The 72,089-nt window shown below is 38.9% G+C and overlaps 2 protein-coding genes and 1 long non-coding RNA gene across 11 annotated transcripts in view; 2 read left to right on the plus strand and 1 right to left on the minus strand.

The window, feature by feature from the left end:
* Window positions 1-5,597: 5,597 nt before the first annotated feature.
* Window positions 5,598-8,518, minus strand: LOC113631306 (uncharacterized). Of its 2 annotated transcripts, XR_003437257.1 has the most exons (5): window positions 8,202-8,518; window positions 7,794-7,895; window positions 7,592-7,660; window positions 7,232-7,308; window positions 5,598-7,096 (listed from the first exon to the last, which is right to left on the minus strand). It is a non-coding gene; the product is annotated as an uncharacterized LOC113631306 (long non-coding RNA). The 2 variants fall into 2 exon arrangements; XR_003437256.1 differs by having other exon boundaries at window positions 5,598-7,308.
* An 8,459-nt stretch (window positions 8,519-16,977) lies between these two features.
* Window positions 16,978-44,530, plus strand: IMPACT (impact RWD domain protein). 8 transcript variants are annotated; one of them, XM_027127635.1, is made up of 13 exons: window positions 16,980-17,139; window positions 18,221-18,349; window positions 19,357-19,409; window positions 20,592-20,654; window positions 27,978-28,063; window positions 32,072-32,194; window positions 34,045-34,142; window positions 36,236-36,309; window positions 38,184-38,313; window positions 39,516-39,572; window positions 40,903-41,037; window positions 41,970-42,005; window positions 42,563-44,530. In XM_027127635.1, the coding sequence occupies exons 1-13, from the start codon at window positions 17,104-17,106 to the stop codon at window positions 42,626-42,628; spliced, it is 1,086 nt and encodes a 361-aa protein (XP_026983436.1). In that variant the 5' UTR covers window positions 16,980-17,103; the 3' UTR covers window positions 42,629-44,530. The 8 variants fall into 8 exon arrangements, 7 of the variants coding, with proteins under 7 accessions (XP_026983439.1, XP_026983436.1, XP_026983441.1 ...); XM_027127636.1 differs by lacking the exon at window positions 38,184-38,313 and having other exon boundaries at window positions 16,985-17,139; window positions 39,482-39,572; XM_027127638.1 differs by lacking the exons at window positions 40,903-41,037; window positions 41,970-42,005; window positions 42,563-44,530 and adding an exon at window positions 40,398-40,894 and having other exon boundaries at window positions 16,978-17,139.
* A 21,074-nt stretch (window positions 44,531-65,604) lies between these two features.
* HRH4 (histamine receptor H4) overlaps window positions 65,605-72,089 on the plus strand; it is a 9,138-nt gene continuing 2,653 nt past the window's right edge. The window contains exons 1-2 of the mRNA XM_027127534.1: window positions 65,605-65,785; window positions 69,059-69,222. Of these exons, the coding sequence (XP_026983335.1) occupies window positions 65,605-65,785; window positions 69,059-69,222 (345 nt within the window). The remainder of the gene's footprint in view (window positions 65,786-69,058; window positions 69,223-72,089) is intronic.

Consider the following 72,089-nt stretch of genomic DNA (forward strand, 5'->3'; position numbering starts at 1 on the left):
GCAGGGGCAGGTAGTGGAAGGAGGCTTTGAGAGAGACAAGCGGAGGTGAAAGAGGGTTGAGAGCTCAGAGGTGAGGTCTGGACTAGAGAGCTACATTTGCGACCATCCGTGTGGAGGGGACGTGAAGCCATGAGCATTGCAGGAGATGGCCTAGGGAGAAAGAAGAACAGAGCAAGAAGATGAGGGGCCAGGACTGAGCTGTTTCCTGCTCTTCACCGCACTTTCTCTTCAAATTCCTCACCCCACCAGCTCCCTGGAACACCCTCAGCAGATGACTTTGCCTCCTACTTTACCAAGGACACAAAAACCATTAGTTGAGAACCCTGCAAACTTCTGACCACCTAACCAGCAGGCTTACCTGCACCCTTCTTACTTTTCCTCTTCTGTTAAAATGCAAGAGGTACCCCTCCCGTCTAAGGGCAGAGCCCTCCCGTGCCGTGTTGCCAATCCCTCCTCCTCGGCAACCTCACTCCATCAACCTCTTCTAGATCTTCCAGTGCTCTCACGATGTACCCATTCCGCAAGGGTTCTCTAATTGCTGCCATCTTTTAAAAACCCTCCTGCCAAAGAGCGGTACCGTCTCCCTCCTCCTTCAGAGTTAAACTGCTTGAAAGCATGGTCTCCGCTGGCTCTCCATCTCCTCTGCTCTCTGTACTCAGTTTCTGCTCCCACTACTCCACTGAACCTGCTCCCTGTGGACACCAAAGGCCTCCATGTTTCAAAATCCAATGAACCCTTACAAGTCCTAACTTTTTTTTTTGCGGTACGCGGGCCTCTCACTGTTGTGGCCTCTCCCGTTGCGGAGCACAGGCTCCGGACGTGCAGTCTCAGCCGCCATGGCTCACGGCCCTAGACACTCTGCAGCATGTGGGATCTTCCCAGACCGGGGCACAAACCCGTGTCCCCTGCATCGGCAGGCAGACTCTCAACCACTGAGCCACCAGGGAAGCCCACAAGTCCTAACTTTAATTGACCTTTGGCCATATTTGACACCAGTGACCCCTTCCCTCCTCCTGAGAATGCTCTTCCCTTGAATGTTGCAAGGTCTGCCCTAAACTCTACCTCTCTTCACACTCTCCTTGGGTGAGCTCACATGCCCCCATGGCTTCCTAAGCCTCCGTGTGCTCACATCTCACAAATCTGTAACTTGGGTCCCAACATCACTCCTGAGCTCCTGACCACACACCAGTTCATCAAACTCAGTTACAACTAAAAGGGCAGCTGCTCCTGTCCCCTCCCCCAACTGGCAGCCCTCCTTCTGTTCTCTTTCTCAGTGGCAAGCACTCTAGTCTCTATTCCTCACTCTCCCCATCCTACCTTTTGCCCCACACTCAACCCTAATCTATTCTTCACTCTGTAGTCAGAGGATGTTTCCAAAATTTCAATCTGATCAACTAATTCTCTTGCTTAGAATGCTACTCTGCCTCTTCCTTGCTTCGGGACGTAGTCTAAACTCCTCGCATCAGTGTCCCGATTCGGCTCTCGTCATTATCGCCGTGGTATTTTACACTTCAGCAGTTGTGAACAACTTTCAGTTCCCCGTACTGACACAGTCTCTGATGGTTTAGGACCTTTGCCCACGTTGTTGTTTTGTGCCTTGAACTCTCTTCCCCAGCTTCCTCATCTCGCCGAGGCTTATTCTATATGCAGTCTGAGCTTAGAAATCACTTCTCTCCAAAGGCCTTCCCTGACCGCCTACGACTGGGCTATGCGTCCCTCCCATTAGGCTTTCCAATTTACCTTGTACTTACTCCTATGATAACACTTGTCACATTGTGCCACAAATGCGTCCTTACTTGTCTGTATCTTTCATCAGACTGGAAGTGTACTGAAGGCAGGGAATGCCTTGTTCAGCAGTTCACCCCCTTTATCTAACACAGTGAATGGCACATAGTAGGAAATCAATACATATTTGCTGAATTAATGAATGAACTTGGACTTTATGTCTAAAATATTTTATCCAATGTAGTAAAGTGGCAGGTGCATAAAATTTTGAATCAGAAACCTGAATTGAATCCCAGCTCCCTGCCTCTTAACCAGCTGTATGACCATGAACAATCTATTTAGCTTCTCTGAATTGAGAGCCTACCCAATGCCAGGCACTGTACTGAGTGCTTGCAAGGTAAAGAAAAAGAAAGACATGGTAACTGCCATCAAGGGAGCCGAGTCCAAAACAACGTGTAGGAGGGGGGAGGAAAGAGCATCCCAGGTAGAGCGAGTAACGTGTGAGAACTGCAGGCGAGCAATTGATCGTGTGCCTTCCCAGGGGACGTGGATATAGTTCAGTAAAGCCAGAAGAGAAGGTGCGGAACAGAGAGTTGGGATGAAGCAATGAGGCTGGAGAGATACAAGGAGCCACGTCATGAAGGGTCCTTTACAATGTGTCACAGAGTAGTTTGAGATTCATCCTCAAAGCCATGGAGTTAAAACCCCAAAGAGTTTTAAGCAGGAGAGTCACAATATTAGCTCTCTATCAGAGAAAGAGCTACGTCTAGTGGCGAGGTGGAGAATGGGCTGAAAGCCAGTGAAGTCAGAGGCAGGTTAGGAGGCTGTTGAGTAGTCCAGTCAAGGGGTCTCAGCTTTGGCAAGGACTTTGAGGATGGAGAACAGTAGTAGGAGACTGATTCAAGAGACATACATGACAGAGCAGAAAGAACCTGATGACGGACTGCATGAGAGGGGTGTGACACAAGGAAGAGTACAGAAGGCGCCCAAGTTTCTGGTACAAGCAATTGGTATACAGAGGTGCCACTTACTGAGATGGGAACTGTGGAAGATGGAAAGGCTTTTGAAGAGAGGACTGATATGATCAGAGTGATCCTGCAATGACAGAGTTCTGTGGGCAGGAAGCAGGGTGGGAAAGGGACATGTCTGGAGTCGGGAAAATGAGCTAAGAAGCTACTGCAGTAGTCTAGGGGGAGCTGAGAAGGACTGAACTAAGGTGAGTAGTGGGAATGGAAAGGAAGGTGGAGTAACAATAGACAGGGTCGGCAGTTACAGTGGAGAGTCCTAGAGGATAGGATTACATAGCTGCATTAGGAGGGCTGACCTGAAGGTCTTTGAAAGCCAAGCAGAACTGAGACTTGATGCAATAGGAAAAAATAAAACTTTACACTATTCCTGAACAAAGTAGCATATGAGGAATAGTAGTCTAGAGATAGTATGCAAGGAGTACACTAGAACTAGAATGAGAAAAGGATGGAAGCAGAACTAGAGTGAGGAGAGAGTGAAGGCTGCAAGGGGAATTGGTTATCATTCCAATATAGCACTGTGAGAAAGTGGCTATTACCAAAGAAGCACGTGAGATACAATACTTGTGACTCATCTTGTGTGAGATGTAAAAAAGAGGAAACAACTGACATGTAACCATGGTACATGTAACATTCTCATAAATCACTTGTTTACATATCTACCTTCATCAGACTATGGTCCTCTTGAAATCAGAAACTGTGTCTTCTTTATATCTTTAATATGTAGTCCACATTGTGGCATAGATCAAGACTCAGTAAATATTCTGAAGTGACCAACTCAATGAATAAATAAGTTGGAAGGGCAGATTATGTATGAAACCAAGGTAGTTTGGGGATGGTTTTGAATTTGGCTGTGAATTGAGTTTAAGATGACATCTAAAATGTCCACTTGTAAATGTTTTATAGATGCTTACAAAAAAGAGTAAGTGCTCAGAAGCTCAGTAGAGAGAAGAAACCCAAGAGGTACGCCTGGCGGTCATCAGTATTAATCATCCCCACAGCCCCCTCCCGCCATCTGCATCTGAACAAACAATACTGCAGCCTCAGTGGCTTCCTGTTACAGTGCAGTGTGGTCAGGATGGAGGCTCTGCTCTGAGTAGCCGTTCAGACCCGGGTTCCTTCCACATGAACACACCATCATCAATGCACGGTCCCCAGGGTCACTGCAGGAGAGAGCGTAGAGGATTATCCTGCAGGTTTTACGGAGAGGCTGGAAAGTGGTTTGTATCACTCCATCCTCCCGTTTTTGTTCTCTCAGGCAGGCTTCACAGAGTGTTGTTCTCGACTATCCATTTGCCTTTTCAATCCATTCTCTGCCCTCCCCTACTGTGCTCTGTGTCCTGGGAGTCTGGCCCCTAGGAAGGCTAAGCATTCTGGCACTCTGGCTTCCAGCTGGGTTCACAGAATGAGAGGAACCAGCAGGAGAGTGTAAACAGAAAGAGAGAGGGGCTTCCCTGGTGGCGCAGGGGTTGAGAATCTGCCTGCTAATGCAGGGGACACGGGTTCGAGCCCTGGTCTGGGAAGATCCCACATGCCGCGGAGCAAGTAGGCCCGTGAGCCACAACTACTGAGCCTGTGCATCTGGAGCCTGTGCTCTGCAACAAGAGAGGCCGCGATAGTGAGAGGCCCCTGCACCGCGATGAAAGAGTGGCCCCCGCTTGCCGCAACTAGAGAAAGCCCTCACACAGAAACGAAGACCCAACACAGCAAAAATAAATTAATTAATTAAAAAAAAAAAGAGAGAGAGAGGTTGAGGTATCTATCACATCATTACCCCCACCCTTTGTCAAGAACTCCTGACAGTGGCTGCATTTTCTATAGCCACAGCTTCTGTTGGGCAGTCCCTGTTCTATGGCTCCAGCTCTTGCTGGCCTCCAAAACTCTATTCCTTCAATGCTGGGGGTCTTAGCAGCTTCCTGCACTTAATAGTTCCTGGCTGCTTCTTGTGGGGTCCCTTAACCTTGCCCATTCTTCTGTAAATCATCCCTTCTTAATCTCCCCTCAGTCAAATCCTCTGAGTGTGCCATTTGTATCCTACTGAAACCCTAACTGACACATTGTTGACCAGCTCACATTCATTCCATTTCAGATACCAATGTGCTCTTTTGTGGATGATTTAATTAATTTGTTCTATCAAAAAGAGTACAAGTGGACACTGTAGTCAAAATTCCATTTTAGAACCTCATCCTGAAAGCTTTAAGTCCACATACTCTATAGGAAGAGAGAATCCCTTCTTTTCATTAGACTCCAGAAATGGTTATGCAGATAACTCTTGTCTTCCTCCATAGCTACAGACACTCCATAAAGTGATATGAGTCACTCTATTCTCTTTCTCAGTAGTTTTATTCTTCCTTTTCCTGTTGGAGACCATTTCCACTTATGCACCCAAGGAAACATCATAGATGTATTTTTAGTAATACTAGAAACCATTTTCTGAAAGCTAAGACACATGCTAGGTGCCCCATTATTTAATTGTTTAACAACTGTCAAAATAGATATTAACATCTTTATTTCATAAGTAAGGAAACTAACACTTGGAGAAGCTAAATAACTTGTCCAAGGTCACACAATTAGTACATGAGTCAGGATATGAATCAAATACTCTTTTTTTTTTTTAGTTTTTTAAAATATATAACCCATTCGTTTTATTTATTTATTTTATTTTATTGATTTTTTAAAAAATTTTGGCTGCATTGGGTCTTTGTTGTGGCATGCGGGCTTCTCTCTAGTTGTGGCGTGCAGGTTTTCTTCTCTAGTTGTGGTGTGCGGGCTCCAGGGCACGTGGGCTCAGCAGTTGTGGCACACGGGATTAGTTGCCCCGCAGCATGTGGGATCCCAGTTCCCCAACCAGGGATCGAACACATGGCCCCTGCATTGGAAGGTGGATTCTCCAGCACTGGACCACTGGGGAAGTCCCCAAATACTATACTTTTAAAGCTCATGCCCTTAACCTCTATGCTATCTTGCTAGGACCTGAATACTCATAAACCAGGTGATGTGCTTAAAAATAAGTGGTGGGTAATTGTAAAACAGCAGTAGTGGGAAGGAGAGAGAGAGTGGGTATATAAATGAGGAGTTGACAAAGAGATTTGCTTGGCATCGTGCAAGGACCAGGGTTAACAGAGCTAGAGTGGTGGCAAGAATCACTTTAGATAACCAACATAGGTCACGGGAGATGGGAAAGAGGAAAAACTGATTTTGTATACACATTTAGAAAAAATAGATAAGAGGTCTAGAGTTTTGTTCCCACCAGCAGTTGCTGAGCTTCAGGTGGGAACTCCTTAATGGTAGGAACTGTGTCTTACTAATACTGATATTTCCAGCAAGCATGATGAATCTTCCACACAGTGTGCAGCAAAAAATATTCACTAAGTTAGATAGTGAAACTTCATACTGTTTTCTGTATGAAGTATTATAAAGATGTTTACATTATAATGTTTATTACTTATACAGCTCCGTAAACTGTGATAAAAATAGTAGTAACATACAATAAGATGTTAAGATACAATAAGACGTAAGATACAATAGTAACATAACATACTATAACATATACTAAAATAATAATATTTACTGAATGTTTATTATATGCTAGGCAATATACTATGCCCTTTACACAGGTTAGATCATTTCATTTCCACAATAATCCTATGAAATAGATACTATTATTGTCATCCTCAGTTACAGACAAGGAAACTGAGGCACAGAGCTGTTAAGTCACACAGCTAATTGTTGGCAATGTCAGTATTTTTATCTAAGCATCCTGGCTCGGGAGCCCTTCCAAAGTATGTGAAGAAACTATATACCTATTGCAGCTTAAATGTATCCCATATCAAGTTCACAAGATGATGCTCAACAGTGCCTGGCTAAGGCTAATGATTCTGAATCTCTTCAGCGCAAATTAGTTAGGGTAGTTCAGCGTGCCACAAATAGTTGAAAATAGGTTTTGAAAAAGGCAATTATGTCTTTTCCTTTATACTTTCTTAGCTTTCTTGGAAATGAATTGCATACTGTCTTGCACGTAGCACAAAATAGGCACTTAATAAATATCTACTTAATTTAACGAAACCGGTAACTTTTCAGTAAGAAAATGTATAAGAAGATATTAAAAGCAAAAAAACAAAAATGGTGGTAGTAAAATATGCAAATAGTAGATACGAACATAAATCATCACTATTGCCTCCAACATACAAATTTTGCTACCTTTTGGAAGATGTTTCAATGAACATTTTCAAGACTACTGTTTAAAATGGTCACTAAGTCTTTAAGTTTTTAACTGCAGTAGAGAGCACATTTACCTGGAATGCTTTCTTTGAAAGCATCAGAATGATTTCGAAATATACCAGAGCCTTTTAATGAGAGGAAAAAGAGTTACATTCATTAACATTCTTTTCTTATGTAGGTGAACTTTGGGCCTGGACATTAAAACAAAAGCTCTGAGAAGACACTTTATGATGACCATTGTATGAAGGTGACTGAAATACCTTGTTTTTTCAGGTTCTACTTCCTGAGGGTAATAACAATCCAAATTGACAAGGACTAGAATATCTTCTGTACCCATCTAGACAGGGAAAATCAGATTTTAACATCGCGCAATCTCACAGGGCTCTTCAGTTAGAATTCAGAAGGCCATTCATTCTAGGGGTAGTAGTTTCCCAGTCTCCCAGATCAGACATCCTGACACAGGCTGACATGACACCCAGAGGTGACTGGAAAGGGCTGCAGCATCAGGCATATGCTTCACACTTCCTCACTTCATGAAACTCTCTCCCACCTCCAGATGAGCCCTTCCCCCAAGCATCTAAGTTATGCATCTTTTCAACTAATGTTTATTGAGTATTTACCATATGTTGGGGCTGCTTTTGATGTTGGAGACACAGTGATGAATGACATGATACCATGTCCTCCTGCAGCTAATACATACATATGAAGAAGACAGATCACACATATATTACAAATACATAAGTTAGATCATTGTTGGATATAGATTCATAATTTGAAGAAATTACACAGGATAACGGGACAAAGTGGGAAAGAAAAAATCACCTGTTTGCTCGGAGCTGGCCTGGCACTCACAGCTAGACCATGGTGTTCTCTGGTCAAACATAATTTTACGGCACATCAACATGAGAGAAAGTCACTCTGTGACTGTGATGGAGGCAAAAAAAAAAAAACAAAAAACTACTACTCTGTAATCGTGCCTGAGCAGGGACAAAACCAAAACACTGTGCAACCACCAAAATCACCAATAGCCCCCCTCCCAGCTGACATGAGCGAATGCTGCTTCTTCATTAACTGCAGCGTTAGCCCCACTCTGCTCCTCCTGCTTCCAAGATAAAGTTCATTAAGATACCCAGTCATACAATTACTCCCATTTCCTGACAGCCCCCAATCCAGAGCAAACCCCACTTCCTTCCCAAACCCTTAACAAGCCCCATGGTATGATTTTCTTACTGAGATGTCCCATGTTTCGTCAAGGTGTGCAGTCTTGCTTCCTGCTGGAAGCATCAATCAACAAGTCCCACTTTTCTGGATTGCAGTGTGTTCCTGGTGATCTTTGATTAACGGGCATCAACAACAAGGAGGGGGAAATTCTTTAATTAGGGTGGTTGGGGAAGTATCTGATGAAGGGGTGTCAGTGTGCTGAAGGCTGATAGGTAAGGGGATGGCATTTGAATATCGGGGAAAAAACACTCCCATCAGAGGGAAAAGCAAGTAGCATATACATGTATGTATACGTATACATATACATGTTTTTTGTTTTTTGCTTTGCTGTGCTGCACGGCTTGCAGGATCTCAGTTCCCCAACAAGGGATTGGACCTGGCCCACAGCAGTGAAAGCCTGGAATCCTAACCACTAGGCCACCAGGGAACTCCCACAAACAGCTTATATTTTTATCCAACATTTTAAAATTTCACATAATCATCTCCTTTGGACACTGATTTTGGGGTAAGGGAAGGGAGCTGATCCTATTCTCTGTTTCTACTTTTAATCCAAGGAAAGCTTTTACAGAAAAACAAAACTGAAGTAACACGTAAGAGGTAAAGAGGTGGAAGGTGGAAGAGCCTTGCGCTGAGACAGGGTCACTATGCTTGATGCTGAGGAAGGCTGAGCCCTAGGTTCATCCTTCTCCAGTTCCCATCCACAATCCTCTTCTCTGTTGGCTGCAACTCATTCCTTCCTAAGGTTTTAACAACTAACTAACAATAGAACTGGTAACTATCCCTTCTAGAACTTCATTCATTAAGAAGAGGTTTCTTAAAAATTAAAAAAAAAAAATTTCAAAAAGCCAGAGTTAGTATTTTTGGCAAGTGGGGACCCAGGTCCTTCTTAATATTGGACCAGAAATAGATATAACAGTGACCTTTAACTTCTACCACCAGGGGAACATGAGGTATTATGATGCTAAATGGGGGTAATGCTTATCAAAATGTGTTCTAATAATTCTACTGCTCAAAGATTTTAGGGAGTGGAGGGAGGGGGGAGGATTCCTTAGTTAAATTCTTTCTGAAAAGCTGGATGTTACTGTCCTCTCTTGGAGATTTATACTGTACATTAGAATATTAAGGGTTCTAAGAGTTTTAACATAAAATTATCAGATGAAGTGTGTTTAGCACAGAGATGATAAACTCGATTGACCACAGAACACCTCACTTTACCACTTTCTACTCTGAGGGATGAATTTCTGTGGAATACACATTTGGACACACTGCTACTGGGAAATCAGCCACTGCCCTTGAGACCACTGAAATGGCTGCACACCTTGTTAGGAGATAGGGGTGCCTATTTCTGAAATGGGGGTGCTAACCGGATTAGTGCTGTACCAGGATCCTTACTGCACGGTTCCACAGTAGATAAGCTCTAGTATTATGCATTAGATGTCACCCTTTCACTCCCTTCAAATCTCCTGAAGTCAGGAAATGCCTGGCATCATTATTGTTTCTTACTACTGTGTGTATAATTGCCAGCTAATCTTCCCAGGCTGCAGTGTTACTTATTTATGCTGACATTAAAATATTCAAGGATTTCCTCCTGTCCCCAGTAGCTTGCTAATCTTGACTCTGTTTCCTTGACTATTTTTTTTCTTTGAGAGCTTCTCCTTAAAACTTATATTTTAGTATCCAGGATGTTAATCTTCCTTTGTACCTCTATCACATTTCTTGGCCATAATTGGTCACACCGTTGGCCAGAACACAAACAAATGGCGCAAACAGAACCTATAGCCTCAGCAGTCACTGGCCTGTATCTGCCACATTGGCTTTCATTAGCTGGAAGCACACAACAAACACAGGGAATTGGGGAAAGACCCATTATTAACAGTGTGCCAAGGTGTTTGTGTTTTGTTTCTTTAATATTTTAAGGACATATTTCCCTAAGAGAAATATTTTAGAAACAGATGATATGACTACAGGTCAATACTATATGGGCAGAATTCTGCTGGTCTGGGTCCTGGAGAGACAGTTGCCAACATGAGGTTATATGTGAAAGAAATTTGTTGGGGGAAATACCTGTGAGAAGAAAATAGGAAGGAGCCTGAAGATGCTCCGAGGGCCATCAAACTGATGCAAATCTGACCCTAAGCAGAGGGAGAGAGGGAGAGAGGGAAAGAAGGGACAAAGGAAGGCTATGTGGCAGCAAATCTAAGGAAAGTTCAGCAAGACTTTGGGAGCCCGGGAGCCCAAGTCCCCCATCAGAGGAGTGCCTTACCTCCCAGGAATGGGTCTGTTTGAGTAACTCTGCCATGTGCTTGCCTGAGAGCAGTCCATAGTAAGTACGGTCTTAGGACAAACAGAGTAATAGATCTCAGAGCACAGTAGCTGGGGCCCTCAGTCAATTATTCTCCCTACTCTCCAAGATATGAGAAGTGCTTTCCCATGGTCATCACACAAGATTCTCAAAATTTGACGTGCATACAAATCACCCGGGAATCTTACTAAAATGCAGATTCAATACGTCTGGGGTGAGGCCTGAGTTTCCATACTTCTAACAAGCTCTCAGACAACATGATGCTGTTGTTCCAAAGACCTCACCTTAAGTATTTAGCAAGGTTCTAGAGAATACTTAGAAGAGCCCCATTCAAACCATCAATGTAGGCTGAAGTAGGTTTTGTGGAGAACTGTTCACAGGCTTAATTCCTCACCGCTGATGTGACAGCCATCGCTGTTGCCATCAGAAGATGTATGTACTTCCAGGTTAGGTTTTTTTCCATTCAAATAACTCATTCCCCTTCCTCTGATATCATAGCTGTCAACCCCCTCTTGTCACACTGCTTGCATAACCTGTTAAGGATCATACCCATGTCATCTCTCTATATGCATTCATTTTGGTACCAAGAGAGACCTTTGGTCCTTTGTGATCTAATTAACATTGCTTCTTCCTCCAAGTATTTGGTTTGGACAGTTTGTGTTTCTTAATCTTAAGCAAAAAGTTTTAAGCATCTCCTTCCAACCATATTGGGCTCTAAAGTCCACCCTACAGGGACTTTCTTGGTGGCGCAGTGGTTAAGAATCTGCCTGCCAGTGCAGGGGGACATGGGTTCGATCCCTGGTCTGGGGAGATCCCACATGCCGAGGAGCAACTAAGCCCGTGCGCCACAACTACTGAGCCTGAGCTCTAGAGCCAGTGAGCCACAACTACTGAACCCGTGTGCCACAACTACTGAAGCCCATGTGCCTACAGCCCCTGCTCCACAGCAAGAGAAGCCACCACAACGAAAAGGCCGCGCACTGCAATGAAGATTAGTCCCCGCTCACTGCAACCACAGAAAGCCTGTGTGCAGCAACGAAGACCCAATGCAGCCAACAATAAATAAATAAAATAAATAAATTTATTTAAAAAAAGATGAAGTCCACCCTACATAGAATTCTGGTGCAGCCGGTCATTTCTCTTCTACATAAGAGTTCTGAGGGATCTGACCACACGCATCTCCTCCACGTTGCCTGAAGACTTCTGCAGTTATCATCCTAATACCACGTAGCTGTCCATCTATTTTTTTTAACATCTTTATTGGAGTATAATTGCTTTACAATGGTGTGTTAGTTTCTGCTTTATAACAAAGTGAATCGCTATACATATACATATATTCCCATATCTCCTCCCTCTTGAGTCTCCCTCCCACCCCTCTAGGTGGTCACAAAGCACCGAGCTGATCCCCCTGTGCTATGCAGCTGCTTCCCACCAGCTATCTATTTTATATTTGTTGGTATATATAAGTCCATGCCACTCTCTCACTTCATCCCAGCTTACCCTTCCCCCTCCCCATGTCCTCAAGTCCATTCCTGTCCTGCCCCTAGTTTCTTCAGAACCTTTTTTTTTTTAGATTCCATATATATGTGTTAGCATACGGTATTTATTTTTCTCTTTCTGACTTACTTCACTAGGTATGACAGTCTCTAGGTCCATCCACCTCACTACAAAAACTCAATTTTGTTTCTTTTTATGGCTGAGTAATATTCCATTGTATATATGTGCCACATCTTCTTTATCCATTCATCTGTCGATGGACACTTAGGTTGCTTCCACGTCCTGGCTATTGTAAATAGAGCTGCAATGAACATTGTGGTACATGACTCTTTTTGAATTATGGTTTTCTCAGGGTATATGCCCAGTAGTGGGATTGCTGGGTCGTATGGTAGTTCTATTTTTAGTTTTTTAAGGAACCTCCATACTGTTCTCCATAGTGACTGTATCAATTTACATTTCCACCAACAGTGCAAGATGGTTCCCTTTTCTCCACACCCTCTCCAGCAATTATTGTTTGTAGATTTTTTGATGATGGCCATTCTGACCAGTGTGAGGTGATACCTCATTGTAGTTTTGATTTGCATCTCTTTAATGATTAGTGATGTTGAGCATCCTTTCATGTGTTTGTTGGCAATATGTATATCTTCTTTGGAGAAACGTCTATTTAGATCTTCTGCCCATTTTTGGATTGGGCTGTTTGTTTTTTTCATATGGAGCTTCATGAGCTGCTTGTAAATTTTGGATATTAATCCTTTGTCAGTTGCTTCATTTACAAATATTTTCTCCCATTCTGAGGGTTGTCTTTTTGTCTTGTTTATGGTTTCCTCTGCTGTGCAGAAGCTTTTAAGTTTCATTAGGTCCCATTTGTTTATTTTTGTTTTTATTTCCATTTCTCTAGGAGGTGGGTCAAAAAGGATCTTGCTGTGATTTATATCATAGAGTGTTCTGCCTATGTTTTCCTCTAAGAGTTTTATAGTGTCTGGCCTTACATTTAGGTCTTTAATCCATTTTGAGTTTATTTTTGTGTACGGTGTTAGGGAGTGTACGTAGCTGTCCAGTTTTTTTACACGTAGCTGTCCAGTTTTCCCAGCACCACTTATTGAAGAGGCTGTCTTTTCTCCATTGTATATTCTTGCCTCCTTTATCAAAACTAAGGTGACCATATGTGCATGGGTTTATCTCTGGGCTTTCTATCCTGTTCCATTACCATTGTAACAAAAAGAATAAAATATCTAGGGATAAACCTACCTAAGGAGACAGAAGACCTGTATGCAGAAAACTATAAGACACTGATGAAAGAAATTAAAGATGATACAAACAGATGGAGAGATATACTATGTTCTTGGATTAGAAGAATCAACACTGTGAAAATGACTCTACTACCCAAAGCAATCTACAGATTCAATGCAATCCCTATCAAACTACCAATGGCATTTTTCACAGAACTAGAACAAAAAATTTCACAATTTATTTATTTTTGCTGTGTTGGGTCTTCGTTTCTGTGTGAGGGCTTTCTCTAGTTGTGGCAAGCAGGGGTCACTCTTCATCACGGTGCGTGGGCCTCTCACTATCGCGGCCTCTCCTGTTGCGGAGCACAGGCTCCAGACGCGCAGGCTCAGTAGTTGTGGCTCACGGGCCTACTTGCTCCGCAGCATGTGGGATCCTCCCACACCAGGGCTCGAACCCGTGTCCCCTGCATTAGCAGGCAGATTCTCAACCACTGCGCCACCAGGGAAGCCCCCCCAAAATTTCACAATTTGTATGGAAACACAGAAGACCTCAAATAGCCAAATCAATCTTGAAAAAGAAAAACGAAGCTGGAGGAATCAGGCTCCCAGACTTCAGATTATACAACAAAGCTACAGTAATCAAGACAGTATGGTACTGGCACAGAAACAGAAATAGAGATCAATGTCCATCTATTGCTAAACAGATCCGTTCTCTTCTTTCACTCTAGTTACTGGCCTCTTTGTATATCTTAACTCAACCCCCTACACAGTGTCTATGGTGTAAAATAGCAGTTTTCACACTTTTTTTTCTAAAGCCATGAAATTCAAAGAAAGCTTTAAAAAAATAGATTAGGCTGGTCTGGCTAAAACAGGGGAGATAAAATTAGAGAGGTAGCCAGGAACACACCTTGTGTGTTAGGGTGTTTAAGCATTACCATGAAAGCTATGGGGAGCAAGCTATGGGATTTCAAAGGAGAAAAAACACATCAGACTTGTGCATTTTGAATGATTCCTCTGGCAGATGTGAGGAGGGTAATTTTAAGAGGGTCCAGACAGAATCAGAAAGACTAGGAAGGAGAATATGAGGAATGTAAAGGATATTAAGGAATCAGCATCAACAGAACTTGCTGTCTGTGTATGAAGGCAGTGAAAGAGAGGCGTATAGTATGTCTCCCAGGTTTCAAGCTTGGACAATTTATTGATGCAGGGTTCAGCGGTTGCCAATTATGGAAATAGGGAAGATAGGAGGAGGAACAGATTTAGGGAAAAAGACATTGAGCTCACTTTTGAACACAACAAGTTTGAGGAAGATACCTAGTAAACCATTTGGGTAAAGGGATGTGGAAATCAGCAGAATCTGTTTAGATACCCCGCTTGTATCCAAGTCTATGTTACTATTTGCATACTATTCTCAGCCTCTACTTAACTGCTCAAAGTTCGTATTAAGTAGTCTTTTTCAACTAAATTGTCTATAAAGTCTTGCTTTCTTCCAATATGTTTTGCAAAATGTAGGTTGTCTGCCACACTCGTTACTGCAGTAATTACTTCTCTCCTTCTCTTTCCAAAGTGCTCTTTGTATAATCTGAGTTTTGAGCCTTATTCAGGGTTCTCTGCATTCAGAGAAACAGGGAAGGTTTTGCTTTGTGCACTTTGGCAGAAACACTAATTTCTGTCTAGAATCTGAGCTCAAAAGAAGATTTAAAGGCTCTAGCGGTAAAGAAACAGGAATTAATAGAAAACCATGGGTGTAACCTGCGGAAGGTAAAATAGAATAGGTTGATATATGTGGTAAGGAAAGAGGTGCTATGTATAATAAACTAAATATATTATGCTTTGTTTAGAAGGTTAAATTGTGCTATGCATTGTTTTCTGTTACATTTTAACATGGTAGTTTTCAAATTTGGGTTGAACGTCTTTGAGGGGCCACTGGGAGGCAGGGTTGCTAGGTATTGATAGCTGGGACTTCAGGCCCATCACCACTATTTCAGCCAGAACAACCTAATCTGTTCTACATAGGCTTTCATTGAAGAAGGGATTCTATGGCTTTTTTTTTTTTTTTAAGGGTGAAAATCACTGTTTTTTGCAACAGAGGCTGTAAGACATAAGAAGAGGTCAGTAGAGGTCAGTAGATGGACATGTAGGTAGTATTAGGATGATAACTGCAGAAAGTTTCAGGCAACCTGGAGACGCACAGTGACCAAACCTCTCGCCACTTCCAAGCAAATTCCTCACCAAGAAGAGAAATATCGTGATGGACTGGCTGCGCATGGACTTCGGAGCCCTACTTGGTTGGAAAGAGGGATTTAAAACTGCTTGTATTCAAGATGAAAAATATACTGTCGAAACCAAATAATTGGAGGGAGGGGATGTTATTGACATGACAGAGGGCTAAAGTCCTCCAAGTCCTCTCTTGGAACCAAAATGAGTGCACGTGTGCAGATTTATGGAGACAATCATAAAGGGATTAAGCAAGCCATGTGACAAGAGGAGGTTGACAGCTGTGATGTCAGAGGCAGTGAAATGCAGGATGTTCCTTAAATGGGCCACAAATTTTCTGCCAATATTTTTTTCTCCATTTGGAACAATTTCCTTCCTTTTTCAATTATCTAACCTCTACCCCTTCTTCAATAACTCGGTTCAAACACTGTCTGAAACAAGAAGCCCAATAAAAGTTGAATAGATGGCCTTCTTTGTGATACTAACAGGACATAATTCTAGTCCATTTAAATACTTTATTTTTGTTCCCTCACACCTTAGCTTCTTAAAGGCAATGCACGACATCTAAGTCTGCATTTCCAAAGTTTAGCACAGTAAGAACCTAATGTCTGTTGAATTAATAAATCCACAAGGCTTTTATTAAGATCTCTTCAAAGTAATTCGGGTGGAATTATTTACGGAATTCTGATTCAGGCAAGTGTTTTAAAGGTGAAATAAAACATGCCCATGATTAAGGAAGACGGGAGAAAGGAAAGATGTACTATTTTGAGTTTGTGTGTGTGTGCGTGTGTGAAGAAAGTGAGGCAAGAAGTGATAAAAATGCCTCTCGAATAAGACATTAAGCGACTTGATTAAGGTATCTCAAATAAAGTTACAGATGTCAACCAATGTATTGGAATGTACGTGTTGGGGACAGGGGAGAAATGACACAAACTTATTCAAGTTTTTTGGATAGTGAAACAACGACCTTCATGTTGACTGGCAAAACTAGCGTCCTGAACAAAAGATGCTCCCAGACAAAATGTCCAAGGACACCAAAGAAAACTATCGCAACACAACGGCGAGTGAGTTAAGTTTTTCTGCACGCTTTCAAAATTGCCTTCTGCTCTCTCTTGCTCTCCTGCTTTTGGTAAATCAAACCCACCCTTGCTCAAATCAGACAAAATATCTTAAAACACTTAAAACAAAAACACCGTGCCTTGAAATGCAAAGATGGGTCTTGGGCTGTGGACTGCGGTGAGTCCCTTCCTGGGACGCTGCGGTGAAGCTGACTCCCCAATGTCTCCGGGGGATTCCGATGGCACCGACTGCGCTGTGGGCGAGCAGAAACCCCGGCGGGTTTCAGGAGCAGAGCCCAGACACCCTCCTGCCGCCGCTTGGGCGGCACGGCGTCCCCAGGGCCCTGCAGAAGACGAGGGGAAAGGCGGGCGCGATGCCAGATTGGGAAGCTTTGGCGCCGGTAGTGCCGGCGCCGTTAGCCCCCTAGCCCCACCTGGCCCGCAACCCGGAAGCAGATGCGAGCCGCGCTGCGTGGCTGGCTTGCGGTTCCGGGTCGGCCCGCGCTGCGGGCAGCGCTGCTGGCCGCGCTCGGTTCACAGTCGCAGCGGCCCGACCCCGCTCTCCGGACCTAGGCAGGCGGTGGCCGCTCGGCCGCTCCCGGGGCCACATGGCTGAGGGGGACACAGGGAGCGACCAGAGGCAGGTGAGGCCCCGGCGGGGAGCCGACCTTTAGGGTCGGCTCGGCCTCGCCTCACCGTTCCGGGCCTCCTCGGCCGAGGGGCCTCTGTCCGGGGCCGCCCCCGGTCTCGCCCGCACCGCCCGCGCCGGAGGCCGCGCCGTTCGCTCCGCCGCCTCCCATTGCCCCGGCGCTTGATCTCAGCCGATCGCTCTCGGGCCGGCCGCTTACGGGCGTCGGCGCCCTGGGCCTGCCTTGGGCGCTGTCATCGTCAACCATCAGCACGCGATTGAGCAGCTCCCGGCCGGAGGCAGAGACCCGGGTTCTACTCCCCGCCCTGTCCCCGCCGGGTCACCTTGGACAGGTCACTTAAGATCCGTTTCTGCTTTCGCAAAACGGGCAATAATAACACAGATCCTGGAATCAGTGAACCTTCCTCCTCTTGGCGTTGAGCTTTCCCCAGCGCGTGGCTCACGTGGGCACTCTTAAAGCTTTTCCGAATGCGCTATGAGGACAAAATGAGACGATACAAAGTTGAATGTATACTTTGCTTCCCATTTTTACCTTTAGGTCCGGTTTTACTCTTCTTTAAGCCGAAACCAAAAGAGTAATTTCTGAAATGTTTCGAGGGTTTGATGACCAAAAACCCCAACAACCGCCCAGCCTCGTGCCCAAATTCAAAACAGAAACAACGAAGGAGATAGCCAGTAGTAATACAGGGCGAATATAATAAGTAACAGTGCCACCAGGAAGTGGGGGCGTGGGGTTGCCTGTTAAAAGGAGAAGGTGGAGCAGAGGAGTTATGTTTATCCTTTCACTTGTAAATCTCACTGCAGGATATGGGAGTGCATGTATATTTTGGCTCAGTAGTGGTCAAAAGCACAGTGATGTAGTAGCAAGGCTGGTGCCAGTCATTGCAATTGTGTCTGGTACCCAGAGAGTAGAACATGGTGACCGGCTGCTGAGAACGTTTGGTATCGTTCATTCAGGGATCCTTCGTCCAAGCTGGTGATGTTAAATATAAATACCTTATAAAGCAATAAGGAAAACTCAGGTTTTTAGGGTCGGTGCATTCTTTGACTTTTTTCCCCCCATCAACCTCTTTCAGAATGAGGAAATTGAAGCAATGGCAGCTATATATGGCGAGGAATGGTGTGTCATTGATGACTGTGCCAAAATATTTTGTATTAGAATTAGCGACGATATAGATGACCCCAAATGGACCCTTTGCTTGCAGGTATTTTTGCCCTTCTCTACAGCCATTTTCCAGTTACAGTGTTGACTCTTGTATGATTGACTGCTATTGTATTCCTCTAATGATTATTCTTGTGTGACTTGTTCTGAATAGTCTTTTTGTTGTTGGCTTTTGTTAACGACTGATGATCTAAACGTATGGGTAATTAAATCTCAGATCACTCTCAAGTAATGCTTTCATAGATGGTCTCAATCTTTTCTCTCCCAATTATTTTATTTATTTAAGTGTTCTTAATGTACCATTGGCAGACTTGGGTTTCACTTCCTTTCACTATCCAGTACGTTTAATAGAAGAGAGTCTAAACCTCGGAAGATGACTAACATTTAAGAGGAAGAATAGGTTAGTTATTTAGATGGTTCATAGAGTAGATACTCATTTCTTTGTTAGTTGGGAATCAGTTGTGGTTAGGCTAAATGAAAACATCAGCTATGGCTTTCTATTTTAATGCTTATTCTTTGATGACTGCCTATACTTCCAACATAAAAGATGCCAAATTGAGTTTTTGTCAGTGTTTGTTTTTATAGTAATACTGATTTGAAAAGAAATGTGCATGGTTCTCTATTAAGTGTTTGCTATTTAATGTATTTAATAGTGTCTGGTAGGATTTTTTTTTTTTAATTTCTTCAGAAAAATATCTGGAACATGTTATAATGCCGCTCTTTCATTTGGGGTTGGGGTATAATGCCCCTATTTCAGTTTTTCTTTTCCTTTTGTCTTTGTCCTCCCCACTTATTTTCTAATTTTCATTGCTTTTATACTTTCTCTGCAAATAATGATCTCCTTCTTAAAAGACTGGCATCATCTTAACAACATATTTAAGGCAGAAGCATAAATATGAGGTGGGAATTCTCTCCTGAAATTTAACAAAACAATGGTTTTGTTTCATAGTTTGGCAAGTTAGAAATCTGTCCAATGACTGGCTTTATGAATGTTGTTATTTTTGAGCCGTGATGAAGTATAAGCAGATTTGTTTTTAAACTGCTTTGTAGGTGATGCTACCGAATGAATACCCAGGTACAGCGCCACCTATTTATCAACTGAAGTAAGCAATATTTCTATATTTATATTTTTTTATAAAAAGATTATACTTTTCAAAGATTGTTTCTCTGTACTGTACATTGTGTTTATATAGACTACCTTATCAAAATGTATATAGAAATTAAAAACACCTTTTGGACTTGATGTAGAGCATTTAAACTTAAAAATTAAATTATGTAAAAACACTTTGAAGTTTGCCACTTAGTATAAAAGAGAATCAGAGGATCCATAGTGGGTAAAATAGCTACAGAATTGTCTTTAGAGACGGGGGGAAATCTTCCTCTCTAGACAACCTAGCAATCTAGAAACCTTGGCCTATAGAGTTGCTCCTAACCTGGTTCTGCTGGCCTCGCCAGTTCTTTGACATGCCTCTGTGTAAGACGGCCTGCCTTCCGGGAATCACCCATGGTGCTTGTGGTGCTTGTCCTGCCCTTGTTGTGGAGGAGCCATCTCAGCAGCCCAAGCGCAGTCTTAATGAGTCATGACGTGTTGATTGCAAGTAACCTTTGATCCAGCTTGCCTGCTTGACCTACTAAGCTGTGTAAACCTGTGCAGACAGAATTGCATTAAATCTCAATTACTAAAATTTTTACCTTCCAGTCGGATTGTCTTTTGTATGAGTGTTTTAAAACCATAGCGGTAAAATTTGCTATTACTCATGGTTCTGTAATTTTTCATTTTTATTGACAATGAAAGATATTATAGAATGCTTGTAAACATCTGTGCCCTTTTCAGAAAAAGTTGATTATTTCTTTTACAGTCATGTGGCAACTGACTTATTTGTTAGAGTTGTTTTTGAGACACCAGTTAGAAAAAATTGGGAAGTCCTGATAGTGTGGCAAATACTGCGAATCTGGAAATTTAGATTCTGGAACCTCCTCTGCCACTTAGGTAAACTAGGGCAGATTGATGATATCCTATGAACTCCCCTGTTTTTTAAGCCATATTTTAATTGAATAATAATGGTGTTGGCTTCATCATGGTTTTGGGGGAGGAATAAATGAATTAATGCCAATGAAAGCATTTTGGAACTGTATCGATTTATACAACATAACATAACATTTTGATGAAAATAGAAAAATTTTTAAAGTTAAATAAAACCAGTTTGTGATTAATCAGTTTTTTTCTTTGAGATATAAACACAATCTTTGAATAATCTTCTTTATTTTGTTGTATTTAATCTTAGTGCTCCTTGGCTTCAAGGGCAAGAACGTGCAGATTTATCGAATAGCCTTGAGGAAATATATATGTAAGTGATGGACGATTAAAAAAAATTCTATGAGTGACTCTATTGTGGGCCTTTGTTGGAATCATGATATGTTAGGGCCTTTTCTAAACTTTTTGTTAAGCTGCTTTTCCATTAACAAAAAGAATATACTTGAAAAATCCTTGAAAGATTGGTTGTATAATGTAATTTTATAGATACATTTGATACGAATTCTGCTTAGAAACAAAAATACACTATTATTTAGAACTAATAGCTATGAAGACACTTAGCCAGCTTGTGAAAGTAAATTCAGAGATACTGCTCTTATTTTGCTATTTTCATAGGCTATGTTGAATGAAACTGGTAACAGCAGAATCCTAAGCATAATTATTCATTAAACTACTATATATTTTTAATGGTAATGTTCTTGTATTAGGCCATAAGACAGAGAGTCTATTGATATACCGTATTTTTCACTCTTTCATTCATTCAACAAATGCTATATGGCAGGCATTGTACTAGATCCTGGATACGCATAATTAGCAAAAACAGAAATGGTCCCTGTTTTCATTTAGAATTTGCAGGTAGGGGAGATATTACTCATAACATTGTAAAAATGAATGTCACACTGCAGCTGTGATAAGTTCTGTAAAAGAAAGATTTGCAGGTAAGGGAGATATTACTCATAACACTGTAAAAATGAATGTCACACTGCAGCTGTGATAAGTTCTGTAAAAGAAAGATATTAATATACAGTACTAATTGAGTTTGAAAGAAGTCCTGACCTAGTCTAGGAGGTCAGGGATGGCTTGTTTGACTTAAGAGCTGAGTAACGTAAGTGAAGATAACTCCAGTGAAGGGCCACAGCATGTGCAAAGGCTCTCTGTCAATGAGTTTGGCACATGTCAAGATACAACGTAATGGTGGTATTAAGTGGGAAAAGAGAGGGGAGGAGAGAAGGGAACATGGTGGGAAAATGACCTAGTAATAAGGTAGGCAGGGGAAATTATGGAGAATCCTGTAGGCCATGTTGAGGATTTTTGTCTTTATCCTAAGGCCTTTGGGAAGCAGAGAAGAGTTTTAAGTGGTGTGATGCCATGATAAGATTTTCATTTTGAAAACACCATTCTGTTTCTGGGTGAGAACTGATTGGAAGGGAGCAAGAACAGATGTGGGATATCAGGAGGCTAGTGAAGTAGTCCAGAGAAGATATTTCTGTGATTTGGGTTAATTTTAATGAGATACATTAATTTAATTACATTAATACAAATGTAAATTAATTACATTAATACAATTAATGTTCTGGAACATCAGTTTTACTGTAATCCAGGAACTGGTAAGGATCGTCTTACATGTTGTAGGTGGCTACCCCATTTGGCACAGTGAGAGAACCCCCTTTGTATCTGTGGGATCTAGACCAGGTTTCTTTTCCTCACAGAATACTTAATTTAAAAATGCTAAGTCTTCATGGACTTGATTCTATTTGTTCCTTCCTAGAGGAAGTGTGGTCTTCCTTGAGTTCCTAGGTTTACACTTGACTCTGGAAGTAACCAAGAACTGGACATATCAATGGGAGAAGCCCCCATTTAGTGATTCCATCATCCTCAGCATATAAATATTACATGTTTTCTCAATGAAATGTTTTCTGATACCTGTCCCTGACCTTACTGGCCACTCCAACTTTTGTGCCCCCAACAAACTTCTTTCTGTAATCTTTTATTTATGCCTATTTACCAATTTATCTCCCCCATAAAGTAGAATAAGATAAATATACTGCAAATTTGCTCACCAGTGATGTCGTAATTATACATCTTACAGTCATTTTTCAGTTCTTATCTTACTTGACCTCTGTAACTTTTGGTGGTGTTGAACACTTTCTCTTCTTGAAAAATCTTCCAACACTTGGCTTCCATCCTGTTAATCATATTCATCAGTTAGATTTTTCTCCTATCTATGCACAATGTCATGCACTCTGAAATGGCTTCCCATCTGCCTTTTTTCTGCCCCCAAAGTGCCCCCCTTTATTAAGAGATACCCTCCTATAAGGACACAACTTGCTGTTCTCCCTAAGTAGTTCACTTGAGCTACTAGAGAATTAGGAAGGATCAGAAATAACAAAGGAGTTTGTTCTAAAGATAGGATATGGTTCATACTGTCTTGTTTATTAAAAACACTTGAAAATAACCCCAGTCCAATAGTAGTATTTTCACACATGTGGTCTAAATAGAAATATACATTCAGTTTTTAAAAGTTTTGTGTGACAACTTTTAATCATATTTTCCCATAAAATCCCAGCAGGGGGCAACAAGTGAAAAACACTATTAGTCATTGAAAATTAAACATTTTAAATGTATGGATATAGTTCTTAATGTTTATAGTTTCATTATGTTCTAAATATTGTAACATTACCGAGATTTTCATATTTATTTGGCATCATTTTGAATGCTAAATTTTATTTTTGCCTAGATAAGAAGATGAACTATGTTTTTTCTTACGTGAGGAGGGACAAAGTCTGAAAACTAAGTCTTTCCAGTAAATATTTTATGAGTATCTCCTATATGCTCACACTCTGTTACGAGTTTGGAATTTAAAAATTAATATAGATTAATTGTGTACCAACACAATATAGTGACAGTCACTGAGAGGTTTGGACCAAGTGCTATTGTTTTTAGAGGTCTCTGGGCATGTGGTGAGGTTGTAAAGGAGGGTTCCATTTTGAAGGCGACCTTTGGGTGTGGTGTTTGGCAGGTGATCAGAGGGGGAGAGATTTTCACTGATAGAAGGAACTGCATGAGCAAAATCATGTAGGTGCGAAGCAACCTGGCATCTTCAGAGTTCAGCAGATAGTTCAACATGCCGGGGATAGAAATTGAGGTAGGTGTAAGAAAAAAGAACCTGTAAGCTGGTAAGGAGTTTGGGCATTATCTTATAGGCTGTAGGCATTTTAGGCAGGGGAGTGATGTAATGAGATTTGTGTGGCAGTGTGGAGGGTGGGCTGTGAAGAGTTTGAAGTGAGGGACACCGTAGGAAAAGCAGTCAGTAGCTAGGAGGGAGATAGTGGAAACCTTTATGAAGGCAACAAGAATGCAAGGGAGAAGAACGGTCAGTTAAAGAAGCACTTAGGCACATAAGCTAGGATTTGGTGATTGTGTAGACGTAGACTCATTTGCTTATCATACCTTATTTTTGTTTAAACATTTTACATACGGATATTTTGAATATATGAAAATAGTTTAATAAAACAAAAGGTAAATAACAGATTTAAAGATACTTTGAACATTATACTAATTGGTGTTAAGAGAAAATGAAAAGGATTAAAATTTTTTTAAATTTGAATTTATGATAGTCCATTTCAACACTATTTAATTTAAATCCAAGGAAATGATTAATTTCCCACAGCTCTCCACATTCTGATGTATCATGAAGTCTTAGATTTGGAACTTGGAGAGTGAGGCTTGTCAAAGCAGAAAGTGCACCGGACCAAATTAAACAGGAGAGGAAAACTTTCTTCAAGACTATTGCAACAGGGGAGAGAGGCAGAACTCAGTCTGAACTCAACTTCCTGAAACAAAAGGCAGTATGGTTTTTAAGGGCTGGGATGAGCTGTAGAAAAGGACTGGGGGATGCTGGGGGGAGGTTGATCAGTGAGAGTGTCCAGCACATTAAGTTTCTTCCTGAGTTTTCAAGTGTGTTTCTCTGTGATTAGGCTATCTGTGTTTGCAAATTGTGGCTCATCAGGAGTTAGGCCCCTACCAGCCAACAGAGACTGGGAGATAGGGCACTGTCTTCCTTGATGACTACATTTCAAAAGAATGGCTCCCAGGTCCTTGAGAAAGACACTCCTAGGTTCTAACACTGACAGAACTTCTAAAAAGATGTCCATAATTCCAAAGGAGCAAAGGAAGAGAGGTCAGGACCTAGAGTCAGGAAGCTCAGCCTGTCTGAAGTTTAGTCAAGCTGATGTTAAGGCTGTCTTTGTCAGGCTTCTGGAGTCAGTTTTTGAAATAGTGTGACCTCTTTCTCGTCTGTAAAATGAGGATAAAAGAATAATATCATTGTAAGGATTAAGTGACATAATCCATGTAATGTATTTTAGCACTATATAATAGCAGCTTTCAATTTTGTTGTTCTTGTTAGAAGAATCATCTCATCCAGTTTTGTCATTTTGAAAATGAGATGATGGAAACTCAGATCAAGTGATTTGTCTAGGTCACACAACTTAGTAGTACATTGTAGTGAATAGCTTTACCCTTAAGTCAACAAATATAAATATTGGAAGATTAAAGATACAAAAGTTAGAGCCACAAGTAAAACAAGAGTCATAAGTAACTTGCCTTCTGTTTGGATCATTCTGAATTGGATAATAGTTATGTAAGTGTATTTAATCGCAGCATATCTCAACTAAAATATCAGTTTTTAATCCAAGTTGATCTTTTATTCAGTTTGAAACAAATTTTGTTCTAGGCTTTTTATATTCAGCTACTTTACCATAACTTAATTTCATAAATAAAAGCTTAGCATCTCACCCTATAATGAGTAGTTCTCAGATTTTGTACCAGTTTTTAGGATTCAGCTGACTTCCTCAAGGACCATTGGGTGAGGGGAAGAAGGGCATAGGAGGGAAGACTACAGCTTCTGTCTGTTTCTGTGAGAGATTTCATTACAGCGAAGGTAAAAGTTTGAAAACCACCAAATCCTAGTCTGTAGTTAAAAGATATGAACAATCAACTATACTTGAATCAAAAAGATATGAACAAACTATTGTCATGAGAGAAAACACAAATACAGCAGTAATAACAACAACAATAAAAACACCCAAACCACCATCAGTGATAAATTTGGGGGTCCAAGGGAACAAATAATTTAATTTTCATTTTCTTTAGGAAACGTTTCACATCCACTAGAAGTTCCTTAAAATGGATTTCAGGAAGTCTAGTTAAATACTAGGGAAGAAGGAAGCATTTAATAATTGATTATGGGCAGAGTGCTGTTGTATATTGTTCTGCAGGAAGCCATGGGCCAGAGGAGAGGAAATTTGGAGTTAAGGTTTTATTTCTTTATTATTAGGAAAAATTCCCTATTAATTGTGAAAATTCTTCCAAGGTATTTTCCATCGTCCCCTGCCCCCAATAGTCCCCTAACAACAATAACAACAAATCTGAATGTGAATATATATATATTCACAGAGGGATGATTTTCCTGTCTCAAAGGGTGGTTATGAATGAGGATTAAGTGAAGTAACAAAGCATTTTCTACGTCTTATATAGTAGGTGTTCAATATACACTGGATATTAGTGCTACTACTTTTGGTGATGATGATGTGATGAATTAAATAGAATGAGATTAGGGGATGGAGAGAATTACATATAAAACCATACATTTGTAAGGATAATAACTGTAAACACTGAGACAGGGGACCCCATTTTCTCATTCACTACCATACCCCCAGGGCTGCACGTAGTACTTGGTGTATAGGCAAGGCCCTTAAAGATCTGTTGAGTGAATTAAGATAGGTCCACTTGAAAAGAGACTACTTTTGTAAAGTAAGGCAAGATGCTGTAAATCTGTTTTATAGGTGAGGAAACTGAGACTCAGAGTTCAAGTGTCTTACTTGCCTAAGGACACAGCTGCTTGATAGGAGAGCAAAACACAGTGGGCGACCTGAGCTTTGGAGTAAGTCTACATTCACTTTCTGGCTCTGGACTTCTTACTGCTTATTGTCTTAGACAAGTTAATTGATCTTTCTAGGTCTGCTTTCTCATCTGTACAATGGGGAAATAAAACCTACTCTATTAGACAATTATGAGCATTAAATGTGTTGATACATATAATGTACTTTGGGCTTAGTATATACTCAGTACATTTTACCTTTCTCTGTCTGTATACCTCTCAATCTTTTATTGAGAAGAGAGGATGGGGATAGGAATTGTTTAAAAGAAACTCAACCAACATTCTCAGTTTTTTAAAACCTTTCCAACTGACTTTTGCTCTCTCTAAATAAGACAGGTTGCCAAAGTACACGGAGGATTGTTTTAGTACTCAGGAGTTACGCGTGAGATGGAGGGTTTGAGGATACAGAATTATTTGAAAACAGTGTTGTTTTCTTCTGTATGCTTGCTTTGAAATTTTCCTTTGGGTGCTGATGAGTGATGATAAAAAGATGATGGTTTCAAGAGCAACTGTTAGAGGAAGGAGGTAAGGTGTTATGAAGTAGTATGATGATTTCTTTAAACACACTTATTAAAACTTATCTAAAATTAGTGTCATCTCCTAAGAGTAGACACTTGGGCCTTTATTTTATTGCTGTTGCCATCATTTAACATAATGCTATGGACATGAACTATGACATGTTCTTTTTCTCAGTGAGCCTTTGAGATGGATTTAATTATCTGAGGCAGCCAGACAGCTATTTGGAACCAAAATGAATCAATTTGGGCAATAGAATATTTTGTCCAAAACAAAATAAGAATATGAAGTTTTCCATTGATTGTCTTTTAAGTCTTGTAAATTGGCTTTCTGAGGGAGTTTCTCAAATGCTTTGTATTCTTATTTGTTGAAATAAGTACATAAAAAAAGTGGTTTGAAATTGTTCAAAAAGTTTAGAAAAGCAAGCAATGACTGGGCATCAATACTACAATTATATTCGCTGACAGAAACTAAATCATATTTCTATCTATCTTAATTCATCCAGTTCAAGTTCAGAAATTTTCTTTCCCCTCTTTGGTTGCAACTCTTCTACTTATTTTAAGTGAGCAATGTTAATTTTAATTTGGGAGCCAGTTGGAATTTTTAATGTTGATGTATTAAATACTCATCCACAAATGTTAGTAAATTGCATGTTTTTATAAATTCCTCTTTAAAAGGCATGGCTAGGGAATTCCCTGGTGGTCCAGTGGTTAAGACTCAGCTCTTTCACTGCAAGGGCCTGGGTTCAGTCCCTGGTCGGGGAACTAAGATCCCACAAGCTGCACGGCACAGCAACCCTGCTCCAAAAAAAGGCACAGCTAGATTGCATATAATTTCTTAGATTGTAAATATGTCTATATTTTCTTGAATTTGAGAAGGAAATTTTTTTAACATCTTTATTGGAGTATAATTGCTTTACAATGGTGTGTTAATTTCTGCTTTATAACAAAGTGAATCAGCTATACATATACATATATCCCCATATCCCCTCCCTCTTGAGTCTCCCTCCCACGCTCCCTATCCCACCCCTCTAGGTGGTCACAAAGCACCGAGCTGATCTCCCTGTGCTATGCGGCTGCTTCCCACTAGCTATCTGTTTTACATTTGGTAGTGTATATATGTCCATGCCACTGAGAAGGAAATTTTTAATAACACCTTTTCCCCCTGAATTTTGTTTAGACAGAATATTGGTGAAAGTATTCTTTACCTGTGGGTGGAGAAAATAAGAGATGTCCTAATACAAAAATCTCAGATGACAGAACCAGGTAGGTTTGCTCTTTTAATTTACAGTAATTAAATTTTCATCTAGATATTTTCATTGAAACTTTTAATGAAGATCTGTATGCTGTTTTATGTTATTATATGATAAAATATGTTTCTCTGGAAAGTTCTTTACTCATGTAAATATGGTTATTTCTTTCTATAAGCTTTAGACTGCTTGGTTTCATATTACTATAAACTCTTATAGAAATAGAATTTTATGGTTAAAGAACTTGGGTCGAAAATCTTTGCTTTCTTGGGGCTTCCCTGGTGGCGCCGTGGTTGAGAGTCCACCTGCTGATGCAGGGGACACGGGTTCGTGCCCTGGTCCGGGAAGATCCCGCATGCCGCAGAGCAGCTGGGCCCGTGAGCCATGGCCGCTGAGCCTGCGAGTCCAGAGCCTGTGCTCTGCAACAGGAGAGGCCACAACAGTGAGAGGCCCGCGTACCGCAAAAAAAAAACCAAAACAACTTTGCTTTCTTTGACTATTGTTATGGTAATATGAACCATGTAACATTCTTCATGAATTATTGGACTATATAAGTTAGATAGTAGCTTCACATGAGTGTAGTGTTTATAGAAAAAGAACTTTGGGAAACACACTGACCAGTATTTAAGATATAAAAATTGACTTTGAAAGTTGATTCTTTAATTGAGATAGAATTCACATACCATGATTATTCACTCTTTAAAATGTATAATTCAGTGGTTTTTAGTTTATTCCAAAGTTATGTAACCATCACCACTATATAATTTCAGGACATTTGAAAATTGAAAATTGATATTTTGCTCTATTAATTATAGTTTTATTGAATCATAATATACAACAACATAGAAATTTCTTATGTTTTCTATTTACTTTGCTAGTCTTTGTTCCAGTTACTACAATAGCCCTTTAGAGAGGAAAATTACTAAGCCTCATTTTATTTCCAAATAGAGTTTTATTATTATCACTGATAGAATTATTTTCAATTTGGGGAGAAGGGGGATTAAAAAAAAAAACAAAACCCAATCGTCTATTTACTAATTTTTAGAAGGTTATTTACATGGAACCAATTATTAAGGATTCCCTTACCAAAATCAGTATAGATTTAAAGTTGATAGAAATATATATTTTTTCAGAGCATTTTACTGTTTCTCTATAGAAGCAAATGTTTTTACTGTTTCCATTAAAATCAAAGATATAAATGGTCTGAAGATATTCTGATCTTGGGACAATATTTTTTTGAAGTATTTTCCTTGACTTTTTATGATTCATGTTCTGATTTTTGCAGCATTTCAGGGCATCTGAGAAGGGTTTTGAAACCTCAAAACAAAAATTGAGTTTTGCCAATCCACCATTCTAGAGTGTGGGATAATTGCAAAAATGTGGGATAATAAGCAAAAATTTAGGACTCCAAAAAGCTTGGAATCACTGAACTATTAGGAAATTTTTTTAATTATTGATCTTAAAATGGTATTTTCCCTTTCCCACCTCTATCTATAATTTAGTTTAGCCACACTAAAAATTTTCGAGTTATTGATTTAGGTTGTATAATTCATAATTTGAAAAAAATTTGTTTAGAAGTTTTTAATTAGAAATTTTCTAGACTTCATATTAAAATGGAAGGTTTAATAATTCTGAAAAATGAATAAGGGTATAAGCTAGTGATCAGGATATCTCATGAGAATTTTCTTCTCCAGGGTACCCACTTGACAAGTAATTTATTTTTATTTTACTATTAATCTTCAGTACATATTTATTCTTTACTATTTCATTTTTTCTACTATAGAAATATAAAATTTTTAAAAATTTTATTTATTTATTTTTGGCCGCATTGGGTCTTCGTTGCCGTGCATGGGCTTTCTCTAATTGCGGCGAGTGGGGGCTGCTCTTTCTTGTGGTGCACAGGCTTCTCGTTGTGGTGGCTTCTCTTGTTGCGGAGCATGGACTCTAGGCATGAGGACTCAGTAGTTGTGGCTTGCGGGCTCTAGAGCGCAGGCTCAGTAGTTGTGGCGTACAGGCTTAGTTGCTCCACAGCATGTGGGATCTTCCCGGACCAGGGCTCGAACCTGTGTCTCCTGCATTGGCAGGTGGATTTTTTTTTTTTTTTTTTTTTTTGGTGGTACACAGGCCTCTCACTGTTGCGGCCTCTCCCGTTGCGGAGCACAGGCCCCGGACGCGCAGGCCCAGCGGCCATGGCTCACGGGCCTAGCTGCTCCGCGGCATGTGGGATCCTCCGGGACCGGGGCACGAACCTGTGTCCCCTGCATCGGCAGGCGGTCTCTCAACCACTGAGCCACCAGGGAAGCCCTGGCAGGTGGATTTTTAACCACTGTGCCAGCAAGAAAACACCAGAAATATTAAATCTTGAAGTAATTGTATACTATTTATACTTTTAAAAAATTCTGAACTAATTTTAGACTTACAGAAAAGTTGCAAAAAGAGTAGAAATAGCTCTGTTATATCCCTCACCCTGCTTTCCCTAGTAACATCTTACATAAGCATATTATAATTATAAAGAACAGAAAGCAAACATTGGTATAATATTAACTAAACTAAAGAGCTTATTCAGATTTCACTAAGTTTTCCACTAATGTTCTTTCTGCTGTTCTAGAATTCTGTCTAGGATTCTTGGTTGCATTTAGTTGTTATTTCTCCTTGCTCCCTTTTAGTCTATAAATAGTTCCCCGGTCTTTCCTTCACTTTTTTGACCTTTCATGACCTGACACTATTTTGTGGAATGTCCCTCAATTTGAATTTGTCCATTGTTTTCTCACGATTGGAGTAAGATTAGGCATTTTGGCAAGAATATCACAGAAATGATATTGTATCCTTCACAGTGTATTATATCAAGGAGCTAATGATATCAATATGCTTTATTAATGGTGATATTTACCTTGATCCTTGGTTAAGGTGGTATCTGCCAAATGTTTCCACTGTAAAGTTACGGTATTAATCAAGCATTCTCCAGAGAAACAGGCCAATAAGATGTGTGTGTGTGTGTGTGTGTGTGTGTGTTATAAAGAGAGAGGAGGAGGGAAGGAATGGTTGGGTGGGGGGAGAAGGAGGGAGGGAGGCGGGGAGAGAGAGAGATTGATTGATTTTAAGGAATTGGCTCATGAGGTTATGGACGCTAGCAAGTCCAAACTCTGCAAGGTAGGCTGACAGCCTGGAGACCTAGGGAAGGAATGATACTGCAACTCAAGTCTGAAGGCTGTATGTTGGCAGAATTCCCTCCTCCTCTGGGGAGGTCAGTCCTTTTTCTTTTAAGATCTTAACTGGAGTCTCACTTGCATTATGGAGGGCAATCTGCTTTATCCAAAGTCAACTGATTTGAATGTGAATTCCATCCAAGAAATACCTTTACAGAAACATCTAGAATAGTGTTTGACCAAATATCTGTGTACCATGGCCTAGCCAGGTTGACATATAAAATTACCAGTTACTGTCTTTCCCTTTGTAGTTGATAAGTATCTTGGGGGAGATACTTTGAGGCTATGCTAATACCCTATTCCTCCTTAAACTTTAACCTACTGATTTTAGTATCCATTAGTGTATCTTATCAACAGTATTTGTAAACAATATGGTGTTGTAACAATATGGTGACTTTCATTTCCTTCTTGCTGTGATTAATTGGAATTCTGAGAACAAGATGTCTCTTTTCCACATTTATTTGATTACTTACATTAGTATGAACTCATATTATTTTATTTCGTGAGTTAAAATTCCATACTGTCATTATTTTGTTGCTCAAATTGTACCAGGTTTGGCCTTTAGGAGAGCTCTCAGGTAGGCTCCTGTGTTCTTTTTATAAGCTTCCATTGTTTTTTGAACATTTCTTTACTCTGGAATCACAAGATATTCCAGGATCATCTTGTATTTTCCTTGTCCCAACCCTGAAGTCAACCACTTCTTGTAGGAGCCCTGGTTCCTTCTGTTGAAGACTGGTGTCTAGAGACCAAGACTAATGGTTTTTTAAGTGTAATTTCTTACTGTCTATGATCACTCATCATGTCTCATATCCACATAGGCCCAGACGTAAAGAAGAAAACTGAAGAGGAAGATATTGAATGTGAAGATGATCTCATTTTAGCATGTCAACCAGAAAATCCAGTTAAAGCATTGGATTTTGATGTCAGTGAAAATCAAACAGGTATAATGTTATTAGTTTATTTTGAGGAAAGCGGAATGGTAGCATTATGAATGGAATTTCTATACCATTTGGAATGGTATAGAAATTTAGTAAACTCACATTTTAGGAAATTCTTATTAATTTGTAGAGAATTGGGTTATTTTTTTTCCTGTCTCCTGGCCATTTTGGTGTTTGCTAGGTCTATCAGAATGGTGAGGAAAAAAATAGAAATTTACTTTTTTCTTTTTTTTTGCTATTTATCTGGAGTTTTGAATTAGTGGTGAGAGAAACTGAAACTAAGAAAAGCTGTGTTAATATTTTCAGTTCACATCCTGCTTTTATATTTTTACTTTGAAATCCTTAGCTGTCTACTGATAGCTCAGAGTTAAATTTTAGTCTTTGCTCACAAATATAAATACAATAATTGAAGGTACAACCACTGAATTAAAGCTAGTGAAATGCCTTTAGGATTTTAGTTTTTGCTTAAGCAAATTTGTTCCATGATAAAGTAGTATTCAGCTTATGGATAGGTTGATGTGATAAATCAGCTCTATATTTCTATCAGAAAGTATGTTCCATTTTAGTATTTTAAAATTTTGAATGATACAGTCAGTTTCCTCAAGTCTCTTACAAAAACAAGATAGACCAGAGGGAATGTTCATTCTCTTTGAAGGTAGGGAGTTCCCTATGCCATTATACAGTAGCTTTTAAACAGTAAATGAAAATTTAAAGTTCTTGTATAGTGTCTCAGTATTAGTGGAAGGGGACAAAGAAGCTGTGAATGAGTGGGGAAGAACACCCAGTATACCTGCTCTTGTTTCACTCTAAGTAGTTCCCATTTTATTCATACACATATTTGCAGATTTGGCATAGGATGTCTTTTGGGAAAGAAGATCCACTATTAAAAGAAAAAGAGTGAAAATGGTAGTCATAATAAATCGCATCCAGTTCCTATTGACCTTAGTAGTGTACTAGTGCAGCGGTCACAGTCTGTTCAAGAAGAGAACACTACTGGGGGAAGGAAGAACATCCTGCGTAAACCTGGCTTCTCGCCATGTCCTGCCACAAACCAGTGCAGTGATTTTTGGCAAGTTATTTAAAGTGCTCCAGAAATATTTTTACACATGTTACTTGAAGTGTTTCATCACTTATAAAGCAAACTGACTTGGTAAGATTCAACAGATCAGTGAATAGAAATAGAAAAAAATTAAATTCTTTTTTTCTGAATAACTTTTCATCCTAAATGAGGCAGGTGCAGCAGCTAGGATGGTTGGTAAGTTTCTCATCTAAGTTAAGGGTAAAATTAATGGTTTCCAGAATAACTGGAAATCACAGTACTCGATGGAATACCAATTTGGTGTACTATTGATACATTTAATTCAATCCTATGAAGTAGGAACAGTTTTATTAGCAGAAGACATTATATTACAGCTATACAAAATAAAGTCATAGATTTCCCAACCCAGAGGTCCATCAGCAGTAAAATGAATAAATACTCCATATTAGCAGCTGTCAATCTTTTTGGTCTCAGGACCTCTTTGTACTCTTAAAAATTAGATGTTATATCAACTTATACAACTGAAACAACTCCAGGATTTGAGTCCCAACGTACCATTACCACTGGGTGACCTTAGCAGGTGAAAATCATTTATAAGTCAAGTAGTTTTATCTTAATGTACAATATATTAGGAAACTTTTTACTTAAAATTATAATTTAATTTTAATAGACAACAAGTATTTGTTATTTGAGTTGATTTGCCATATAATTTACATCTCTCTCCCAACTCCCCCCACTATACCATTGCCAATTTTTCAGTATTTGAATGTAAGAATTTAAAAAATAAAAGTAATATAATTCTTTAAATTTATAGAAATAGAAGAATTACCTCCGATTGATCATGGCATTCCTATCACAGACCGAAGAAGTACTTTTCAGGCACACTTGGCTCCAGTAGTTTGTCCCAAACAGGTAAACTTACTGTGTCCAGTTCACTTTGATGTTGTTTTACCAAAGTAATTCAAGCAAATGGTTTTGCAATAATATCTTTGTTTATACTATTACATTTAATTTTCATGCAAGATAAAAATTATTTGCTAATTTTCTACCTCCAAATTATTGGGAATCATAGAACATTTGTTTTTGTTTATCACTGCTTTCAAAATTGTAGCCAGACTCTGATTAGGGCTTAACTCTCCAATGGATTTTCAAAGAAGAAAAACCCATTGTGGTGGTGTAGAAAATTATGATGCTTAATATCAATAGCTTGTTGAAAAATTATTTGTCTTATCATGTGGGAGTTCTATAAAACCTAGCCTGTTCTATTGTTGCCCAAGTAAGGGGACAGTGGACAGAGTGGTTGAGCCCAATCTTCCCAACCTGAATTCCTTTTCCTTTCTGCTTCCTGATTTTAGGTGGCCTGATATCCACCAAAGGATATTATATGGGAAAATCTTCAGTCAAAAATAGTATTCCTAGGTCTTTGTCTTTCTCAGTCTCTTTTCAGCAGAATCATTTTCTTCTTCCTTGCTGCTATAATCTAGCCTAAACTTTATTAATGTAAGAGACAATTTCAGTACACCTATAAAGTTAAATTAACCAGAAAAGTCTAACTAGCTTAGCATAGGTTTTAAGCATTGGTCTCTTCCCTTTGGTCTCTCCAAATTCTTCTAAAGCCCTGAACTATAGGAATACAGTTTTTTGCACCAGGCTGCCTTTTCACTCTCTTTTAGTCTCTGGAAGAGGAAGTTCTTTCCTTCATTGATTTGTGGTCAAAATAACAGATTTTGGTGCAAGCTTCTGGGCTTTTCTCTCAGGAACCCTATTTTGCCCTTGGCCATTGCTCATAATCTTGTTGCCAGGGTCCTCCTTAGACATTCCATTCTGAATCTCTCCATACTGGATCCTTTTTCCATTTCTGATTATAGTCACTTAGACTTACAGGATCATAATTTGTGAGAGCTGAAATAAATCTGAGAGGTCAGTGTCTACTTTATTAATCAGGAATCTGGGAGTCTGAGAAGCACAAGATTGCACAATTTCTGATCCAAATTGGTCTCTGTATCTCCAGCTTGGTCTTCCTTACCTCCAGTATTTCTTCTGTGCCCCTTGCCAACTACCTTTCTAAAAGATCTGACCACGTGTCACTCCTCCCCCACATACCCAGTAATCTTTGCTGATTTCCATTGGCTACAAGGAAAAAATCTAAACACATTATACAAGGCCCTTTGTGATAAGACCCTACTTTAATCATTCTGATACATCTTCTATCATTTCATTCATACTCTGAGGTAGAGCTACATAAAACTATTGGTCACTTCCTGAATCTTTCTCTTTTATGTCCCTGCTAAGGTTGACAGATAAAATACAAAATAGCTAGCTAAAATTGGAATTTCAGATAAACATTATTGCATAGGCCATACTTATAATTTAAAAATTTGTGGTTTATCTGAAGTTCCAATTTAACTAAGCATCGTTTATTTCTGCTTACTAAATCTGGTATGTTTGTACGTGCTGTTTCCTCTAAGTGGAATGGCTTCTTCTTGCCCCACCCCACTCTTACATTTTGATGCAGAACTGTCACTTATCTTTCAAGACCTGGCTCTTGTTACCTCCTCTATGAACCTTATTTGACTCCCAGAGAGAGTTTTGGTTTTATAACATTTAGAACATACCATTATTCTGTACCTGTCACTTTGGTAAGTTTTCAGAGCTCATTTCTAGAAATTCTTATATTTTCGTTTAAATTTCTCTATACAGTATGGGGAAATTTTCTTATGTACAAGTACCTTGGACATGGTTACTGCTCAGATATTTGTTGATAACTGGTGGTCAAAAATACCAGGTCTATCATTTTTGTACCAATTAGAGAACCAGTTTTTGCCCCTAAAATGAGGAGAAAACTTTGGAAATGGCTTTTTCAGAATGTAGTTGAGTCTTTAAATAACTCTTGTTAATTTCACTACAATAGTATATCAATATGCTTTAAGGGTTTTTTTTAGCATTTATTTACAGAGCAAATAAAAAGTATACATTAGTTTATTTACATTACTGCTGTTTTTAAGGTGAAAATGGTTCTTGCCAAATTGTATGAGAATAAGAAAATTGCTAGTGCCACCCACAACATCTATGCATACCGGTAAGTGATCATCACAATTTTAGGAATGTGCTTTGTAAAAATTGGGGGAAGGGACTTCCCTGGTGGCGCAGTGGTTAAGACTCTGCGCTCCCAATGCAGGGGGCCTGGGTTCAATCCCTGCTCAGGGAACTAGATCCCACATGCATGCCTCAATTGGGAGTTCACATGCCACAACTAACAAGCCAGCGAGCCGCAACTAAGGAGCCTGCCTACCACAAGTAAAACCCAGTGCAACCAAATAAATAAATATTAAAAAAAAAAATGGGGAAAACTGATGCATGATTTAAAAAAGCAACAACTATTATGTGGTTTTTTTCCACTGTAAAAGTAATAATCATGTGTGGAATATTTGGAAATGGCAGAAAAAAAATCAGAGGAAAAGTTAACCATTTTCTGCCATTAAGTGCAACTGATATTGTGAAATATTTTCTTTTTTATTCTTTTCAATGCTTTATTCTAATATCAAAATTTTTCCTTAGTGTAACAAAAGCATTTTTCCATGTTGTTATAATTGCTTTATAAACATTATTTTAATGGCTGTATAATATTTGTTTGAGGCTCCATACCACAATTTATTTAACCATTTCCTTTTTGTTTTAGTTTTTCATTTTTTCTAAGTATTATAAAGAATAGTCCCGTGAACATCTTTGTGTACTTTTTGCATTATTTCCTCAGGATAGCTTCTGGTTGTTTCATACTGTTTTTTGAAATGAAACAGAAGTATAATCAAAAAGGAAAAAGGAATAGATTCCTAGAAGTAGAATTATCAAAAAGTATGAACATTTTTGAAACTCTTGATACATACTGCCAAATTTTTTCTAACGTTTTTCTTTTAAACCAATTTATTCAGTGAATTAAGACTGCTTCTTTCACTACATGTCTTTTAGTTTTGAGTACGAAGGTTTTATAGAAATCTGCTGATTTGTTAGTAAAGAGATGAAGGGTATATTTTTTAAATATGCAGATTAGTACAGACTTACAGAACATAGTTTAGGACTAAAATAAATCAGAATGTAGACATAGGAATTTGGTGCAAATTTAAAATGTGATTCAGACTATTTGTAAAATCTAGGCTATCTAAAACTCAAAAATCTCAAAAATATTTATCACTTTGGATAGGTGAGTTTTTAATATTACTAAGTCACATCCCTTTAAGTGCCCAATCTTACCCAAAAAACTATTTATTATTAGAGTATCACTACACAGAATTTTGGGTTTTCCTTAGTGAGTTAGGGTCATCAGTATAAAAATGAGGGATTAGACTGTGCTTGGTCTCAGTGATTAGAATGTGCTGTAAAAGTATTGATAGGTACTATTCATTCGTCCCACGTGTTTGTTGAGGGCCTACTCTGTGTCATGTGCTTTACATAAGTTAAATCTAATTATTTCAGCAACTGTGCCACTGTAAAAAGGTTAACTTTTTCAAGATCACATAGTCGTTAAGTGGTAGAGCTGAATTTGAGAATCTAATTTCATTTATCTCTATCTTATTCCTACATGGCCACATTGGCTGCACCTTCAACAGTTGCTGGACATGATACTGATCTTAAGTTATCAAAAAGTTAAATAATGTGCCGGATACTCTATTTCAGGCCCCAGATTTTTGTTTTTTTAAGTACTTGAGTATTTTTGCTTATTAATGGGTGATCAGCTGTCACTTCTTACAGATGTCAGCATGACTGCATGTAGCAGCCCCTCCAACTCACCCCCTTATATAATTGATGCTTGGGAATGAAGGAGCTTAGCTTGTCAGAATTGTATGTCAGATAACAATAAAAAGGCATAAAGTGGAGGCTTGAAGGACTCCACTGGGAGTTAAAGAAATAACCTTTATTTGGTACATGGACTTTGTGTTGTGTATTTTGAATGCTTAGGGTCCTTTTAAGGTTACTTCCTGGTTCTGGGGCTGTGTTCCTGCTTTGGAGTTATGGGGCACTCTTCAGGCTACTCGTACACACAGCTATCGGATGCTGCATCATTATCTTCCTGGCATGTGAGGAAAGGGTTAGTGAAAATGTCCATGGTATTTCCTTTTTTTTTAAACCTAACAGTACTGATTTATATAGTCAGATTTCTTCATTTGTTCTATAAAGTCAACCCCGGAATCCTTTTTGCCTTAAATTTGCCATATAAAATTTTGTTTAATAGTACTAACTTTCTTTTCTTCAAATGAGGCCAACTCTAAATAATAGTAGAGCTTGGTCATAGTAGGTGGGCAGTAAATATATACTGAGTGAATGAATGAGTAGATGGGAAGATGAATGAATGAATAGGATTGCTATAATAAAATTAATATAATTGACTTAGGAGTATAGATAAGGTAATATTTGGCTTTTTATCACCGTAACTGGAAAGATATCTTTGCTATATTTGCCTAGTCCTAGATGGTACCATTTGTAAGGGCCTAAAAAATGCACTAGATGGCATACCTTAACTGGCACTGTTTTCTTTTTATAACTCACACTTATTTGCCAAGCTTACTCATCTGCAATGTAGCCCGTGCTAACTTTCTAGATAATTGAAATGGGTAAAAATACCATGATTTATCTCTGATATTGATAACTATCCAGGGGGAAATTACAGAGAAAAATAAATCTTATAATTCTTAGAATGGGGAAGATAGATAAATGCTTGGCAGCTAGAATAAGATGTTAGGAAAGTATAAAATATTAACTTAATGTTGGTTTTATCACCTCCATCTTTTTATACTTTTTTTCTCTTTCACTGGAGTTTAGGCTCTTTGATGACAGGAGTACACCACTTATTTCTTTTATACCATTTCATAGCGCCTATTATGTGCCTATAATGCTTATATACAGTTTATTCTCAGTAAACGTTTTTTAGTGATTATTCTCTATAATCTCAGCTTCAAGATTAAATGAAGTGGAGGAAGTGTCAGATGTGTAAATTCACCTTCCCATAATTATAGCATTTCTGATTTAAAGGAGGTACCCTTGATTCCTAGCTTTCCAGAATATAAAAAGTGAAGCATACTGGATAGGAAATCGTCAGTGAAAATATAGCTAATTTATAGTTCAAGAAAGATTTTTTTAAAACAAGTAATGCTGATTTTGGAAATAAATTGATGGCAACAAATATGAAGGAGTAACTTTTATTATTGAATACAATATTTCAAGGTTTTAAAGTGTAACACTGTCACGTGTATTTCTAGAATATATTGTGAGGATAAACAGACCTTCTTACAGGACTGTGAGGATGACGGGGAAACAGCAGCTGGGGGGCGTCTTCTCCACCTCATGGAGGTAAGTGTGAGTTAAACCCTGTTAATTCTGTTCTGTGAACCATAAAATTTCTCAACAAAATTCATTCCTAAATTCCATTTAGGAATAAGTAAATCAGTTAGCCTATATAACATGAGATAATTTGGTTTTATTAGTAGTTAGTTTTTGAACATCGATAGAGAGATAATTTTAACCACTGGATGTGGGGCAGAAAGCAAGAGGTTAATAACGAGTGCTGTGCTTTCAAGCTCTTTCAGTCGTAGACAATAGAAGATTATCTTCAGCTCTGGAAAAACATCCTTTTTGTTTCATGACAATTTCCTCTCCTCTATTTTCTCTGTTCTGTCTTTGCAGAACTCCTGTTAGTTGGATATTGGACTTCTGGGTAGATCCAGAATGTTTCTTTTTTTATTAAGTTGTCCATCTCATTGCCTTATTATGTTCTAAGACATTTTCTTGACCATCTTCCAAAATTTCTATCAAATTAAAATTTTTTTAGCAACCATGTATTTAATTTTCAAGAGTTCTTTCTTCTTCTCTGTTTTTCCCTTTTCATAGTGTGCTGTTCTGCTTTTATGGATACAATATCTTCTAAAATTTTTCTGGGTATACTAATTAGAGTTTCTTTTTTTAGATGTTTTCTTCCTTAAATTTTTCCTAGTCCATTTTAGTTTGTTTATCTTGTCCTTTCTCTTTCATGCTGCTGGATTTTCTTCATCTGTCTGGTGATCATTGATTGTTCATTAATTTTAAGAATGGATTGTTTTTTTCCTAAGGTAGTTGCTATAGTTTCTTCTGCTATTGTATGTGGAGGTTTGTTTTCTAACCAGGCCCTTTCCTTGATAGGAACTCTGTGGGGTTCAGGCCTGTAGACTGGTGGGCTTCACGTTAAGGGCAGCATTTGACAAATGTCAAACTGAGGAAGACCTTACTGGTAGGCACTAGTGATTACTCATGCAGCCCCAGTTCTCTCTAGCTGTTTTGTTCAGAAGCAGGTTTTGTGTTGCTGTTCGACCTAGGGGTAAAAAACTGCCTAAGCTAAGCTATTCTGGTTGAAGTCACCAAGAACTGGAATCCCACTGCATGATCTCCCCTTCACTCTGCCTGGTGGTCCCCAAGTTTGCAATTCAAGGACACTGTGGAGCACAGTGTTTGTTTTCCAAATTCCCTTCTCATTCTAACATTCTGTCCCCTGAATTGTTATAAATCGCACTCTGCTTGCTCATGGTTCTGCCATTAAAGTCGGGGAAATTTTATGTGCAATTTTATGTATGGGTTTTTTCATTTTTCTTTAAAACTCACATCTGTACCTGTCTATATTTGTATGTAATTATGCTTCTGAAAATAACAGATTTTGAATGTGAGAAATGTCATGGTGGTGGTATCACGCTGGTATGGAGGGATTTTGCTAGGACCAGATCGCTTCAAACATATCAACAACTGTGCCAGAAACATTCTAGTGGAGAAGAACTACACAAGTTCACCAGTAAGTGGTTACTGATATTATATCTAGAGAGTTTCTCACCACTGCCTGTGAAATTTAAAAAGAAAAAGGAAAACGAAAATTAAGAGTGAAGCAGAACGAGTGAGGTGCATTAGAAAAACCTTTGGACTAGGAAACTGGAAGCTTAGGTTTTAGTCAGAACAGTGTGATTGACCAGTTGTGTGACCTTGGGAGGATCACTTCATCTCTTCAAACCTTAATTTTGTAGATTCATGGAGTTTTATAAAAACCTTAAAGACCAGTTAGTTTCCACTCCCTAAAATTGAGACCCATAGAAGTTATAGCTAATGCTACAGTGAACTGGATAGTCTTTAAACAGCTATAAAATTCTAACATTCTCTGTTAGTGTCATAGTGTATCCCCTTTCCCCTGGCATGCCTTTAGATGCCTTCTTCCTTTATACTTCGAGGTTTTTTGTCTCGTATTTCAGATATGTTCATATCTCTTTTATTTAAACTTTGGAAAATTAACAATGGATTAAATAGTATTGAGAGGAACTCCCTGGCTGTCCAGTGGTTAGGACTTTGCACTTCCACCGCAGGAGGCATGGGTTCAATCCCTGGTGAGGGAAGTAATATCCCACAGGCCGCACGGTGTGGCCAAAAAAAAAAAAAATACACGCACACAAAAAAATAATTAAAAAAATAAGCGTATAAATAATGTTGAAATTACTCAAACATAAATCTGTTAGATAACTGAGATAAATGAGTATTTTCTTTGATTATCCTTGATTGTTTCAGAAATATTAAAATAGACTATAAATGAAAGAGCCCTGTAAAACAGAAAGATGGTACATATGGAAGTAATTATACTTTCACTATTATACATATTCTATATTACTAGATTTAAAAGTCCTAAGCTAGTACCTTCATATAAATGTAGGAAGATACTACATTGATTTATGTCTTTTTCAGGAGGAATCATCTAAGACTTTGGGAAAGAACAAAAAAGTAAGAAAAGACAAGAAGAGGAGTGAACATTAATACCTGAAACTGTATGAAAGGTTAATTTGCCTGTAATCATATACAAATCCCACAGTCATCAAGGAATATGTTGTGCAGAGAGAGAATCCTGGACTATTCAAGTCAGCCAACTCATTGGGGACACCAATATTATCTTTTCTTCTTTGGCTGTATCATCTGCCAAAAATAGAGAACTTGTGATATTTTCTTGAGTGTTTCAGGCTGATTCAGAAGGATTAATTTGAAGTTAATCACCACTTCATATAATTTTAGGAAGGTAACAGTTGCCCAGGGCAGTACCTGAATTAACTGTGCATTTCATTACATGTCAAGTGCCTTTGTTAGGTGGGGAAGAAGTGTCTCTAGAGGAATATAAATACCTGATTTCTTGTCATTGGGATTCTCGTTTTGTTAAATGAATATCACCTTTTACTGCTTTTTACTGCTCCGTATGGCTTATTGAAATAGGGGCTCATTGAAGATTGATCTTAGAGAGTTTCTTCTTGTGATTTTAGTTCATAAGTATGTCACCTTTCATTTTATAGTGCTCATGGAGTGATGGATTAAGTGAAAATCCAGGAGTATCCATCTGCAGTTATGTGCTGAAGTGATAATTCATCTAACAGATTCATTAGCATAAGCATTATGCCTCAGTTTCTGTCGCAAATTGGTGATTGTGAAATTTCAAAAAGTGATTTTCTAGTCTCTACTTTTTTTGTTTAATTCTTGTACTGTTAAGCAATAAATATGGTGTGCCTGTAGTCTCCTCCCACCGCCGAAATGTGTTGGTGTAATATTCTGGTTTCTTTTAACAACCTGGAAGTACTTTCTTGTGATCTTCATTGAGAAATTAGAACTATGCCAGAAGCTGTGCTATGGTTAACGGAACATTTATGGAATGGGGTAGAGGTGGCAGAACACCACTGGTGTAAGGTGAGAGTGTGTTGTGTAGTTCTGTAAATGTGATGCACATTTCCCATCCACAGTCCTCCAGCTATCTTTCTCAACTCCATGACTTTGTGGAGAGAAGGAGCAAATCTTTGATTGGAAAAACAGAAAATCCCTCTTTTTTTCCATCTTCCTTTCATCAGTGCTTTATAAAAGTTCCTTCTTTCATCTGCAAGTTGTGCAGTTTACCTCTAGGCATCTAGACAATAAATTTATCCATGAGATATAAGTCATTAACTGTTCCCTTTTAGATAATGATTGCAAACAATTATTAAAAATTATTAATTGGTAACAGATTTACTTGAGATTCCCTTCCAAAGAGAGGGAACAGAAATAAGGAAGCAATTTGGGATGGTGCTGGAACATGGAAGACATCAGAGAAGAGTGGACACAGATTTTTTTCTATTCTCTGATGTTTGACCTTTAAGAGATCTAACATCCTAACTTGGTATTTTTAATAAGAATCTAGTAAACAGCTTTACACTAGGATGGATTTTGAGAAGTAAAATCTGTATTGGTTGTAAGTGTGTTTAATTGTTGTAACCTATATTTATTTAAAACACTTACCTCAGAGTCCATGAAAATATTAAGTATGTTTTATGTATTAACTGTTAAAATAATTAAAGACCTTAAAGACCATTAATTAACATTAAAATAACTTCACAATTTTGGCATGTCAAAACCTGTGAAAGAAGATATAAAACAGTAAGAATTGCTGCTACAGAAAAATGAATGTGAGTTAATTTTTCTGCAACACTAAATTTGAATTCCCTTTTAGCTGTTTTATCCAACATTTATTTAGGTCTTTATAGAAAACGTTTTTATCTCTGATCCCATTTTCCCTTATTAAAAAAATATTTTTGCTTCTTTCTTTTATTAACCACATTTTCCAGACTAAAAAACCCTAATATCCTTTGCCCGAAGTCAGATAGTAAAAAGGAGAGACCCAAAAGTCTCCAGTTCTGGAACGTGAGTTATTTTACACTCTTCATTATGGACCCCTAACTAGTTATAGTATCTTTTTGTCTATTTAAAATTTGTCTATTTAAAATTTGTCTATTTAAAATTTTGTCTATTTAAAATTTTTGTCTATTTAAAATTTTGTCTATTTAAAATTTTGTCTATTTAAAATCTTACAAAGTAGCAAGTAATGGGAATAGCAGTATGATTTGGAGGTATATATCATGAAATATATGGGAATAGCAGTATTATTTGGAGGTATATATCATGAAACATTTGATAGATACCTATTTGAAGAGACATTATATCAAACTAATCACAACCAAGAAAGAATAGCATGAAGCAGATACTGTTCGAAGGCAGGTAAAATTTATTGCAGAAATTGCATAGTCACCTGTAATTCCACTGTCTAGAGATAACTATCGTTAACATTTGGTATGTACGTCCTTCTATTTTTTTCCTATGCATGATTTTGTATATATGGCTATTTTTCTTTCCATAAAAATGGTACTAAACTGTATATACTGTTTTCTATTTGGCATATTTCATATAGAAGTATATTGTTAACATTTTCCCATGTCAATAAATATTCTTCTATGGCTTAATTTCTTATGGCTACACTGTATTCTATATTCTAGGTATATCAAAATATGACTAACTATGTAGTATAAACTATACTTGTTTCCAATATTTAGGTTTTTTCTAATTTTTCACTATTATAAGCAACTATGAAAAACGAAATCATTGTCTGCAGATTTTTGTATATATCTCTGATTACTTTCTTAGGAAAAATTCCAGAAATGGAATTCCTTGTTCAAATGCTTGTACATTCTAAGAGCTCGACTGGTTCAGCCAAGTTGCCCTGTAGAAAAGTTTCATCAGTTACACCCCGATTAGCGTTGTATTAGAATATGCTTAGAATATCGGTCAAAGATGTGGAAAAATAGGCAGTCTGGTAGGTAAAACTACTGATGTCTTTTTTTTTCCTTTTTCTTTTTTTTTTGCCACGCCACATGGCATGTGGATCTTAGTTCCCTGACCAGGGATCAAACCCGTGCCCCCTGCAGTGGAAGCACAGAGTCCTAACCGCTGGACTGCCAGGGAATTCCCTTAATTGATCTTTTTTGTTTTGAAATAATTATAGACTCACAAGAAGTTGTAAAAATATTCAACTTTGCCTAGTAGTATCATCTTACATAACTAAAGTATATTTATCAAAACCAAAATATATATTCTTTGTTAGGGATGTGATTTGCAAATATCTTCTCCCAGTTTGTAGCTTGTCTTTTCATCCTCTTAACAGTTTATTTTGCAGAGTGAAAGCATTTAACTTTGATGAGATGTAATTTACCTTTTTTTTTACTTTTCCACTTTTTTTGGATTATGTTTTTGGTGTCATGTCTAAGGATTCTGTCTAACCCTGGGTCATAAAGACTTTCTTCTCTTTTTAGAGTTTCATGTTTTTCATTCAGATCTAATATCTATTTTTAGTTAATTTTTGTATAAGGTATGAGATTTAATTTGAAGTTCCTTTTTTTTTGCCTTTGCTTGTCCAATTATGGAAGTGACTAATTTTTAAAATCAAACCTTTTATTGATGAATTTTCACAAAATAAACACAGTTAAATAACCAGCACTTAGATGGAAAAAAGGTCAATACCAGCACTCCACAATCCCCCCTTTGTTCAGTCATTGCTGCTCTCCTCCCCACCAAGTAACCACCTCCCTGATTTATCATCAGAGGTTAATCTGGTCTTTTTTGACTTTTATGTAGAGGAATCACACAGTATGTACCCTTGTTCAGGCTCCTTTTGTTCCATCATTTTGTGAGATTCATCTGGGTTATTGCATATAGCAGTTCTTTCTTATTACTGCTTAGTATTCCATTGAATGGACATGAATTTATCAATTCTATTTATGGATATTTGGGTTTCCGGCCATTACAAATAATGCTGCTATGAACATTCTTGTACATGGCTTTTGGGCCACATCTGCACACATTCCTAAGGTGTGGATACCTAGAAATCGATTTGCTGAGTCACAGGATATATATATGTGGAGCTTTATTGCCCAGTGGTTTGCTGGTAAATGTTTAACAACTGGCTCTAGGGTGGGTGCTCATTTATAATGTTAGCCAGTTCCTGTGGTGTAAATACTCCAGCTGCCCAATTTCAAGCTACCAATGTGAAATCAGCTGATTCACAACATTCCTGGAAATTTAACCATCACTTCTTGTGAGCTCCAGCACCCATCACTCATACTGCCAAGCAGTTTTCCAAAGTAGTTGCACCAATTTACACTCCTACCAGTAGTGAATGAGAGTTCTAGTTGCTGCTTGTCCACAGTTGGTATTACCTGACTCTCATTTCACTCATGCTGCATGGTGGATAGGGGCATCACTTGGTGGTTTTAATTTCCATTTCTCTGATGACTAATGAAACTGAACACCTTTGGCTACTACATTTTATACCTGTGGTGGCTGAGTAATCTTACACTGTCACATTTCCCTCCTTTCCAGGAATAGAAATATGGGGCTTGATATCTAGTTTGGTTCAGGTACATAGAAATCCAGTTATAGTTTTGCATATCTGAGCATCTAGTCTATAAATTTCAACATGCCACCACCACCTCACTGGTATACTAAATCTGTGAATTTAAAAGGAAATAATCTTTTTTTGCTTTTAGTTTCCTAATTTATAAAAATGTGGATTATGATTCCTCCCTGTCTGGGCTATTCTGAGGGTTAAGTGAGATGCTTTTTATGTGATACACATCCAATAAAATCATTAAATAATTATCTTTTCCTCCCTACTTAGGGGAGAACTGTCCTACAGCAATACCTCTTATTTAAGATAGACTATGTCTGAGGATTTTAACAGTACCTAGAATTTTATGTGGACTTTGAGGTTACCAGGTTCTTAGTAACCTAGGTTACCTAGGTTCCCCTAGGGAGGCAATATAGCATCGCAGCTTAGAGCAGGGTCTCTGGAGACTGCCAGGTTCAAATCCTGTGTCTGCTTTTTGCTTGCCTTGCTAGCTTGGGCAAGTGATCTAATTTCTCTGTATTCAGTTATGAAAAAGTTATAAAGAGCTAAGCAGGCCATGGGCTGATACTGAAAGACTGTTTAGTTAGGGAGATACAATGGGAGCTCTGAATCTGGTCAAGGACCATAGACCAAGGTTTGACAAACGTTTTCTGTGAACAGCCAAATACTACATATTTTTTGCTTTGTGAGCCATCTCTTTCACAGCTATCAGTTTTGTCATAGTGTGAAAGCAATCATAAACAGTACGGACGCTAATAATAGCATGGCTGTGTTCCAACAAAATTATTTATGGATGCAGAAATCTGAATTTAATGTAATTTTCATGTGTCAAGGAATATTCTTTTGATTTTTTTCAGTTGTATAAATATGTAAAGGAAAACACTCCTCCTGTGTGTCTGCTCTCAAAAGCTCTACTCACAGAATATTTCACTTCCGACACTAGGCTTCCTACAAGTCAAGTAATTCTGTGACACCAGCTTGGTGTCCTACAATTCAGTTCAGTTCTGACACGATCTACCTGGAGATAATGTCAGATCCCACAAGTTAAGGGCTCAGTCCTACAAGACTGCCTCTTCCCCCACTTCATATGCCAGTCTCAAGTTCAGGTTGCTTCTAACCAACCTGGTGTAACCCGGAGGTTCTCATGACCCCCTCCTCTGGTTGGATTAATTCACTGGAGCGGCACAGAGAACCCAGGAAAATGTTTTACTTACTAGATTATCAGTTTATCATAAAAGGATATAACTCAGAAATAGGCTGATGGAAGAGATGCATAGGGCAAAGTATGTGGGAAGGGGTATGGAGCTTCCAGGCTCTCTCTGAGCGTGTCCCCCTTCCTACTTCATGTATTCACCAACGGAGAAGCTTTCTGAACTCTGTCCTTTTGGATTTTTATGGAGGCTTCACCACGTAGGTATGACTGATTAAGTCATTGGCCATTCATTGGTGATTGATTCCACCTCCAGCTCCTCTCCTCTCCTGGGAGGTTGGGGGTGGGACTGAAAGTTTCAACCTTCTAATCATACGCTGGGTTCCCCTGCAACCAGCCCCCACCCTTAGGGGCTTTCCAAAAGTCACCCCATTAACTTAAACACAGGTATTGGTTAAAAGGGGCTTGTTATGAATAACAAGACATTCCTTTTATTCTCATGGCTCTGGAGCTATTTCAGGAACCAAGCACCAAAGACCAAATATTTTAACGAAAGATTCTCCCAGTGCTCTTGTCACTTAGGAAACTCCTAGGGCTTTTGGAGTTCTGTGCCAGAAATGGGGATGAAGACCAGATATATATTTCTAATTATAAATCACAATACCACAACATGTAAAAAACATTCCTAACTCAGGAGCCAAACTATGGTTTGTGATCCATTGTTTGCCAACCCCTGGTGTAGACCACGTTGAAAGAGAAAGAGGCAAGTCCAAAGTATAATGCTAACAGATAGGATTTGGGTTTCTGAGCCTAGAGAGTATTTTGTTTGTTTGTTGTTTTTTCCATTTAGCTCAGGTTTTGAGTTGTATACTGTTTAGGGGCATGATACAGTTAATTTGTATATCAGGACCCACAAAATGGAGGCTGCCGCAGTGGCCTGTCCCACGTCACAAATCTAAACCTAAGTCAGCCTGCACTGTCAAGGAAACCTAATTTACACCAACACAATCCTCCAATTCAGTTTAGCTAGCCTACCTTCCCCTAGAAAATAGGACCTGCTCACCTTAAAAGACAATCCCTGACCTCCTAGCCAATAATGCCATTTCTGCCTTCCTCTTCTAATGTGCTATAGAACTTGCTCCTGCCCAAAATCTCTCAGGAAGAGTGCTCTGCTGCTTGCAAGGCACTGTGCTCCACCAATCCATGGACTGTTTTCCTTTGAATAAAGGCCATCAAACTCGTTACCAAATTGTATTATTTTGTCATTTGACAGCAAGAGATAAATCACAAGTATGTGTTTGTAATCAAGGAGAAGTAGATTTGGAAGTCAGAGCTGAATTTAAATTTTGGTTCCATGCCTTGGGCATGGAAACCATCTTAGACAAGTTACTTAACTTCTTTGAGCCTCATTTTCCTCATCTGTAAAATGGGGCTAATCCTTCCTCATAGGGTATTTGGAGGGTTGAATAAAATGAGATAATGTGCGAACTGTCATGAATCTAAAGCTTCACACACAGTGGCAGCTCAGGAGGTGATGGTTAGTATATTTCTCATTGTAAAAGAAGTGAAATCACATTGGTCTATAATCAATAAGATCTTGGTGCTGACAGATAGCTGAATATGCCACCCTAATGTATCTCTCTTTGGCATATGAGTTATTTTGAGTTGATTTTTTTCCAGAAACTGCAAACACAGCAGAAGCTCTGAAAGCAGAATAGAAACTACCCTTTTGTAAGGGAAATCTACATTTATAAAGAAAATTTACATTAGAAAGGGGGCCTCTACCAGGAAGAGAGCTTTACCAGATATAACATTTTTACCTGAGAGTTTTATCTGCAAGCAGGGCAATTTTTGCTTACCAAACATTTCCTTCTCTCACCTTCTTGTAAATTACCTCTCCCCAATGCCACCCCACCCCCCAAATAATCTTTCTTTTGTATTTAGCTGAAGATGGTATTTAAGGTAGTGACTTGGGCCATCTCAGAAGACTTGCTCTTTTTTTCCTAGGTGTCTCCAGTGTATACAGGAGGCATACGTGTTAATAAACTTCTCTTTGTTTTTTCTCTTGTTAATCTGTTTTTAGCCAAGAACTCAGAATGGTAGAGGGAAAATTATTTTTCCTCCCCTACAATGCAAAAGAGCGTCAAAAGAAAAGCCAGTGAGAGATGATGGCGGCCTGAATTGAGCTACTGATGGTGGGAATGGATGGAAGTAGATGGATTTAAGGTGTATTTAGGAGGTAAAATTGAGAGAACTTGGCATTGGATTTGAGGGCTGTGGGAAAGAAAGGAGTTAAGATGGCATTCAGGTCCTGGGCTGGGCAATCGGGTAGATGCCATTTAAGTCTAACCTGTTTTTCTAATTGGGAAGCCATTTCATTGCCACTTAGATACCCCTTCATTGCTGTTGCTCTGCTGTTTTACTCATTTACCCTGCTGCCTGCTGAATGCTGCCAGCCTGGGTGTAATGCTTTGTTTCTGGCTGGCCCAGATGCATTATGTTGGATGAAGGAGAAGCCAGACATCAGAGAAATTGGATTTCCTGAGGAGAGAACCCACAGAAACTTCCTTGAAAAGAAAAAGGGAATGACCAAATAAGCATTATGGGATGATCTCCAGTCAAAGTCGGAGATGCTCTTTGGAGCCCAGACAGGAAAGTGAGTCATGAAACTAGCAGTGAAATGCAGGAAGAAAGGCTGTTGGCTCGCGTACAGCTGTGATTCTCTACTGGTGGGCTGTGCAGGAAGGTGTGCATGAGAAATCCCAGAGGAGCCTTTTCTCCTTTCAAAATACCACTATGGAGTCAAGTACAGCGGCACAGCTTGAAGCCAAGGGGTAATTTAGATTTAAAATTGGCAGAGATATTGTCAAAGAAGGAATGTTGGCAGGATTGAATAATTTGTCAGAGGTAAGACTCTAGAATATATAGAAGGAAAATGTCTACAGGTTTGAACTAGATGTTTAAATTGCATGATGGAGAAGAAAACAGAAAGAGTATAGAGCTCCAATAAAAATAAGACCATATAGTATGGATAAAGTAGGCATCAATGTTGACTCTTTGGGGAAACTTTTTATTCTTTTAAACTCAATATTTCTTTTCCATTTTTTTGTTTTATCTATATCTGATTCTAGTATAAAAATGCTTACAAACTAATAGGACTCATTGGAAATGACACCAAAAGCACAGGCAAGGAAAGTAAAAGATAAATTGGACTACTTCAAAATAAAAACTTCTTTGCGCCAAAGGACACGATCAACAGAGTGAAAAGGCAATCTACGGAATGTGAGAAAATATTTGTGAATCATGCTTTTGATAAGATATTCAGACTAACATCCAGAATATATGGAGAACTCATAAAACTCAACAACAAAAAGCCCCCAGTTTGAAAATAGGCAAAGGACTTGAATAGATATTTATTCAAAGAAGATAAGCAAGTGGCCAATAAGCACACAAACAGATGCTCAACATCATGAATCATTAGGGAAATGCAAATCAAAACCACAGTGAGATATCACCTTGAACCCATTAAGATGGCTACTATCAAAAGAACAGAAAATAGCAAGTGTTGGCAAGAGTGGAGAAATTGGAACTCTTGTGCCCTGTTGGTGGGAATGTAAAATGGTGAAGCCACTATGGAAAATGGTATGGTGATTCCTCAAAAAGTTAAACATAGAATTACCATATGGGGCTTCCCTGGTGGTGCAGTGGTTGAGAGTCCGCCTGCCGATGCGGGGGACATGGGTTCGTGCCCCGGTCCGGGAAGATCCCACATGCCGCGGAGCAGCTGGGCCCGTGAGCCATGGCCGCTGAGCCTGCATGTCCGGAGCCTGTGCTCCGCAACAGGAGAGGCCACAACAGTGAGAGGCCCGCATACCGCAAAAAAAAACCCAAAAAAATTACCATATGATCCAGCAATTCCATTTCTGGGTATAAACTCAAAAGAATTGAAAGCAGGGTCTTGAAGAGATATTTGTACGTCTATGTTCATAGCATTATTCACAAAAGCCAAAAGGTAGAAGCCACCCAAGGGTCCATCAATCGATGAATATGTACAGAAAATGTGTTATATACACAATGGTATATTTTTCAGCTGTAAAAAGGAAGGAAATTCTGACATATGCTACAACATGGATAAATCTTAAGGACATTATGATAAGTGAATAAGCTAGTCACAAAAGGACAGATACTGTATAATTCTACTTATATGAGATACCTAGAGTAGTCAAATTCATAGAGACAGTAAGTGGAATAGTAGTTGAGAGGACTGGAGTTTGAGAAGTTGTTGGGAGTAGATAGAGATTTTGGGTTTGCAAGTTGAAAGAGTTCTGGAGATTGGTTGTACAACGATGTGAATATACTTGACACTACTGAATGGTACACTTAAAAATGATTAAGATACTAAATTTTATTTTATGTATATTTTGCCACAATTTAAAAAATAGTAATAGGACCCTAAATGGTCTAGGGTAGCAGTGGTTTTGTTGTAACTGTGGTGATGCAAAAAGGCAGGAAGAAAGCTGAAAGAAAACGCCAGTGAAAGTAGCTGACAGAAGCTGTCCAAAGGCTGATGAGTGTGAGAAAAAAATCCCAACTGAAATAAAGGATCTGGGGAATTGCATTGGTGGAAGGACCTATCTAACAGTTCATTTTTTTGTCATAAATTTATTGAGGACTTCTGCTTAGAGGAAATGAAGGGTCAGTGTGGCTGGAGTGCATGGGGCTAGAGAACCTTGTGAGATGAAGAAGAAGAGGTAGGCAATGAATCAGTCAAGCAGAATCTTATAGACCCTGATAAGATCTTAAAAAGAGTAATACGAAACAACTGAATGATTTTAAGCTGAAGAGTGGAACAATCAGATTTGTCTTTTAGAGACACAATTCTGCTTACTTGGCAAAAAATACATTGAAAAGTAACAAAAGTGAATAATGGGAAGCATTTAAGAGGCTGTTGCAGTAATAAAGAGATTGTGATCATTTGGACTAGGATAATGGCAGTGGAGATGAAACTATGTAGACAGATTTCAAAGATATTTAGGAGCAAAGATAGAATCCGGTGATGCACTGGGCAACAGGATGAGACATTAGCATAGATCCATCTTTGATACTCTCATAGATATACTGGTTGAACTTTATTTTCTGGGGGTTTCTTTGGTACTCCTATCCCTAGGATTTTGTGAGTTGCCCGGGACACACATGTTTGCCATCCCTCAACATAGGAATAACAAATGTGTGGCATTGTTTTCAAAACTGGAATATTACAGAATATATAGCTCACATTTTCTTTATTCATTCATCTGTTGATGCACCCTTAGGTTGTTTACATATCTTGGCTACCGTAAATAATGCTGCAGTGAACATGGGGCTGCGTCTATCTTTTCGAGTTAGTGTTTGCCCATTTGTTCTTGTATGCTGCCTACTTTATTGATTAGAGCTCTTAGCATATTCATCATAGTTGTTTTAAATTCCTGGCCTGATAATTCCAACATCCCTGTCACGTTTGGTTCTGATGATTGCTCTGTCTCTTCAAATTGTTTTTTGCCTTTTAGTATGCCTTGTGATTTTTTTTTCCTTTATAGCCAGACATGATATTCTGGGTAAAAGAAACTGCTGTAAGTAGGCCTTTAGTAATGTGCTGAAAACAGGAAATGCCACGGGAACTAGCATCAGGGTAGGAAACCTGAACTACAATTGATGATTTCCTGGAGGATCAATGCCAACAACTCTGAGAGTTAAAAACTCCATGGGGATCCAGTCCATGGGGGTCAGGGGAAGTGTTCTATGTTCTATGATTAGATCCCTGTCTCTCAGTGAGCCTATGTGTCTGGACTGTGAACTTTGCAAGTATCTCTCAGGGTTTTTTTGTCTCCCCACTTAGGTAGAACAGGATAGCTACAGTGGGCTAGAGTTGGGTATTTCCCTTTCCCCATATCTGTTAGGGTTTGATAAAACCCCAAGCAGGTCCGGTTCCAGTTAACTAGTTTACGCTGGGCAGGCTGAGTTAAGAACAGAGTGCTCGGGTATATTTCACAGTGGTTCCTTTTCCCCTTCCCCTGCTGGAAGCATAAGGGGATTTTTCTGATATTTACTGTGGGAAGCTGGTCAAGCTCCTGGAGGTAAATCTCACAGTATTGTGGGTATCTCCCTGGGACTGGATCCCCGTGGAGTTTTTGACTCTCAGAGTTGTCGGCACTGATCCTCCAGCAAATCATTAATTATAGTTCAGGTTTCCTACCCTGGTGCTAGTTCCTGTGGCATTTCCTGTTTTCAGACCCTCTGCTCTGCTCTGGTAACTCAGGACTCTGTGTCTGTCTCTCCAATCTTGGAGACAGTGGTTTGTTCTATGTACTTTTCTCTTTTATGCATCCAAAAAGAGTTTATTTTTTAGTCCATTCACCTTTTTACTTGGTAAAGGGAGTGGCAACTTCTAAGCTCCTTACATGCAAAACCAGAAGTCTAAGACTTTATATGTTTGTTTATGTTACCTAACTTGTTTAAATAGAGTCATAATGACTAGATTTGGAAATAAATTCTATACTTAAGACTGTGGAAAATCACACTGTTCAGTTCTGTTGTCTGTCCACTATACTGTTGTGCTATTTTGTTTTTGTTTTTATAAGGGCTTGGAAGAAGCTACATTGTTTGAATGCTAAAATGTGATCTCATATTGATCTTAAATGTTAGTGAGGTTTCTCTTTAACGTTGGCTTTTCTAATGATTTCATGTCATCTTAAATTTCTGTTTCACAAGCTTTAAATATATTTTATTTGGTGTTTAAACTATAAGGATATTGGGACTTCCCTGGTGGTGCAGTGGTTAAGAATCTGCCTGCCAATGCAGGGTACACAGGTTCAAGCCCTGGTCCGGGAAGATCCCACATGCCATGGAGCAACAAAGCCTGTGAGCCACAACTACTGAGCCTGCGCTCTAGAGCCCACAAGCCACAACTACTGAGCCCATGTGCCACAATTACTGAAGCCCACATGCCTAGAGCCCATGCTCTGCAACAAGAGAAGCCACCACAATGAGAAGCCCAAGCACCACAACAAAGAGTAGCCCCTGCTCGCCACAACTAGAGAAAGCCCATGCGCAGGAACGAAGACCCAACGCGGCCAAAAATAAATAAATAAATTAATTAATTAAATTTAAAAAACCTTACCATTTAAAATATAAGGATATTGTTAAACTGATAAAAAATAAAGAAGAGTATTGGTACTGGCATAAAGATAGACATATAGATCAATGGACTAGGACTGAGAGTTAAGAAATAAGCCCGTACATTTGTTGTCAGTTGATTTTCTACAAGGGTGCCAAGACAATTCAATGGGCAAAAAAACAGTCTTTCTGACAAATAGTGTCAACTTCATATCCATGTGCAAAACAATGAAGCTGCACTCCTACCTCACACCATATATAAAAAATAAGCTCAAAATGTCTCAAAGACCTAAATGTAAGAGCTAAAACTATAAAAGTCATAGAAGAAAACATAATAGGAAATCTTCATGACCTTGGATTAGATAATGGTTTCTTAGATATGACACCAAAAGCACAAGCAACTAACAAAAAATAAATAAATTGGAATACATCAAAATGAAAACTTCTGGGCTTCAGAGGACACTATTAAGAAAGTGAAAAGACAACACACAGAATGGGAGAAAATACTTGTAAACTGTAAGTGTGATAAAGACCTAGTATTTAGAACACAGAAAGAAATCTTACAACTCAACAGAGTAACAAACAACCCGATTGAAAAGCAGGCAAAATACTTAAATAGACATGTTTCCAAAGACAAAATACAGATGGCCAAGAAGCACATGAAAAGATGTTCTACACTATTAGACATTAGGGAAATGTAAATCAAATCCACAATGGGAAATCACTTCATATCCACTAGGATAATATAATAATAATTTTTTTTAAATGGAAAATAACTAGTGTTGGCAACAATATGGAGAAATTTAAATCCTTGTACATTGCTGATTAGAATGCAAAATGATGTAGCTGTTTTAGGAACCAGTTTGGCTATTCCTCAAAAAGTTAAAAATAGTGTTATTTACCATTTGACCAGCAGTTCCATTGTTAGATATAAACTCAAGAGAATTGGAAAAAAATGTCCACACAAAAACTTATAAACAAATGTTATAGCAACATTATTCATGATAGCCCAGAAATGAAAACAACTGAAGTGTCCATCAATAAATGAATAAAACAAATGTGGTATATCCACATAATGGAATATTATTCAACCATTAAAAAGGAATGAAATCTGATTCATGCTACAACATGGATGAACCTTGAAAACAGTATTCTATGTGAAAGAAGCCAGTCACAAAAGAGCACATAGTGTATGATTCTAATTATATGAAATGTCCAGAATAAGCAAAACTATAGAGACAGAAAGTACATTTGTGGTTTACCAGGGACTGGGAGGGAGGGGGTTGGTGGTGAAGGAATAGGCAGTGTCTGCTAATGGGTATGGGATTTCTTTTTAGGGTGATGAAAATGTTCTGGAATTCAAGTGCATAACTTTGTGCATATACAAAAAATCATTGAATTGTATCTTTAAAAGGATGAATTTTATGGTATTTGAATTATATATCTATAAAAAATTAAAAATAAAGATTGATATATGTGATTGTCACCATCTTGGACAATGGCTTTATAAAATATAGATATGAAACTTCTGGTGTAGTAGAGCACATTCTGTAAAATACATTTTCAATTAATATAAATCAATCACCAAAACATATTGAACAGCATAAAGATATCTGATATTAGAAACATTATGAATTTTTAAACTGCATACAGCTGAAAGTCTTGTGAGTTTTGAAAATGTTTCTGATAAAGACAAAATACACATTACATAGAGAGATATGACTTAAAATAGGGTTGATTTGATTCTTTTTCCATTCATGGAATGCAAATTAATGCTAATGATTTTTTTAAAAAGTCTAAGTGATTTTCCCCATTTGTCACTCTTTACTCTTTATATTTGTGACTTTTCTTTGCATTTATTCATTATTACTTCTCTCTCAAGAGACACTAGGATTTTTTTCATTCTTCCACAATTAACAAAGTCCCTTTCAAAAACAGCCAGTATTTTTGCTTAGTTAACTTTCAAGGCTTTGCTATTAAAAAAGCAATGAAGCATTTGTTTTATGCAATTTCTTAATTCCAGTCTCTAAACTGGAGACACTAGAGAACATTCAATGTGAAAGGGGAAGGAAAGAAAGGCTGATAAATACATTGCTGACATTGTCTGTAGTATCAGATAAGGTGCAAAAATATACAGGATGACTGCAACCGCTGTAGATAAGATGGTGAAGGGGCACTGAGTGGGTTGGCCCAGAAAGTAAACATGGATTTATTTTATGGACTGTGCATGATAACCGCACTGTCTTTTGTAATTCTATGTGAGAAGGGAAAGCAATTCAACAGCCTTGGGGATCTTGCCTGGTAGCCTTAGGTTGTGGCAAGATCATGCCTATGGGCTGCCAAGTAGATCAAATTCAGGAAAAAGAATAACGATGAATCATGTTGGCTACATTTCATTCTGTTACCTTGTGTGAACATAGAATGGGTTAGGAGCAAAGCTTAGAATTTTTTCTTGGTATTCTATTTGCATTTATTGAAGTGTCAAGTCTCTTTGTAACTTGTGTACCATTTCCTTCCTTTTCTATCACTCCTGATGTATATCTAACTATTCTTTTTAAATATTTATGATACTTTAAAAGTTCAAGTTCTGTAAATAAAAATAAATATACATAAATAAATCCCACCAACAACTAGCAATTTGCTATTAAATAATGAATTAAAATAACTTTCTTTTAGTGGACTGTGACTAGTGATCCAAGACCTATTGACATTGTTTACATCCTTTAACTTAATTCATTAACTTTGCTTGTATAACTAAGAACAGAAATAATCATTACCTTGCCTCATCTGGTCACTGTGAAAAAAAAGTGGATGGAAGGCAACTGAACACAGGGTTAAAGATTCATCTTGCTCATGTCAAGAGGGACATAGCAAGGAGAGGGTGTGGAGAAAAGGAAACCCTCCTATACTGTTGGTGGGAAGGTAAATTGGTATGGCCACTATGGAGGACAATATGGAGGTTCCTTAAAAAACTAAAAATAGAGCTCCATATGATTCAGCAATCCTACTCCTGGGCATATATTTGGAGAAAACCATAATTCGAAAAGATACATGTACCCCAATATTCATTGCAGCACTATTTACAATAGCTAGGACATGGAAGCAACCTAAATGTCCATCAATGGAGGAATGGATAAAAAGGACGTGGTACATATATGCAATGGAACATTACTCAGCCATAAAAAAGAACAAAACAATGCCATTTTCAGTGACATGGATGGACCTAGAGATTGTCATACTGAGTGAAGTAAGTCAGACAGAGAAAGACAAATATCATATGATATTGCTTATATGTGGAATCTAAAAATATGGTACAAATGCACCTGTTTACAAAACAGAAATACAGTCACAGATGTAGAAAACAAACTTATGGTTACCAAGGGGGGAAGGGGAGGGAGGGATAAACTGGGAGATTGGGATTGACATATGCACACTACTGTATATAAAATAGACAACTAATAAGAACCTACTGTACAGCACAGGGAACTCTACTCAACACTCTGTAATGACCTATATGGGAGTAGAATCTAAAAAAGAGTGGATATATGTATATGTATAACTGATTCACTTTGCTATACAGCAGAAACTAACACAATGTTGTAAATTAACTATACTCCAATAAAAATTAATTTTAAAAAAAGAAAAAGAAATAGAGGGACAGAGCAAGAGCCTTAATCTCATCCAGCAGATGATGGAGTCCCACAGGGTCCAGCTTGGTGTCAGTCTCCAATGTGTTCCATTTCCTTCAGCAAACAAGGGACTAAAACCATCAACGTGCAGGGACTTTCTAGCAGGTTTACATTTAGGATGAAGAAAACCTATAAAGACCAAGCTCTTTTCTTCCTGAAACTATTTTGCATTTTCTTTATAGCTTTTTCCTTCTTTTATTCTTTTTCACGTATTGATCTTTTGTCTTTTTTTTCTTAAGTTAAGCTGCCTTAGATCTTCTGTATGCTTTTCAGTTTATGCATTTAAGTCCTTTTGCGTTTCTGAAGGAGTAGCTGCTAAAGCTTTCTTATTATTTAATGACATTAAGTTTTACAGCTGCCACAGTTCTGTCTAGTTGCCTCTGGCCCTCAACTTGGTGTAGAGCTTTTGGAAGATCTCATAGAGAACAAAACAGCTGAGAACATTTATCATCCATAGGTATCCAGGAAGGAGCCCACTGTGATGTGTAGGAAGCATAGCTCCTCATTCTCCAGGGCTGAGGACTCTCCAGTCTGTTCTCCATCCAGCTTCTTGGTATGTTTTCCTGAGCTACTTCTTTTAAAAATATATATATATATATATATTTTACTTTTGGCCACACTGTGAGGCATGCGGGATCTTAGTTCCTCCATCAGGGATCGAACCCATGACACCTGCGATGGGAGCACAGAGTCTTAACCACTGGACTGCCAAGGAAATCCCCCTGAGCTACTTCTTTATCTCTCCATCATTCATCCAGTTCTGGGGAAACACTAAACGTAAGGATTAACTCAGCAGGCCTGGGTTGTCCAAACCCTTCATATTTTAACAAATAGTTTGGCCATTGACCAGCTCCTAGGAAATAACCGCTAAGCTCCTGGAATATCTTGCCCGTTACAGTGTTTTTGTTTACTTGGGGCCTTGGTCAAGCCAGATAGTCTAGCTAACAATGGGATTCATGGTGGGGATCTTGGGCCATGTGATATCAGTTTGATCTCTGGGGGAGCTGGAGACTAAGTAATTCAGGTCAGCCATGTGGACGCTAAATGCCTATATGATCAGTCTCCAATAAGACCCCTGGACACCAAGGCCCAGGTGAGCTTCGCTGGTTGGCAATATTTTATGCATGTTGTTACACATCATTGCTAGAATTAAGCACTGTCCATACGACTTCACTGGGAGAGGACAACAGGACAACTGGAAGTTTGCGCCTGGTTTCTCCTGGACTCTGTGCCTTTTTTCCTTTGCTGATATTAATCTGTATCCCATTGCTGTAATAAACCATAACTGTGAGTATAACAGATTTGCTGCATTCTGCGAGCCCTTCTAGTAAATCGTTGGACCTGAAGGTGGTCTTGGTGACTCCCAACAACAGTAAGGCTGATGAGTCAGCCCCTCTGGCTCCTCCTTGAGATCTCCTCTATTGTGGGAGGTAGTGAGAGCCTGAATAGGGTCTGGGCACTCATTTGTTGCTTATGATAGCAGATTAGCACTGTAAAAGGATCAGATAGGAAGTATTTCAGGCTTTGCAGGTCATTTGGTCTCTTGCAACAGGGTGAAAACCTGCATAGCACATTTTCTCAATAAAGTTGGATCTACCCTTTGGAACAGCCACTCATTCACCACATCATCAACTCTAGCACCGAGGTCACAGTAACCTCTGTCATATCCTGCTCACTCTGTGAGGCTATTCTGAGCACACTTACATCTTTAGTTAGGCCAATTTTGCCCCTTGGTGTCTATCCGCTAATAGGTTTGTGTCCATGGTAGTACTGGGTAAGAGGTGGCATGTACCTTCCCAGGTGGCTCAGTTCCAGGATATGAATCTAAAGTATGATACAGCTGGACCTAGCACCCAAGTTCAAAAATCCCACATGGGAGCCACCAGGGTAACCAATGAAGCAGACCCCTCCCCTTCTTGTCTACAAAATGAGCCTTAGCTGCCATCTAAGAAAGGTAAAAGTTGGGAACATGGTTGCTATTACTCTTTGCTGGAGAAAAGCCCTTGGGATTATAACTATGTTGTCGGTGCCCAGCCTGTTATCTCCTTTGGCCTCGTTGCTGTAGCTCATACCTGCTGACCTCCCACCTGCCAGCATCTGCATTTCTTTGCTGACGGCTTTCTCTGGTGGCCTGAGACTCCTGTGCAGTCTGGAAATACTGGAGAATTAATGCCACCCTCAAACCCTAGCAATCTTTAGCCAATGATTTATGGCTCCCTCACAACTACGGGAATAACTCTGAGGAGGATGTTCTACACTGGCTTCCAGAGTGTCCCAGTAGGATTAAGATTTCATTAGTCAAAGTATAACTTCAAAGCACCCTTCTTGGCTTGCTTCCTTTCCCTGCTCTTCTCCCATTACTACTTTTCCCCTACTCTTGGAATCATATCTCAAATAAACTACTTGTACAGATCTTTGTCTCAGGATCTGCTTGTGGGATAACATAAATTAAGACACCTGTCAACTTTGCTGCTCCTTATCTGCTCTGGGCTCTTCTTTTCTTTTGTTGGTTCTGAATACACACTGATCCTTGAGATAAGTTTAGGTAACTCTTCATTGTAAACTTTCAGTAGAGTCTGGCCAGGGCTGTGGATGGAGAGTGGCTTGGGTATTATGCCATTGGTCTTGCGACTCAGCCTTCTTGGGCTCACAAGGAGTGAGGACATAAGCCTTTAGCAGTGCTCCAAGTGAAGGCTCTCTCAGACTTACTTTTCATTTTTCTTCTGCCTCATCCTTCTTGTCTTTCTTCTTTAATCACCCCCATTTCTTTTTTTTTTTTTTTTTTTTGGTTCCCGGGCCTCTCCCTGTTGTGGCTTCTCCCGTTGTGGAGCACAGGCTCAGCGGCCATGGCTCACGGGCCCAACCGCTCCGTGGCATGTGGGGTCCTCCCGGACCGGGGCATGAACCCGTGTCCCCTGCATCGGCAGGCGGACTCTCAACCACTGCGCCACGAGGGAAGCCCTAACCTACTACTTTGAAAGTGATAAGTAAAATAAGTCAACTGAATGTGATACTATTTTACTTACTGTTGCCTGCATGGGCAGTGAACTGAGGACCTTGATCTGAAGAGATGTAGCTAGGAAGGCTAAATGTACTCTAAGTTTCTATCAAGTCTGATATAAGGAGAATGGGATGGAGTGGGGAGAGATAGCTTGCCTCTTGCTTCATCAGAGTCTTTCTCCTTTGGGAAACCATGTATATATGAAAGACATGTAAGTTCTGAACTCAGAGGTATTTACCTTTGTATTACCCAGATCCTATTCTTGGTTTTTGAAGTGGATACCTAAAGAGTACATATGAAGTAGAATTGTCCAATACAGAAGCTCCAGGCTCAGGTTATGGTTACCAAGTGAGAAAGGAAAGTTTTTTCCCTTCCAGTGAAATTGTAAAGAAAGGGGAAATGCAACCAATTCCTTTTATTCTTCACTTTAATAAATGTAAAAGCATCGCAAATGAAATTAATAAATTATAGTGGAGTAGAATATATAAATTTCTTTATAATTTAATCATGTCACATAGAATATATGTGAAGTATTTTAATGTAAATTTTTTTTGAATTTTATTTTATTTTTTTATACAGCAGGTTCTTATTAGTTATCCATTTTATACATATTAGGGTATATATGTCAATCCCAATCTCCCAATTCTAATGTAAATTTTGAATGCATAATTTCATTTATAAAATACAAAAATAGGCACAGCTAATTTTGATTATAGATGTTGGGATAGTCTTACCCATGAGGGTTGAGTGTTTCTTGATTTGGCTGGTGGTTACATGGGTATGTTCAATTTGTAAAAATTAATCAGTTATACATCTATGACTTGTGTACTTTATACACTTATGATTTATGTACTTTTGTTTGTTTCTTAAATTTTGGCCACACTGCACAGCATGTGGGATCTTAGTTCCCCAGCCAGGGATTGAACCTGCACCCCCTGCATTGGAAGGTGGAGTCTTAGCCACTGGACCGCCAGGGAAGTCCCGATTTATGTACTTTTGTTGTGTATATCATACTTAAACAAAAAGTAATAAAACAGAATGAAACAAAATGCAGCCTTAGCCCTTAGCAACTTATTTCTACTAGGAGAGACAAGCAAGAAAACCTCCATTTGTTGTTGTTCTTCATTCCTTTGTATAGATTCCTATGCCCATTTGGATTCATTTTCCTTCTGCCTGAAGAACTTCCTTTCACATTTCTTGTAGTTCTAGTTTGTTGATGATGAATCCTTTCAGCTCTTATACATCTGAAAAATTCCTATTTTGCCTTTGTTTTTGAAAGTTATTTTTATTAGGTACAGAATCTTAGGTTGACATATTTTTTCTTTCAGCCCTTGAAAGATGTTAGACTAGTATCTTCTTGCTTACATTGTTTCTGATGGGAAATCTGCTGTCATCCATATCTTTTTTATTTTGTATGTAATTTTCCCTCCTCTGGCTGCTCTTAAGATTTTTTTTTTTAAACACTGGTTTTGAACAGTTTGATTTGATGTGCTTTGTGCAGTTTTCATCATGTTTCTTTCTTAAGATTTTTTTTTTAAACACTGGTTTTGAACAGTTTGATTTGATGTGCTTTGTGCAGTTTTCATCATGTTTCTTGTGTTTGAGGTTCATTGAACTTCTTGGTTTATAGTTTTCATCAAATTTTGAAAGCTTTTGCCCATTATTTCTGCAATTTTTTTCTTCTGTTCCCTGCTCTCTACTTTCCTGAAGGGACTTCTGTAGGCATATATTAGGTCCCTTGAAGTTGTCCTACAGCTTAGTGAAACTCTGTTAAATTTTTGACAGGTGCAGCATCTCCTTTATTTATTTTTTAATTTATTATTATTTTTTAAAGAAGATGTTGGGGGTAGGAGTTTATTAATTTATTTTTTATTTATTTTTGCTGTGTTGGGTCTTCGTTTCTGTGCGAGGGCTTTCTCTAGTTGTGGCAAGCGGGGGCCACTCTTCATTGCGGTGTGCGGGCCTCTCACTATTGTGGCCTCTCTTGTTGCAGAGCACAGGCTCCAGATGCGCAGGCTCAGTAGTTGTGGCTCACGGGCCCAGCTGCTCTGCAGCATGTGGGATCTTCCCAGACCAGGGCTCGAACCTGCATCCCCTGCATCAGCAGGCAGACTCTCAACCACTGTGCCACCAGGGAAGTCCTATTTTTTAATTCTTATTGGAGTATAGTTGATTTGCAATGTTGTGTTAGTTTCAGGTGTACAGCAAAGTGAATCAATTATACACATACATATATCTACTCTTTTTTAGATTCTTTTCCCATATAGGCCGTTACAGAGTACTGAGTAGAGTTCCCTGTGCTATACAGTAGGTCCTTATTAGTTATCTGTTTTATATATAGTAGTGTGTATGTCAATCCCAAACTTCCAATTTATCCTCCCCTGAAGCTCTGTTAAATTGAAAAAAAATTCTCCTTTATCCGTTATTTTGGGTAGTTTACTTTGCTATATGTTCAAATTCACTAATCTTTTCTTCTGCAATTTCTGATTTGTCATTAATCCTTTGTAATGTATTTTTAGTTCAGACATTTCAGTCTTCATTTCTAGAAGTTTGATTTGGATGTTTTAAAAATAATTTTATTTCTTTATATATCTGTTTAAAAATATGGAATACAGCTATAATAACTACTTTAATGTCCTTATCTATTAATTCTAGTATCTATGTCAGTTATGGGTGGTTTCAACTGATTGATTTTTCTTTGCATTATGGGTCTTATTTGCCTGCTTCTTGGCATGCCTGATAATTCTTAATTGGATTCCAGACATTATACATTTTACCTTGCTGGGGACAGGATATTTTTATGTCCTATAAATATTCTTGAGCTGTGTTCAGAGCTTCCATTAAGTTACTTGGAACTGGTTTGGTCCTTTCAGATCTTGCTTTTAAGATTTGTGAGGCAGGATTCAAGCAGTATTCGGTATAGGGCTACCTATTTCTGACTACTGAGGCAAGACCTTTCTGAATATATTACCCAGTGCCCCGTGAATTGAGTTTTGTCAGTCTGGCTGGTGGGAACAAAGTCTGTAACTGGCCCCTTGTGACCCCTGGGTATTGTTCCTTCTAATCTTTTTTGAGTGGTTCTTCTTCCTGTCTGAGAACATTTCCCCACATACTGTGCTGGTCAGTACCCTGGTAAATACTTGAGCAGGGCCCTTTGCAGCTCTGAAGCACAGAGTTCCATAATACCCTCTATACAATCACTGTTATCTACACACTCCTCTGTTGGCCCAAAGAATTCATTGGGGCTTTTAGCCCCCTCCACCTTTTTCTTTTTCTTTTTTTTTTTGACTGTGACACTTGGCATGGCATGTGGGATTTTAGTTCCCCCACCAGGGATCAAACCCTTGCCCCCTGCAGTGGAAGCATGGAGTCTTAACCACTAGACCACCAGGGAAGTCCCTCCCCTGACCTTTCGATTATCATTTTCTCATGGAAAATGCAGCTTCTTAACTGGCTTCAGAAAGAAGGGGCGATACCGGACTGGTGACAATTTTTATGCAAATTGGGCTTTCCCGTCCTCATCTATTCATTCATCCCATACTGATTTATTTTGAACCAGGCACCCATTTAGGTGTTGGGGATATATCAGTGAAAATACAGACAAAAATCCTTACCCTCATGGTGCTTGTATTTTTCCTGGGAGCAGGGGCGGGGAGAGGAAAGTAAACAGTATAAATAAGTAAATAAAACTACATAGCATTTTAGAGGTTTATCATTGCTACTGAGAAAAACATAATAGCAGGGAGGAAATGTGTTAGAGGTAGAGGTTGCAATGTAAACGTCAGGGGTAGGGCTCACTGAGGAAGATGCATTGGAGTAAACAAAAGGAGCCTCTGAGGGAAGAGTGGTTCATGCCCAGGAAACCCATGCAAGAATCTGAGGGTGTGTGTACGGTGTATTTGATGCCAGATAGGGTGGAGCAGAGTGAGCTAGGGGTGGAGGGAGTAGCAGAAGCCTTCTTCTCTCCTCCCCCTGGTTCCTTCACTTCCTTTTTATTTTCTTTACCATCTTCTTTTAATATAGTTTGTTTTCCCTCACTCCCCTACCTTCCCACCATCACAATTGGTCATGCCAAAGACTTATGGCTCTTTTCAAGGACCTGGCTATTAGTTTTTCTTATCAAGTCTATTTGACCCAGAAGCATGACTCCAGAGTGGAAGTTATGGAAACACCTAGGAGAGGGTATATCACAGATGTATTTCAGGTTCATGGTTTCAGGTTCTGAAACTCCTTTGGAAGGAGGCGCAAAACCACTCAACAAGACAGAGGAACTGAGCGTGATGTTCATATTAAACCATCCCAAAGAACTCAAGGTGACAGCAGGTGACATTCATTAAAACAAAAGGAATAGACTTGAGCCTGTTTTCAACTAACTGCTATTTCAAGCAGCTCCAGAGGTTTTGAACACACCTTTCTCTTTTATCTAATTCAGAAAGTTTGTGAAAAACATTATCAATAAATAGACAACGGCATCTGTAATGCAAATGATTGGTGGCATCCTGCTCTTCTTTCCCATTCAGGGGAGGAAATGAGTGTGTATGTAGAAAATGCTCCTGTCGGGAACATTGGAAGCCACAACTCTGGGCCAAAATATAATAAATTTCTCTGTTTTGAAGATACTTTGATTTTTCTCAAGTGATTCTGAGATACCACGGGTGCACACACACACACACCCCTTTGAGATGGAAGGCACCATAAGGAAGCTTAGAGAATTACACCCATTATCTTGTAATAACCTATAATGGAGTATAATCTTCGAAAACACTGAATCACTATGGTGTACACCTGAAACTAACACAATACTGTAAATCAACTATACTTCAATTAAAAAAATAATATGCCAGAAATATTTAGAATCCTAAAAGATATATATACACACACACATATACATACATACACATACAGTTAAAATGTAAAACAAGCAGGCAATTTGAACTACAGGTAAGAACTGAACCAACTCTTCTTCTCAATGGTGTCTTGTCTCTCACATTTGTATGTAAATCTAGGTACAGGACACTAAGTTCTGCATTTCCTTACACTGGTTCTAAAACAACACCTTTATATCCTCATGTTGCCTTTTTTTTTTTTTTTCTTAGGTTGTTTCCCTCGCTTGCCTATTGTAAATAGTGCTTCAATGAGTACTGGGTGCATGTATCTTTTTGAATTATAGTTTTGTCTGGATATATGCCCAGGATTGGGATTGCAGGATCATATGGCAACTCTATTTTAAGTTTTTTGAGGAACCTCCATACTGTTTTCCATAGCGGCCGTACCAATTTACATTCACACCAACAGTGTAAGAGGGTTCTCTTTTCTCCACACCCTCTCCAGTATTTGTTATTTGTAGACTTTTTAATGATGGTCATTCTGACTGGTGTGAGGTAGTACCTCATTGTTGTTTTGATTTGCATTTCTCTAATAATTAGCAATGTTGAGCATCCTTTCATGTACCTGTTGGCCATCTCTATGTCTTCTTTGGAGAAATGTCTATTTAGGTCTTCTGTCCATTTTTGATTGGGTTGTGTTTTTTTGTTATTGAGTTGTATGAGCTGTTTATATATTTTGGAAATTGAGCCCTTGTCAGTCACATCATTTGCAAATATCTTCTCCCAGTCTGTAGGTTGTCTTTTAATTTAGTGTATGGTTTCATTGCTGTACAGCAGCTCATAAGTTTGATTAGGTTCCATTTGTTTATTTTTGCTTTTATTTCTATTGCCTTGGGAGACTGACCTAAGAAAAATGATTGGTATGATTTATGTCAGAGTATGTTTTGCCTATGTTCTCTTCTAAGAGTTTCATGGTGGCATGTCATTTTTTTTTTACAATAATTATCTTTAAAATATACATTTAAAAAAAATTATTTTATTTATTTATTTATTATACAGCAGGTTCTTATTGGTTATCTATTTTATACATATTCAGTGTATATATGTCAATCCCAATCTCCCAATTCATCCCACCACCAGCACCCCTGCCCTGCTTTCCCACCTTGGTGTCCATACGTTTGTTCTCTACATCTGTGTCTCTATTTCTGCCTTGCAAACCAGTTCATCTGTACCATTTTTCTAGATTCCACATATATGCATTAATATACGATATTTGTTTTTCTCTTTCTGATTTACTTCACTTTGTATGACAGTCTAGGTGCATCCACATGTCTACAAATGACCCAACTTCATTCCTTTTTATGGCTGAGTAATATTCCATTGTATATATGTACCACATCTTCTTTATCCATTCGTCTGTTGATGGGCATTTAGGTTGCTTCCATGACCTGGCTATTGTAAATAGTGCTGCAATGAACACTGGGGTGCTCATGTCATCTTGTTTTGGGAGAATGAAGGGTTTCCTTCAATCTTCCCTTTCCTTTCTTTTATCTTTACTATTGTTCTTCATGATAGGCTAACTTGGTTCTCATATGGAAAATGGGAATTCCTGCCAAGAGCCTTCATAAAATATGAAGATATCCAACAAAATAAGATTTCAACCGAGCGTCCACTTAATAGATTATTTTCTTAGTGAGTAGACCACCTGTCTGAAATGTCAATACAACTGAAAACCCCTATAAGGCTAAAGGAAAAGGAACCCAGTTCAGTCATTTTCCACAATGAAGCAGTTTCTGTGCTGAGTTGAATCACTCAGGTATTTGTTCATTTGGTGAAGGGTAGCAGTTAAAGTCAGGGGTTATGAAATCACATTGCTTGGTTTCAAATCCAATTTTTCCCTTACTTGGGCTAATAATGTCTCCTTTTTGAACTTCAGATTCTTTATCTGCTAACTCAGCATGGTGCCTACCTCACAAAGTTTCTATGAAAGTTAAATGAGATGATATATGTAATACACATAGCACAATGTCTGGCATCTGGTAATTGCACAATACCTATTAGCTGTTATTAATTTCCTTGAGTTAAACATGTGAGCCATTGGTCAACCTTGGATATTGTGAAAAATACAAAGATCGACTTCCCACACAGTCCCAGTCCTCAGGAGAAACAAGTTGACGTATGACAACGATATAAAGTAGGATATATTTGTACATGAGACGGGGAGAGATGAGTGAAGTTCCAGGAGAGGGCAAGTGACAGAGGGGTCACTTCTACCCAGGAAGTTCCAGGAAAGATGATACGGAGGATGCCACTTTTTAAACTAAGTGAAGAATTAGAAGGAATTAAATAGACTTCTCCGTAGAAGAGAGGAGGATATTCTAGGAAGAAAGAATGTTGTTGAAGGGAAAGAGATGTGACAATGTGAGATGTATATGGGGGAAGGGTGGCCCATCCTGTTTGGGTTAGATCATGAACACAAAGATGATGTGTGCTGTACATGGCTGGAAATACATGTTGGGGCCTGAACTTAATTTGGAAAGTAATAAGAAGCCATTGAAGGTACGATGTTTGTGACAGCTATTTTAAAAATGGTATTTAAAGAATGTGTATGAGATCAGTCCTGAGTTTGTTGATGAAATACCATGAATTTCTAAATTATAATCAAGCTCTTTTTGGTCAGTTCAGAGAGTTCATTGTGTTGTGTTCCTATGTCTCTTCGTATTCATTGATATGTGCTATTTTTCTTTACCCTTATTTTTTCCCTGTACAGGTGTGATCTCCATTCCTTTGTACATCCCTCACAGGCTGTTCAACTGGAAGTTTGAAGATAACATCTGTGCATTTTGGCTCACTATTGACTATCTTTTGTGCACAACATCTGTGTATGACATTGTACTCATCAGCTTTGATCAATACCAGTCAGTCTCAAATGCTGTAAGTCAAAATATTAATTTATCCTCCTTAGAAGATTATATACTTGTAAATTTTGGGTCCCCAAGCAAAAAATTTTTTTGTTTAATTGGCAAAACTTAGAGAAGCCTGTTACCCTTTTGTTATCTAGCACTAAGTTTTCATTGGTGCTTAGTGAACATTTTCTGTGTGATTTGGTTAGGTCACTCTCTTATGTACCACTAAAATGGGAAGGTGTCCACCAAAATCCAAGGCAAGTTGTGAGAAGTGGTAAATCGAATCCATAGTAGATTGGATATGCATGAGTCTCACGGTAGGTTCATCTGTTCAACTCCTTAGACAACTTGAGACCTGAATGTTTTCTTCAGGATGGAAATTGGTGGGTGATTAGAAAGACTCCCAGACTTCTGAATGTCACGAGAAAATTAATTTTGAATGACCAAAGGAAAAGACAGTATACAGGGAAGCTATAGGTTATACAGTAGCACTAACCAGAAACTAACCAGTGCCAGTTTAGGACCCATGCCAAGAAAGTCTGAACTTACCCAAGATTTAGAACAGTCTCATCAACTAGTTCGTGACAGTTCTTAAGCTAAATTTATCAGCAATAGAATAAAGGAGAGAATAAGGTTGATGTTAATAAGGATGAGGGATGGGAAGAGGCCACAGAAACATGGACGGTGATCTGAAGTCTTTGAGACCTAGATGGGAAACTTCCTTCACTCCTGAGTTCCAGGGACCCAAATGTGTGGGAAACGACTGTGCGACAGGGATTTTGCTAAGGACACAAAACTGAATCTCCAGAGTCTTTCCTTTTGAGGAGCATAAGAGTCTAATGTGGAGACAGATCCATAAACAAAGGGACTAAGTGTGGCGCTGGAGGCATTGAGAGGACAGTGACAGTTCCGTCCTGGGAGAGTTGTGCAGCTTGGAGGCAGACAGGATCCGGAGGGTGCACTGGACAAGGCAAGGATAAACTGCTGTAACGAAGAGACTCCAAAATGCTGAGACCAAACAAGACAGAAGCTAACTTTTCTCTCATAGAACAGTTCAGGAAGATGGGAAGGCTCTGCTCCAGGAACTCACCCAGGGACCCAGGCTCTGTACCCTCTAGAGCAGGGACCTATGGTGTCTGTTGCAACTGCTCAAATAAAACTTTATTATCCAAACAGGTCGTGGGCCACACTTGCTCCATGGACAGTGGTTTGCTGACCCCCACCCACCCTAAGTCATTAACCTCCTCTGCACGCTCCAAATCATGCTGTTGTCACTCCAGGTTCTAGAAAGGAAGGGCAAAAGGCAGAAGTCCAGGGTAAGGGATTTTCTTTTAACCAAGTAGTGCAGAATCACACAATCATTTCCACTCACCTTTCATTGGTGAAATTTAGTCATGTGGTCTTACCTTACTGCAAGGGAAGCTGGGAAGTACGGCCTCTAGCTGAGCTGCCATATGGCCAGGAAGAAGTAGAGAATGGATGTGGTGGGACAGCCAGACACTTGACATTGAGTACTTTATTGGCACCAGAGTCCACTGCAGTTTGTTCTGGATGAACCCTGGAGAGAGTACAGATCAGTTTGGATTAGCCATCAGAAGCCTATAATCTCAGATTTTTCAAACAGATAGTAATCCATTATTGAGTCATGAAATCAGTTCAGTGGGTTATTATGTCACTTTTTCGTAGAATGAAAAAATATGGAAAGAAGCACAATAGAACTTAAGTTAGAGTATAAACTATCAGAGTACCTTGTGCATAATAAAGGTAAGTATTGTTTTATGAATACTTCTGTCTGTATACTTCATTAGGGTATAAAATGTATTTCTCACTTTAGGTCACAGTCAAAATGTTTGAAAAGCAGTGCTCTGATTAATAATCTTTCTTTAACTAAATCTTTAATTTGTACTTTAAAATTTTCCTTTCTTTCTGGGTTTTCTTTTTAATCTTCACTGAGTGTTCCTAGTTATGTTCACTGGGACATTCTTCATGGAACATCCAAGCTCTTGAGGCAACCTCAGCTTTGTGTTAGGGTAAGGGATGGCTTGCCCAGTTAGAAAAAGGGCTTAGAAGTTACAGAGAGTTGAGGAGTGATGTCCAGAGAGAAAATGGGCGGGCTTGTTTCTTGGTCTTGCCCTGAGAAATTCCCCTGGCAATGGGGGCTGTAAACTTGGTGAGGGTTAGGTCAGCTGGATCCGGGTCCCTGGTACACAGCACAGAGTCAAGGGTAAAAAGTGCTCCACGCATGAGTGTATGAATGCTCACGGGGGTGCTCAGGCAGCACTCGCACCTCTGTTGGCTGAGTTCCAACACAGCTGTATGAAGCCAGAAGGAAGCCTTTAAAGACCACAGGAGCTCATAGGAAGTGATCATGCGGAATTGAACTCTTGCTGTAGCTAAAAGTAGAGGAGACAGTGTAATAGGGGAAGGCGGCAGGCTGGGCTTGGGAAATGGAAATCTGACAATAGTTTGGGGAAGGAAGCCTCGATGCAGATGGCAGTGCATGACAGGCACTTAGAACGGCTCTGCAATCCCATCTCATTATTAATACCAGCAAGTTCCAGGGGTTGCTCTGCCTCACAAAAGAAACCGGATTGACGGAATGTTTGGGTATCTTATTGGGGTGGGGAAGGAAGCAGGGTAAGAGACAACATCCTGAATAATGGACATATTCTGTAGTGGGTGAGAAGTGGGCCACTGATGGATTTCAGGGAGGCACGGGCCTGGATTTAAGCAACGCTTGAACTGTTATCTGTTAAGAATGCTACCCAGAGATGAAGAGATTGGCATCATCTTCTCAATTCCCTTGGATGTCCATTATCCCATTTGACCTTATGCATAATAGAAAAGAGATTACTTTCCAGCATATTGCATCATATCATTACAAAGGCTGAACAG

This window comes from Aethalodelphis obliquidens, unplaced genomic scaffold (genome assembly GCF_003676395.1).
Source record: "Aethalodelphis obliquidens isolate GAN/ISIS:26980383/991018 unplaced genomic scaffold, ASM367639v1 scaffold32, whole genome shotgun sequence".
Lineage (NCBI taxonomy): Eukaryota > Metazoa > Chordata > Mammalia > Artiodactyla > Delphinidae > Aethalodelphis > Aethalodelphis obliquidens.

Bases quoted from the DNA above. Each gene is read 5' to 3' on its own strand.
- IMPACT (XM_027127635.1), top strand. From the start codon at position 17,104: ATGGCTGAGGGGGACACAGGGAGCGACCAGAGGCAG. The intron at 17,140-18,220 runs GTGAGGCCCCGG...AACCTCTTTCAG, and splicing joins CAGGGAGCGACCAGAGGCAG to AATGAGGAAATTGAAGCAAT. The intron at 41,038-41,969 runs GTAAGTGGTTAC...TGTCTTTTTCAG, and splicing joins AGAACTACACAAGTTCACCA to GAGGAATCATCTAAGACTTT.